The sequence below is a fragment of the Lissotriton helveticus genome, chromosome 7 (genome assembly GCF_964261635.1).
Source record: "Lissotriton helveticus chromosome 7, aLisHel1.1, whole genome shotgun sequence".
Taxonomy (NCBI): Eukaryota; Metazoa; Chordata; class Amphibia; order Caudata; family Salamandridae; genus Lissotriton; species Lissotriton helveticus.
Genome location: NC_136068.1, coordinates 572,555,371 through 572,627,459, shown reverse-complemented (window position 1 = coordinate 572,627,459; position 72,089 = coordinate 572,555,371). Strand labels below are relative to the sequence as shown.

General features: G+C 47.2%; 1 protein-coding gene across 1 annotated transcript; it reads left to right on the top strand.

Moving 5' to 3' along the window:
- The first annotated feature begins 37,912 nt into the window (after positions 1-37,912).
- Positions 37,913-42,124, top strand: EGR1 (early growth response 1). Its single transcript, XM_078652693.1, has 2 exons — positions 37,913-38,375; positions 39,821-42,124. The coding sequence occupies exons 1-2, from the start codon at positions 38,159-38,161 to the stop codon at positions 41,119-41,121; spliced, it is 1,518 nt and encodes a 505-aa protein (XP_078508819.1). The 5' UTR covers positions 37,913-38,158; the 3' UTR covers positions 41,122-42,124.
- The last annotated feature ends 29,965 nt before the right edge of the window (positions 42,125-72,089 follow it).

The window sequence follows — 72,089 nt, the reverse complement described above, 5'->3', positions numbered from 1 at the left end:
AAAAGATCTCACGCATGGATGGTATTAAACACATATCAGACACAAGTCTCCCAGCCTTATTTCGGTCTGGGTTATGCAAAAAAAAACAAATTGTCCTTTTTAAGATACAGACTGGGCCTGCTACCATGCATTCAGCACCTTCCTCACTGGCTGAGATTGAAAGCAGGAACACTATGTCGGCTATGCGGCACCGGGGCAGAAGACATGCTGCACCTGCTATGCTCGTGTGAGGAATTGCAAGAAGAAAGGAAGCTTCTGCTGAAACGCCATTTTATTCTACAGGGGGTACGCACACGAAGGAGCGCAGTGCTAACCTGATTCTCAGCACAGGACCCTCAGCTGAGCTGCAGCTTCGTGAAATTTTTAAAAGCAGTGGAAAAAAAATTACCAAAAATTGACTCATGAAAACTCAATAAATTAGGACATTTGTTTTAACGCATACTGTGGAAATTATCTATGTCGCAAAATTTATGCAAAACCCGAATTGACTTTTTTATCTCGTTATTGCATAGCATTGGTCTTAAACACATGTCTTTTTATGCTGCATTTTAACTTTTCTTATTGTGTTACTGCATCACATTGGTTTTAATTAACTGTGCAATAAACTTAAACTTAAACTCTCCAAGAACGGGGCACTCCCACACCATGTTCTAATAGCATAGTAGCCATTCTGTCTCTGGCTATAAAGGTTATGAATAGCAGCACCCTTGCTTGTGACAGGCACCCATCTGCAGGTTGAACCTGTAACTCAAAAAGAGGCCCTTTAACAGCTGTTACAGCCCTTGGCAGCAAGCTATAATGCTACACTATGCATTTATTGACATCCAATATTTCAGTGCGTGCTACCCCATCAAAGAGGATTAGAATTTATGATTTGACTTTTATACCATTATAACTGCACTGTACAGATAAAGCAAATCTTTCAACTCCTGAGGCCCACAGAAAACTGCAGCAAGTGTTGCATCGACTGAGTGAACATTTTAGCCTCAAAGGGTGGAATGTACTAATAGCATTATATCCAACTGCCTCTGGCTATAAAAGTTGTGATAGGCCCTTTTCCTTGTTATAGGCCCCCATCGGCAGCTTGGGCCTGTAACTCATGAAGAGGGCCTTTAACATCTGTTACAGCCCTTAGCCACAGGCTCCAATTCTCGATTGTGCATGCATTTACTTCCAGTATTTCAGTGAGTGCTACCACACCAAGAAGGCTTAGAATTTAGTATTTGTCTTTTACACCAATAAAGTTGCATGGTACAAAAAACGAGTTTTTCAACTCCTAAGGCTAAGAAAAAAATGCAGCAAGCGTTCCAGTGACTGGGCGTTCTTGGAAATCTGTACACAGGTTTTTTTAAGTGCAAATTTGTTGAGACTTCATACAAACCACGACCTGGAAGAAGTTCAATTTGCTTATTGGCTCTGGCGACCATAAGTCCCTGTCTCTGGGTCCTGGGATAGTCCGAGGTTTCTCAGCAGTATCATTATGGTTATCGTGTTTTAAGATACCTCAGGCGATTGCATAGTGTGGCTGCGGCACGTACACTCGATAACAAAGTTACTCCCTCCCTACTAGTGACCCTTCAACTGTAGCTTGGGCAAGCAGCCTTAGTTTATGGTGCGGGCGGGGGGATGGAGAGTTACAGGATAACACTCGTTTTGTGCAGTACAAGTACTGTCAAGTCAAAGCTATTGTTTATTTGAAAATGTGTCTTTATTTACATATATGTACGCCAGCTTGGTTAAAAATAGACACTACACTTGAAACCAGGGAGCCCTTGTGCTTTCTGGGGCCATGCTATCACCCAAAGCCTACAACGCCTAAAACGCTACTTAGCAAAAGATTAGCACAAAGGTTACACTCTGCAAAGAAATTGTTATGCTTTGTATTTCGCTTGATAAGAGCAATATCCTTAGCATCTCAGTTGTCTATACTTCGGCGACCCCCCCCCCCAGAGACTGCTATCAAACATGTCAATTAAAACACTGTCAATTGATAAGTTATGCTACTGCTCGTTTCCATCTGTAGCTCAGGGATAAAAGTAGAAAGCTAAGAAGGCAAGAGACAGTGCAGCAGTAATAGCTAATAAGCCTCAGGACCACTGTTAAATTCCATCTCAGGCAGTGCAGGTCCCTTTCTATCCATTGGAGCCTAGAACAGGGCCTTCTCCTCTGTATCTAGGCTTCTTTTCAGGCTCAGGAATAAATACTAACTTGAAATCCTGGTTCGGGTACGAAGCCTGCTCTCAGATAGTGCGTCACGTTTCCTTCTGAAGTCAAGATAAATATAAGGTTCTGGTGCTGAACACTTGTACTAACGGTAAATTCTGGGAACTGGAGAGAAGCATGCATCATAGAAAAGGTCTGCATGTTTGAAATCCATACTCCAGCCAACCAGAGTATTGGACATCTTTGTGGGCTTTTCCTCTGCTTCGTCCAATGAAGTGGGGGAGGGACATGTAGTGGCCAGCATGATATGCATTGGGATGTGACAGGTCAAACATGCCAAATGAGGTCAGGATGTTGTTCAGAGGATCCGGAACAGGGCGTCCCTGGCTGCCAGACCAGTTTGAGCCATTACATTGTTTCAGAACTAACTTCCATGCCAGGTAGAATGTGAGTGTGGATTACTCAACAATCCCAGAAGGCTACACGGCTCCCAGGGGCAGCAGTATACAGGTGGTCATATCCACCAGAATGACTAAAACCTGAAGGGGATCCCACGTTTTATGCTGCAATCACCTTGCTGTGCTGTGGCACAACATTCTCACAGCACAGACTCCCACCATGTACATATACACATAATCATACAGCATACAACATTATTTTTTAAAGGGGTTAAGTTGAAGCTTATTTCAATGGAAATGGAAGAAAGACCTGTGCCTATGAGCAATCAAATCGCCATAATCCACCTTCAGTCTCTCCATAGCCTGGTGAGATGAATGCAGCCTAATTTAGGAGGGGGGTCATTTGGGTGCACCCCACACCTACAGAGCCATGTGGTCTGCTGGGAGAAGCAAACATTTGTGGAGCATTTCCAATGGGTTGGAGTTCTTTCATCCATTACTGAGAAAAAAGTAACACTAGATAGATCTGCGGCGCTCCCTGGATAGTCCCTAAGGTAACATGCAGCTGCAAGCTGACATTTTACAAGAAACATCCTACCTGTCTATGCACAGTGTATAAAACCAGTTTATTTTCAGTTTATTTTAGCTGTTGAGCCGCACATGTCTTTTATCATTAACAGCTCTTGCCTTCTTGATTGACTGACCCTCAAAATAGTGCACGTCCGGATTGTACCTACAATCCACTTTTGCTCTGTGTTTGAAATACCAACATTTCAGATGAAACATTATATTGTAACCTCGTTTCCTCTCTCTTGTGATGCTTTTTCTCCATCGACCTTGTATTTCTACATCCCACACACCCTTCAGTGCTTTGAGACGAATCGACCTTGAGGTGGTGTGTGGCACTATAAAAATGACAAACAGTACAGAAAATAACATGGCCTCAGAACTTTATTGGTCTTAGGCAATACTTGTAGCATCTATAAAAGTGTGTAGTAGTAGTAGTAGTAGTAGTAGTAGTAGTAGTAGTAGTAGTAGTAGTAGTAGTGTGTCTGCCTGCAGACACAAGAGAAGGACACTCTTCCTGGCTGATTTGTACTCTTCTCTCCTCCCTCTTAGCTTTGTTTGCTTTGACCTCTCTTCTACATACCAGACAGCAGCAGGAGAGGATGTGGCCTTACGGCTAGAGCGGTCGACCTCAAAGCTGGGGAACCGGGTTCGAGTCTCGGCAATGACACTCAACATCCTGTGATTCTGGGTATATCACTTAATCTCACTGTACCCAACAAAAATGAATGTGTCCATCTGTAATGAAACTGGTGCTCATGTAAAGAGCTCTGATACCCAATTTGTCGGGTCTAGTTCACGCTATATAAAACTCTTTAAAATAAAAATTCACTACGTTGGATGCACAGAATATATTTTTTCATTTAACCTTAGGATAGAATGCTGATTACTGTGTTGTAACTGCGCCCTTTTATGGATGCTACAAATAACACCTAAGCGGTACAAAAGGGAGTGGTGATGGACGGAGCATCTGAACCAATCAAACACTCACACCCAGTCAAAAGATCTGGGTTTGATCCATCACCGTTCTTTAGCCCACTCTGCCACCCCAGTTCAGACATGGCTATATGCAAATCAGTCTGACCCTGTGCCTCATGGGAACAACCCAGCCCGAACTGCCAAACCATGCCTTCCCTGGACCGGAAACAAGCTTCCGAGGACCGGTTTCTGGCATTCCAGCCGTCTTCAGCCCAGCTTGCTTGAATCCAGTGGCAAAGTGAGCAAGGGACTCACGTCTGAGCATACCCAGCCACACTTATGGCGGCCAAAGCGGTACAAAAGGGGGTGGTGATGGACAGAGCATCTGAACCAATCAAACACTCACACCCAGTCAAAAGATCTGGGTTTGATCCATCACCGTTCTTTAGCCCACTCTGCCACCCCAGTTCAGACATGGCTATATGCAAATCAGTCTGACCCTGTGCCTCATGGGAACAGTCCAGCCCGAACTGCCAAGCCATGCCTTCCCTGGACCGGAAACAAGCTTCCGAGGACCGGTTTCTGGCATTCCAGCTGTCTTCAGCCCGGCTTGCTGGAATCCAGTGGCAAAGTGAGCAAGGGACTCACGTCTGAGAATACCCTGCCACACTTATGGCGGCCAAAGCGGTACAAAAGGGGGTGGTGATGGACGGAGTATCTGAACCAATCAAACACTCACACCCAGTCAAAAGATCTGGGTTTGATCCATCACTGTTCTTTAGCCCACTCTGCCACCCCAGTTCAGACATGGCTATATGCAAATCAGTCTGACCCTGTGCCTCATGGGAACAGTCCAGCCCGAACTGCCAAGCCATGCCTTCCCTGGACCGGAAACAAGCTTCAGAGGACCGGTTTCTGGCATTCTAGCCGTCTTCAGCCCGGCTTGCTTGAATCCAGTGGCAAAGTGAGCAAGGGACTCATGTCTGAGCATACCCTGCCACACTTATGGCGGCCAAAGCGGTACAAAAGGGGGTGGTGATGGACGGAGCATCTCAACCAATCAAACACTGACACCCAGCCAAAAGATCTGGGTTTGATCCATCACCGTTCTTTAGCCCACTCTGCCACCCCAGTTCAGACATGGCTATATGCAAATTAGTCTGACCCTGTGCCTCATGGGAACAGTCCAGCCCGAACTGCCAAGCCATGCCTTCCCTGGACCGGAAACAAGCTTCCGAGGACCGGTTTCAGGCATTCCAGCCGTCTTCATCCCGGCTTGCTTGAATCCAGTGGCAAAGTGAGCAAGGGACTCACGTCTGAGCATACCCTGCCACACTTATGGCGGCCAAAGCGGTACAGCAGTTCGGGCTGGACTGTTCCCATGAGGCACAGGGTCAGACTGATTTGCATATGGCCATGTCTGAACTGGGGTGGCTGAGTGAGCAAAAGAATGGTGATGGATTAAACCCTGATCAGTTGACTGGGGGTGAGTGTTTGATTTGCTCAAGCGCTCCGTCCATCATCCCCTTTTGTATCGCTTTGTTCGCCCTAAGTGTGGCAGGGTATGCTCAGACGGAGTCCCTTGCTCACTTGGCCACTGGATTCAAGATAGCCTGGCTGATGAGGATTATGAATCCGAAACCGGTCCCAGGATGCTTGTTTCCGGTCTGAACTGGGGTGGCAGAGTGGGCTAAAGAACGGTGATGGATCAAACCCAGATCTTTTGACTGGGTGTGAGTGTTTGATTGGCTCAGATGCTCTGTCCATCACCACCCCCTTTTGTACCGCTTTGGCCGCCATAAGTGTGGCAGGGTATGCTCAGACGTGAGTCCCTTGCTCACTTTGCCACTGGATTCAAGCAAGCCGGGCTGAAGACGGCTGGAATTCCAGAAACCGGTCCAGAAACCGGTCCTCGGAAGCTTGTTTCCAGTCCAGGGAAGACATGGCTTGGCAGTTCGGGCTGGACTGTTCCCATGAGGCACAGGGTCAGACTGATTTGCATGTAGCCATGTCTAAACTGGGGTGACAGAGTTGGCTAAAGAACGGTGATGGATCAAACCCAGATCTTTTGACTGGTTGTGAGTGTTTGATTGGCTCAGATGCTCCGTCCATCACCACCCCCTTTTATACCGCTTTGGCCGCCATAAGTGTTGCAGGGTATGCTCAGACGTAAGTCCCTTGCTCACTTTGCCACTGGATTCAAGCAAGCCGGGCTGAAGACGGCTGGAATGCCAGAAACCGGTCCTCGGAAGCTTGTTTCCGGTCCAGGGAAGACATGGCTTGGCAGTTCGGGCTGGACTGTTCCCATGAGGCACAGGGTCAGACTGATTTGCATGTAGCCATGTCTGAACTGGGGTGGCAGAGTGGGCTAAAGAACGGTGATGAATCAAACCTAGATCTTTTGACTGGGTGTGAGTGTTTGATTGGCTCAGATGCTCCGTCCATCACCACCCCCTTTTGTACCGCTTTGGCCGCCATAAGTGTGGCAGGGTATGCTCAGACGTGAGTCCCTTGCTCACTTTGCCACTGGATTCAAGCAAGCCGGGCTGAAGACGGCTGGAATGCCAGAAACCGGTCTTCGGAAGCTTGTTTCCGGTTCAGGGAAGACATGGCTTGACAGTTCGGGCAAGACTGTTCCCATGAGGCACAGGGTCAGACTCATTTAACTGGGGTGGCAGAGTGGGCTAAAGAACGGTGATGGATCAAACCCAGATCTTTTGACTGGGTGTGAGTGTTTGATTGGCTCAGATGCTCCGTCCATCACCACCCCTTTTGTACCACAAATAACACCTAATCCCTGATGACGTTCCTAGAATTCCCTTCATATGGAACAGAAAACATGTTGGCCAAAAGTCTGTCATTATGTAGATACTGAATTAAAAGATAGGACCAAGTATATTGTTGGACATTGAATAAAAGTATAAAGAAGAATTTGGTGAGTAAACAAATGTGAATGAATGGACTTTCTCTTTTTTTCACCTGTGGCATTTAATAGGGTAATGATACACCCCGTGAGATAGCAAGCGTGCGAATGGACGTTCATTGCAGAAAATCCTACAAATGATCCTTCTAGGCAACTGATTGTCTTTGCTAGAGTTCTCCAGAGATTAAGAGTACATCACAATCTGCCAGAGGGAACAGAAACGTCTCTAGTTTTTGATACACGCCCACTAATTCCAGTATACTATAATGTGCTTTGTCGTCGTATCAACTCCAATGATGTCCTTGAATGCTGTGGTATCCTTGACTGATATAGGATGGTCCTGAAATTCAACAATAAGAGGGAAAAGATCCGATCTGTGGGGTGTTTAGCCAGTAAAATGAAATTCTTATGCAGACTGGAAACCGAGCAGAAGAAACTCATTAGAAAGTATTGGTGCATCTTGAAATACATTCAAGAAGGTAATCCTAAATTGCTTAAGGGGGAGGGGATATCCATATAACTGGCGTCCTTTTAAATGCTATACTATTGTGCTAAAACGACTAGTACGAGTGTCCATAGGACATGTTGAAGAATTTATCTGCAAAATTGATTTTACCATTTAATAAATTATCAAAGGTTTTTTATCTGTATTTGAACTTTGAAACTTTGTTGGAATGTGTGGTTTCAACACCTAGTGACTACATTTGATTTGAGCTTTTATGTTAGGACCAGTGTGTTTTGACTGTGTTCTTTTTAAGTTTTGCCTGCTAGCAAAATCTCTTATAATGAAAAACAAACATTCTTAAGAGCGGTTTAGAGCATGTCCATTACTTACCTTTACTTATCATTGTTTGGCTCCCACGCCACTCTCGATTCTTTTCTTCGTTTTGGTGAGCACCTCCTTCTGCCTCCAGGTTCGTACTCTGCTTCACATCTTCATCCTTGTAGTGGAGCCTACACCAAGTCCTGCTTCCTGCAGCCAGTGTTCTTCCACTGGCAGTGCACTTGTAACATATCTTTTTTTCTTTTACTTGCGGGTATCCGCATTCTGTTTGTTGCTTGTCCATCCCTACCACCACCTCACTTTCGTCGCAGCATGCCCCGTTCCCGTTCATTGCTTGCCTGTCCCTCGCACCACCTCACTCCCGTTATTGCATGCCCCTTCCTTACCCCTTCTCTAGTTGCCTCCCTCCTACTTCCGTCATGAGTTGTTTTTTTATAGCGTGAAGACCCCTGGAAGGACTTGGAGTACTTTACATGAGCGCCAGTTATATTACACAAGGACACATTAATTTTTACAGGCATGGGGAGATTAAGTGAATTGCCCAGAATCACAGGTTGTTGAGCCGGCGGCGAGACTCGAACCTGTTTCCCCATTCCAAAGTCGAACCTGGTTCCCCATCTCCAAAGTCGGCAGTGCTAGCCGTAACGCCACAGCCTCTCCATACTCAGTGTTCCAGCTTGCTACATTTTGACACACTAGTAACTGCAATGGGCAGTTGTTTAAGACTATAAATTGATTATTAAGTACAGGGAAAATAATACTTTTAACTTATTTGTACGTGCATAGCTTAAAGTAAAAAAAAGCGCATCGACAAAGTCTGGTCACATCATACCACTTTTTTTTTTACTTTAAGCTATGTAGTACAACAGCTAGCACTGCTATGCAACATTTTAAAAAACTTTGATAGAGCCCATAGACAGGGCCGGCTCTAGGCTCACGGAGGCCCTGAGCAGGGAGTGTAGGTAGGGGGCCCGAGGCCGCCAAATCCCTGCCAGGGGCCGCCACGCAAATATGTATCTAAGGATATATATTGGCGTGGCGGCCCCTGGGGTTTGGCGGCCCTGTGCAGGTGCACAGCTTGCACATGCCTTAGGCCGGCCCTGCCATAGATCTCGCACAGGCAAAACCGATTGGCTTTACCAATGTTTGTTGTATATGCAATCATTTTTATTATTTGAGCTACAAAACTTTCTTGACTTGTCATCCCTAGCAAGCAGAATGAAACCCCCATACCTGATATAACTCGCTGCTATACGCAACTTTCTTTATTAACTTTCCAGCATCCACATTTTTCCATTGCTTGCCTGTCCCTACCACCACCACAATGTTGTTGCTGCGTTGCCCTTCCTCGTTCTTTTCTGCCCTGTCCCTCTCACCACCTCACTCCTGTCACTGCAGGCCCCTTCCCCAGCCCCCAAAGCTTGTTTTCTAAAGCGCAAAGTCAACCAGAAGGATTTGGAGTGCTTTACATTAGCGCCAGTTACATTACACAAGGACACATAAGTTTGAGAGGAATTGGGCAGCTAAAGTGATTTGCCCAGAATCACAAGATGTTGAGCCGGCGCCGAGACTCAAACCCAGCACCCAGCTCCAAAGTCTTCAGCTCTGGCTGTAACGCCCCAGTCCATGCTCAGTGTTCCAGCTAGCTATGCTTTGACACGCGGGTAACTGCAATGGGCATTTGATAAAGAGTATAAACTGCATATTAAGTATAAGGAAAATAAAAATTTTAACTTATTTGTACGTGCATAGCTTAAAGTAAAAAAAAGCACTATGATGCAGCCAGGCCACATCATGCCACTTTTTTTTTTTACTTGAAGCTAGCTAGCACTGCTATGTAACATTTAAAAAAAACTTTGACAGTGCCAATATATCTTGCACAGGCAAAATCTATTCGCTTTGCCAATGGTTGTTGTGTATTGCAATGGTTTTAATTATTCAGGCAACAAAACTTGCTTGACTTGGCATCCCTAGCAAGCAGAATGAAACCCCAAACCTGATATACCTCGCTACTTCATTCCCCTTCTAAGAAGTAAACAAGAATGATATGAACAGAGTCAGCAGCCTCATGAGTTCACCATGAATTGGAGAGAAGTCCCAAATGATTCTGTCTCTGGAGCTCAGCATGGTGTACTGTGATTGTGAACAAGCCGTAAGAGCCTGATAGAGGTGGGTGATATAGGGGACAGTAAAAATGGCCAGATGTCCTGTTTGACGATCTCAAACATACCCGTTTTATTTAGAGGCCGGGAGAACGCATTTTTTCAAATGACGGAGCCCTAGTTGGCTGTGCTGTCAGGAAACCCTTAACAGATGAGAAACCACCTGTAATGGACTCAAAAACCCAACTCATTGATTGTGGAACTAACACCACCTTTTCTGGCAGCTTTATTCCTGTCTGGGACCGCTGTGCGACTCATTGCGGTAATGGAAAGGTAACATGCTGAAATGTCCCTCATATGCTGGGATACCATTCCCAATGTGTCAGGGGCACTGTTTTTCTCTGAAAACAAACTCAGGCTTACACGCCGAGGTAGTTAAAAAACAACAAAAAAACTGCTGACTCAACAGTAACCCCTAAATACGATGGGCTGCATGTATCAGGGCTAACTGAGGGGGCGGGCCCACTGCCCCTGCTGTTTGATGGCCACCTCGCCAAGGTCTAAATGGGGCAGTGAGTGCGAATACTGAACTTAATTCAATTGGCAGTCCTCACAAGGCAGCACTTGCAGCAAGTGATGCATGACCTAAATTGCACCATCTTCTAGGTCGAGGATGTGCTTGGAGAGAGTGTGTGACAGGTCGTTATTTTTTCTTTCCCTGTGTCTCTAGACAGTCTAACTGATGTCCCCATTGTTCTGATTAAAAAAGGTACTTTGTTTTCAATGAAGTGTTAATTTGAACTCATTAGCAGCGAGACATTGGCATTTGCATCTGAATGGCTACTGCTTCCTTCTCGGCCTTTAGGCTGTTAACTCGATATTGCCAACAAGAAAAAAGCAGAAAGCCAGGAAATACATGTTATTTTGCTTTTTTTCCCCAACTGTGAATGTTGGCATTATGACATAGGATGCAATCCTCTGTTTTGTACTGTTTTTGATTAACAGCATGTTGCATTGTGGGGCTTGTAGTCCTTCTTTTAACAGTTTCATCACTGGCTCAAAACCCCAGGATACAAAGTGTTCTTGGCTAAACTGCCAAATTTGCTGGAGGCTTTATACATGACATGGAGCCACTTGTCAGCTATGTTTTGACATTTTACAAATTCATCTAGTCCATTTCAACAACTACTTGTTTCATGTATAAAACCAAAAGTAAACTCTGCTCACAAATTTTGTAAGGGTTCGCTCTCTCACTCATATCATGCATTAAAACAAGCATTGGCAATGTGACTTGTTTTTTCTTATTGTAGTGAAACGTTTAATACCTAGCACCACAACACAATAAAGATATAACATGGACCCATGCAGCACAAGCTTCTTTGAGCACAAATACCAGAAGGAAGTCCCACAATTCACACATATAGGACTAGTGCAACACAGGTAAAAAACACACTAAAGAGCAAGCGACAGGCATTAAAGGACTGTTGTACAATTTCCATAAGCAGTTATAAACAATCAGGAGGTACAAAACTCCTGGGAAAAAAACTGCAAAACCCTTTATGATAGTAGTTCAAGTTCAAGTTCAGAGATTTATATAGCGCACTACTCACTCAGAGGGTCTCAAGGCGCTTGGGGAGGGGGGTGCATTTACTTATAGTACCATTCATCCATTTTACTCATTTTTTGTAAAAACAATTTTTATCGGCAATCATATCCAAAAAAGAGATTGATACAGTCAGCAAAATAATGCATTGAATAATGACAATCCAGGATGATAACACTTTCCGTATAGTAAGCCATTTATAGAACAACCCCCATAACAATCCCCGCCCCTCACCCCTCCCACCCTTGTCAGTGCGTCCTCCGTTCTTCCCTAGTGAGCTTACTACCAATAGATACTTCCTCTCTTGTCAAACCGCCAGATATAATCAAATTCGATGGGGGGAACCGTCCCCTCAGAACCCTTGTCATTCATGTAGTAGTCGTGTGTTACGTTGGAAGTAGGGTACCCACTAAAGTATCACTCCTATGTTGCCGCCCCATCTGCTTCCTCACTCAGATTACCCCCAGGATGCTGGAGCGCCACCACCAAGGCCTCCCATGCTCTAGCTACATCCAAGGCCTTGTCGTTGTCTAAGTGCCTGGCCTGTTGCAGTCGTAGTGTGCTCTCAGCCCTCGCCCAACGCAGCAGAGCGGCCCTCCAACGCAAGTAGCTGGGACCCTGGTTGGACTTCCAGTGCATGGTGATCTCTCTTTTGGCTAAAATCAAGCCCAAATCATAGAACTTGCTAGTGACCCGAGTCCGGGGGGTGTGAGGGAACCATAACAATAAGCAAGGGCCCATATCCACCTCTATCTGACGGTCCGTGACAGCATTCAGGCAAGCCAGCACCGCTCCCCAGTAACCAGTCAGCCCATCGCAGGACCAAAACATGTGTGCAAAGTCCGTTCCAGCCGTCCCACAGCGTGGACAGAGCGATGATGCGCCCTCAAAATATTGCGAAATCTTAACTGCCGTCAGGTATGCACGGTGCAGCGTAAAGAACTGGACCAATTGGAACCTGGCATTCCTAGTGCCCTTCCATGCGCGGCGTACCAGCTGCGGCCACGTCGATTCAGGGATCGGTCGCCCAACATCACACTCCCATTTGGCACGTAACCCATCCATGGGCAGTAGGGTTTCAGTCGAGAGCCTCCGATAGAGGCAGGTGACGGCCTTGTAAGTACCGGCCACCATGACCACATATTGGCAGCTCACAGACGTCGGTGGCTCGATGAGCCCCCCTTCCAGTGTCTCTGAATACCGGCCACCAGCGCAGCGTGTAGCAAGTAATCACCTCTCGGGAGGTCATAAGAGTCACGCAACTCTTGGAATGTAAGCAGCGTACCATCGTTGTAAAGATCACCAAGCATATGCAACCCCAGTTCCTCCCAGGTTGCCAGCGCAGACCAGTCACCCCCATGTGGGAAGGCTGTGCACATCCCTAGTGGAATTTCAGGGGCATACGGGCGAGCGGTACCCGAGCGTCTGTGGCAACGAAGCCAACAGCTGCGAAGAGTACGCTCCTCCAGAGTGAGCTGGGTAAGGTCCATCTTCTGGCCCAGAATTATAAAAGAGATGACATGTCTGGGGAACAATCTGCCCTGCATCCCCTCCGGTCCCCGGAACTCCAAAGCCACCGCCTGGGTAAGCCACTGCAGTTGCGCCGCCAGGTAATACCATTCGAAATCCGGGACCGCGAGAGCCCCCCATCCGCCCTAGGGCGCATCAAAGTGGCCAGCGCGACACGCCGCCTGCCCGGCCCCCAGATGAACCCGGAGGTTAAAGAACGGAGTCTGCGAAAAACCGACGCCGGGACCCAGATTGGTAGGGTGCCGTACAGATACAATAAGCGGAGGAGCGCCACCATTTTCAGTAATGCCACTTGCCCTGCGACCGACAGAGGCAGCGTCCGCCAGAATCCCATGGAGCCCTGCAGGTTCCTGATCGCTCTTTCAATTTTACCCTCCAAGAGGGCCTGGGAAGAGTGATAGATATGCGCACCCAGGTAAGGGAGGCAATGGTATTCCCAGCGCAGGTCACCATCCGGCTGGGACTCATCCTTCTGCCGCGTCAGCGGGAAAAGACAAGACTTTCCCCAGTTGACTCGTAGTCCCGAGAGGTGGCCAAAATCAAGGAGCAAGCGCTCGGCACCATGAAGGGAGCTGCTGGTGTCTGCCAAAAACATCAAACAGTTGTCTGCATAGAGGGAGATGTAATGGGAATCACCTCTCAGCAAGAGACCTTCATACGCTTGGCCCATCCGGGCGTGAGCCGCAAGCGGTTCAATAGCCAGCGCGAATAATAGAGGGGACAAGGAGCATCCCTGCCGCGTCCCCCGACCGACCCGGTACGCGGCTGAGATGGTAGCACCCGTCTTGACTGGAGCGGTGGCTGCAGCATAAAGCAAGGCAGTCCACTTCACAAACCCCTCTTCCAGTCCAAAGGCCCCCAGTACCCGGAGCAGGTACGGCCACTCTACGCTGTCAAAGGCCTTCTCGATATCAATCGAAAGGACAGCGGCCTCAGGTAAGCCTTCAACATTACCCCCCATGATCCGAAGCAGCCGACGCACACAGGTAGCAGTGGTGCGTTGGGGAATAAAGCCCGCCTGATCAGGGTGTACCAAAGCCCGCATGTGAGGAAGAAGCCGCGTTGCAAGAACCTTACTCAGGATCTTATAGTCAGTCGTGAGCATGGAAAGCGGGCGATAGGCCGAGCGAGAGCTGGCATCGCCACCACATTTCAGTAAGGGTATCACCAAAGCCTCGCGAGCGGTCGCAGGTAAAGCCCCAGTATCCCAGGCTTCCCGGTAAACAGCATGCAACCGCGGGACCAACACATCCGCGTATGTTGCATAAAATTTAATCGATAGACCATCCACACCAGGGGTCTTGCGGCGAGCCATGTGCTTAATAGCTGCGCGTATCTCCCCTTCGGCGATGTCCCCGCCTAAGCGGTCCACATGGTCCGGATCGAGCTGGGGAAGCCGCGCCGCAAGCAGGAAGTCGTCAAGCTCCGCAGGTGCACTCGACATCGTGTTCCTATAGAGACGTTCATAGTATGCCAAGAATTGGCCGTTGATCTCCGACTGAGTGTAGACCAGGTGCCCCTCCGGGGTAGCCAAAGCCTCAACCGGAGTACCGCGAGTCCCAGGATTGGCCAGCCAGGCCAGTAGGGAGCCCACCTTGTCGCGTTCAGCATGAGCTCTAACAAGATACTCCGTATAGTCAAAGCAGCGGAGCTTCTCCATCTTGGACGCAACCTCCTCTCGCGCAGCTGAAACGGCTCCGTGAGCCTCTGGAGTCGTATGACTACGTCGCTCCTCCGCGAGCAAGCGATCCTCACTCAGTGCGACATCCTGCAGGAGAGTCTTGCGGGCTCCCGCGGTAGCTGAGATACAGACTCCCCGAATCACCGCCTTAAAGGCGTCCCACTCCAACGCCCTGCTCGATGCCGTGCCCTCATTAGCAGTAAAATAGCCTTCCACCCCGGTACGTACATCAGCTTTAAAAGCCGCGTCCTCCAGCGCCAGCGGGTTCAACCGCCACGTTAGGATAGCTTGGCGCTGCCGTGTCCATTGGACCACCACCAAGCACGGGTTATGGTCAGATATTGTTTTAGCCAGGTATTCGCTGTGGCGGATCAAACACTGAGTGTCTGGCGAGCAGAGAATGCTGTCAAGTCGAACATGCAGAGCATGCGGGGGGGAGTAAAAGGAATAATCCCTCTCAACAGGGTGTTGAGTGTGCCATGCATCGACCAGGCCCCAGCTATCTTGCCACTCTCGCCTACTCTTCGCTAGCCTGTGAGCTGCTGATTGTGCTAGTGGTGGGTGAGTTCTGTCTAATTCCACATCCAACACAGAGTTAAAATCCCCCCCGAGCAGGACCGTATTGGCCAGGACTGTCGCCAGTTTCCACGACAATCGTGTGAAAAAGGCAGGCTGCTCCACATTTGGGGCGTAAACACTGCAAAGCGTCACGTCCCTCCCATCCAGTCGGCCCTGCACAGCTACAAATCTGCCCTCAGGGTCTATGACTGTCATCAAGGGCTGGAAGGGAACCCCTGCTCTCACCCAGATTAAAACTCCCCTTGCAAAGGCCGAGTACACGGTATAAAACAACTGGCCCCGGCACCTGCGCTGCAAAGCCCGCCCCTCCGTCTGGTCAATATGCGTCTCCTGCAGGAAAGCTACCTGAATCCCCCTGCGAACAAGATAGGCATGCACTTTATGACGTTTCAGCATGGAATTCAGTCCCCGTACATTCCAGGTTACACACTTCAGCTCAGGTAGGGTCCCCATTCACAATAACAGGTACAGTTCTAATGAATGAAAAAACTCCAGGCGCACTGACCGCACCCCAAAACCTGAGTCCCAGAACCACCCAACAAACCTGTATCCCACCCATCCCCAGAATAGGCACTAAACCGCAGAAACCCATCCAAATGCAAAAGTCCCAAGAAGAACAGCCTCTGGCAACTACCAGAGTCTCACAATAGGTGTGAGATCGGCGGGGGGGGTCGGCACCACATCCAACGGACCGCGAGCCCCTACATACCGCAAACCCGGCCTCCCGCAGTACTTCCCAGGTGTCCCACATCCCCACTGTGTCAGTGGCAGGAGCCATTAAGTGTACGAGGTAGCAGCCCAACAACCCCTAGCCGGCCCGGGGTAGATGTCCCACTCCCCAACTCATAGCATGAGCACATCAGCATATACAATACCACAGCGAGGGGGGGCACACGGGTCATTCGTCCAGCAAGCCATCTGCAGTCCCAGGAGTGACATGAGGTGGCGCAGGGCCGCCACCGCCCGAGCCCTCCGACGACCCATCCTCAGTGCCCCTGCGGGAGCCCGATTCCATCGCCGAGACCGACTCCGCTGTCCTGGAAATGGTAGAGACCGCCCGGAGGGCCTCCCTGCGTTCCAGTTCAGTTTGTGACACAGAGGGGGTCCGAGCAGTTGGTGGTCGCCTCCGGGTTCTCCTGTTCCGTCGAGGCCTCGGTGCGGCGTCTCGCGGCTTCCCAGAAGGCAGAAGAGCATCTGCGCCGGCCCTGTACAGCTCCAGCCAGTCCCACACCTCTTCAGGCGAATTGTAGAAGGAGGATTTGCCCTCCATCATGATCTGCAGGCGGGCCGGGAACAGGAGAGATTAAAGGATACCCTCTTCACGGAGAGCCTTCTTGACCGCCAGGAAGGTGGAGCGCAGCCTCTGGACCTCCAGGGAATAATCCGGGTAGACGGAAACACGGGCATTGTCCACTTGGTAGGGCCCCAGTGCTCGAGCCTTCTGCAGTATGATGTCCCGGTGTCTGTAGTGCAGGAGGCACGCCACCACTGGCCGAGGAGGCCGACCAACAGCAGGAGGCCGGGCCGGCACAAGGTGAGCGCGTTCCAGCGTGTAAAATGGCGTCAGACCCTCCGGGACTACCACGTCGCGCAGCCAGGTTTCAAGATAGCCCTACATGTCAGAACCTTCATTTTTTTCTGGCAGGCCCACCACGCGGATATTGTTGCGGCGATTGCGTCCCTCCGCATCCTCTGCCCTCTTCTCAAGCAAGTGCACCCGCTGCTGCAGTTCACTCAGTGAAGCCTCAGACGCCTTGTGAGAGGGCTCCAGTGTGTCCAACGAGCCTCAGCTTGTTTGACCCGGTCTGCCAATTTGCCGTGATCTGCTTGCAGAAGCCCCAAACTAGTGGATACCTGAGCAATGTCGTGATGCAAGGCCTCTCTGGTGTCAGTGATGGCTTTCAAGATCTGATCCAGTTGGCTCTGCGGAAGGCCCGCCGCCGAACCACAGGACAAAGCAGGGTCATGACCACTCACCGAGTCCTCTGCAGGGTCAGGAGGTGGTTTCAGGCGCTTCCCCATGGCGGCAGCCGGTCTCCAGCACTCGGTCAACAGGCGCGGGGCACTCCTCAAATCAGATCCACCAGGAGTCCTCACTGAGCCGGTGGGCCAGAGCTCATTCACGCAAACCAAAGGTCCGCCTCCCCAGCCGCGCACGTGGCAGCACCACATGAGTCCTCGGGTCTAGTAACCCACTCCCAGAACTGGTCCGGTGTGCCGCCCAGCCCCGGGCAAACGCCACTAGTAGATTCCGACGTTGAGCCGCCCCTCCGCACAGATGTATGGGCAACCGGGTGTGCGGTGGCAAGCGCGCCCGCCTCAGCGCCGTAGTTTCAGCGGTAGACGACGCCCGCCCCAGGCAGGAGGCGCCAGCGCCCTCGTTCCACAGCAATTGGCCCCTCCCGGTATCAGGCCCCACCAGGCCCCCGGGCACTCCTCCAGGGCCCCAGCGCCACGCGCCAGCCGCAACCGGCAAGTCCACTATGCAATCCCCCAACTGAAGAGGAGTGCGGTCCCGCAGGCCGCGGCTGGCACAGGAGCCCGCTGTGTCGTCTCCCCGGGCCCTCTGCAGTCACCAGGGCACACCAGCGCCGCAGCCCTGCCGTCCAGTGCAAGCAGAGCACCCCCACAGAGTCACCGCAGCGCCAGGCAGGCCTCGGGCCGCACGCAGCCCCCAGAGTCCGAGCAGCAGCCCGCCGAGGAACACAAGCGGCCAAGCGTCGAGCAGGCAGTCCCTCTGTTGCCGCGTCCGCCGGGCCCTAGCAGCCGCAGGAAGCTTGGAGTCCTCTCCACCGCGTGTACACCCCACTGGGCACCACGTCGATCCCCCACCGGGTCGGCTCGTCGTCCGCCGCCGCCGGTCAGCCGCAAAGTCGGGGGCCCCGACCCTCACCACAGGCAGCGACTGGTCGGCCCTCACTGCCAGGCGGCCACACAATCAATTGAGGCCGGGGATGATGCCGGGCGCACAGGCCGCAGAAGATGGCCGGCGCCGCCTACTAGATCTCGCTCGCGGCTCGTCGGTGCACCGCCGCCGAGCCTGACTCGCCGCTCCGGGCTGCACCTCGATGTCCGCGGCTGGGGAAGCGGACAATCCTAGTCCATTAGGGAGATCAGGAGAAAGTGCAACAGGATAATTGGGGAAGGCAGGTACGGAGCACGGAGCTCACACGTCCATTTTCGCCGGTGGCCAAGCCACGCCCTCTCATCCATTTTACTCATATAGGATGATGAACACTCATCTGCCTTATGTGGTATGCTTCATACTGCGTACCATATCTTGCGCTGAGAGGCATTCAAGAGTACTAATGTTAACTGGTGTACAATCTTCTAGTTATATGTTCCCTAGGTTGGGTGTGGTTATGTCAGCCATTATGTTTTCCCTTTTTTAAATTTCCAGACATATTAAAATTGTATGTGGATGAGCTAACGTTATATCACTGCAACGAGTGGCCTTTAATAGAATTAGTGAACCACAACCTTTCTGCCTTTTATTATTGACTCAAGAGGAAAGTCAGTAGTTTTGTTTCTCCTATATAAACCCTTATTTTTTTTAGAAGAAGCAACATTGGGGTATATCACACCATACATAAGAGAGATTTTTGTACAGTGTGTATCCTCAACTGAACTATTTGAAGGTGCTCTCAGATATGGTCATGGAAAAGGAGGCACAGTGGGGAAAAGTAATTGCCCAGGGTCCCACTGTTTGGTCATGCTTAGAAGCAAGGACTGAAAACAGGTTTCCTGATTAGACATTGTGCAATTCAGATCCTGGATGGGTATGTCATTTATTCCCCCTTCAGCCATGATGACTGTTTTATTAGCGACCCAAAAAGCAAATCAGTTGTCTTGAGTCGCCTACACAAAGCCTTTATTGTTGTTATAGACAGAGTAACATTGTGGTCCATTAAACCATATACAAGAGAGCTTTTTTACAGTGCAGATCTTGAACTGAAATATTTCAAGGTGCTCTTAAATTAGATGATCACAGAAAAAGAGGCATACGGAAGAAAAGTAATGGCCCAGGGTCACACTCTTTGGTGAAGCTGTGAATCTGTAACTGAAGCCAGAGTCTTTGGGCAATGGCCTCGCAACTAGTTTTTGCCCTGAGTTCAATAAAAGTTTATGACTTGTCTCGGCATATTATGCAAGTGCATTTAAATAGCCCTCTTCATAGAACAGGTACACCTTGAGCAGAAACAGTGCAAGCTCCTCAAGTTCAGAGGGCAGATACACCTGGGGTAGCACCAGCAAAACTTTCTCCCGTTACAAGACAGGTAAAAATTGTGCAGCAGCAGTGCTCTACTTCCTCACTGAAATTGGACAGTATGGCAGTAGCAAAGCAATGATCCCTTTCTCACAATAGGCAAAATGTGCAATTTTCCATTTCCCGTGGAACAGATCCGACCAGTACTAGGTTTAATCTCTCACAGAACATGTACAATTACTGCATGAGTGACATGGGGGTTACAGAGAATTGGGATGGGTGCTTACGTCACTGAAATGAATGTATAGGTGGATGACTTGGTGAATATGACAATTCTTACACCATTCTCACTTAAGTGATATTTCAAGTCAGCATCAAGAAAATCCTGCTACTGTCACTTGGTAATCTGCTATTTGTATTGATCCTATGGTGTTCCATGAATTGAGAAGTAGCTGTTGTAAGGTATATAGTACAGATGACCAGAGGTAGCCAGGAGGTATATTTTCATGTAGAGGGTTTATTCATAAGATGTTACAGGTTCCAAGAAGGTCAAAAGGGAATCAACATTCTACACACTCTCTCATCAGGCATTCCACTACAACTTGTAACCTGTAACTTCTCATGAATAAATCCTCTACATGGAAATCTACCTCCTGGCTACCTCTGGTCATCTGTACATCATACCTTACAACAGTAGCCATCCCCTCGTAGGTCATTGTTATTTGGAGTAGCCTGTCCACGCTGTAACTATGATCTAAACATGCAGACAGGTACCTCTCTCTTTGAATAGGTTTTGAATACACACGCACCAGGTGCTGTGCAATCCTAGGATTGGTGCTGCACCTGTTTAAACTTTTGAGGGCCATCAGAGTTTCCATCTGCTTTCCTTTGGGGACTGGCTGTTTAATAGCTAGGTTTGTAGGGGTTGGGGTTCTCCATTGATGTTGTGTTAGGAGTACAAAGCACCAGGTTTTTGCTGACTTTAGGCTTATTATTGGGTACCTTTCTAAGGGATCTGAGGCATTGGCATAGTGAGGGAGATTTGTTTCTCAAGTTTCTGAATTACGTTTTCCCAAGTGTATTGGCTGTCTTCATTCTAAGATTTTTTGGGGTAAGCCATTAATGCACTGGATCAGTCTAACTCTGGTGGAATCCTATGCTCTCCAGCATCATAGGAAACACTTGCATAGAATGGAACCTAGCTCTTTGGTTTCCACATGGGAAACCACTTTTATTCGGCAGATGTTACAAGGACCCACATTAAAAAATGTGGTTCTCTTTAACATTTCTTTTTTAGGTTAACTCTGCAGTTAGGTCATATCGTTTGCAAAAGACTGTTTCCATTTAGATCTTGATAAAGAAATTGCTCTATGTTCCCTCTTTCTAAATTCCACAAACGTGTTTATCAAAACCCTAGATGTTTGGGGATCAATTAAAATGTACTTGAATTCGTCAGAGGAGTTTTGCCATTGCAATATTTTCATTTGCCAAGCTCTTCGCTGCCAGAAGAAACCTCTGCCACTCTGTTGTCTTCATTATCTGACAGGTGGGAATGGTGATTGCTACTGCTCATGCACAAGCCTGGGTGTAGGAAGTTTGGGACACACATATGATTCATCTCCCGCCCCCTAGATTTTGGAGTGAGGGGGGTACGGGGGACATGGGTGGAGGTACCAGTGGACATAAGAATTTTCCAGGTCATCTCCGTAGTTTAAAGGGTCATTAGCACATGAAAGCTGCACCGATAAAGGGCGGGTTCTTGACCTGCTGACCTACCACCACCCACAGACCATCTTCGAAGGTCCTGTTACCGCTGAATGCAGCCTGCACCTGTGAGGATAAAGGCGGGAGAGAGGAAACCAGAATTTGCTGTGTGCATCCAGCTCATGGCTATTGATGACTGGGATCTTCATGCACAACCCACTGTCTGGCTTGCCCTGGGTTATTTAGCCCGCCATCCCATTCTCAGCACTACCCTATTTGAAACTTGAAGTCAAGCCTGGAGGGCAATGAGAAAGCATCAGCCCTGGTGGTGCTTGTCAGCAGGAGAAGATAGGGACCATAAGTCAAAAACAACAGGTGATGTGATGGGGAACTTTATTGTAACTCGAGCCTCAGTTTATTGAAAAGGAGGCATGCAAAAAGAGGGCGAGGAGCGTCAGGTCAATTGTATCAGGGATCAGGCATTAACCACCTACAGTGCAAAGAAAAAAGTACCTGTCTCTGATAAGGCGGGACAGCTAATTAGGCACTCCCTGCTAATATCTGGGCATGGTTAGTTAACATCCTAGCACAACGAACTCAGTTGTTCTTTTTTTCAGTTTTTTTCCTTTGTTTGGGGGTAGCCTCACAAGTCCAACCTTTTTAGTTAAAACCCTTACTCCCCTTTACCTCTTCCCTCCCCAGAACCATAAAAACCCGTACCTCCTTTTTACCCCTACTCACCCCTAAACCCAAAAAACCCTAAACTCTCTTTACCTCTACCTGCCCATGAGTCCTAAAAACCCCTACCTTCCTTTACATCTCCCCGCACCGGAACCTGAGAAACCTCTTACCCCCTTTTCCCAACCGCCCAAGAATCCTAAAAACCCTTTACCTCCTTTTACCTCTAGTAACCCCTGAACCCTAAACATCCCTTGGAGACCTGTATCTCTTCCCTCACCTGAACCTTAAAAGATTTTACCTCCCTTAACCTCTACCTACCCTTCAACCTTAACATCCTTTTCCCACTACCTGCCTCTGATCCCTAAACCTCTTTCTCCTCTTACTTCTACCTGCCCCTGAACCCTAGAAACCCTTACCTGCCTTTACCAATACCCATTCCTGAACCCTAGAAATTCCTCAACTCCCATTGCATCAACCTGCCCTAGAACCCTAAAAAACCCTAACCACCTCAATACTACCAGCACTTGAACCCTAGAAACCCCTTACCTCTCTTTACTTCAAGCCCTGAACCCTTAAAACCCCTTCCCTCCCTTTACCTCGACCCACCACTGAACCCTAACAAACCCTAATCTCTACCTGTCCCTGAAGCCAAACAACTCCTTACCTTCACTCACCTTCCTGCTCCTTACCCCTTTTTACCTCTACCTGCCCAAACATCCTGAAAAAATCCATATCTCCCTTTACCACGTCCATCCCTAAACACTAAAAATCCCCGGTAAGAAATTGGGTAATTAATTGAGGGACTTAAGTACCCACCTCAAGTAATAATGACAATTCTTGTCAGGGGTAACTACAAAAGTCACAAATTAAACCTGAGCTCAACCCCCTTGGTGCTACGGCACAGAACACATGGGCTTATCGTAGATACAATTGGTTAAGTATTTAATCAGTACTAAAACAGTAATAAAGTTGAACTGCAAAACAATAAATATCCCAAAACAAATTAGACATATAGAGTACAATGTAATACATAAAACAACACCAAAATGATACAAATCCAACAAGCAGATATGAATTTCAACGTTTTAAGTAGAAATAGCACCAAGAAGCACAAACAGCAAATGATAGTCAATAATCGTGGTCTCCAGGGACAAAGGTGCAATTTGATGGTGATGGAGAGCGAATTGGATACACCAACCAGCTTCGTCCTAATCAAAAACTTTACATTAGAACTTTAGCCCTTCCCGTAACAATCCACCATAAGAGTACACTTCCAAAGCCCCGCAGGACCTCAGGGGAAGAAAGTATTTATTTGTTTATTTATGTTTGAAACTTATAAAGCGCAAAGCTACCCCCAACAGGGGCGTCCCGGCGCTAAGGCAGGCGGCAGATGCGGGTACCAATAGCAGGCTAAGAGTTGGAAAACAGCCAGGTCTTCAAGTTGCGTCTGAAAATGGATTCGGATTCAGCCATACACAAGGACAGTGGCAGGCTATTCCGGGTTTTTGCATAAACATAGAGAATTCAACTGTGAATAGGGTGTGTTCCCTACAGTGGTGGGGAGCACACAGTGTTTGTAAAATACCCCTCACACACCAAAAGGACCTTTGGTGTCATGCTTCATCATTGGGGACTTCGCACCCCTCTACGGGATGCGGCGTGCTGCGACCTACGACTACGCGGGAGCACTTACTTAGGTATCTATGTGTGGTGCATGTGAGGGTTCGAAGAATAATGTGCGTGAGTGGTGGGGTTTAAGTGAGTGATAATTAAAAAGGGCCTGGCTCCTCGTCCAAGTGGATTATTTACCGGGCCGAGCAATCTCCGTGTATTAGAGCACGCGTGAGCACTCACGAGGACTCTGCGTCTCACCCTGGCACTGCGCGTTAGTTGCAATGACAGAGCTAAGAGAATTCAGTGTCAACGCGCGTGCTCACGCGCGATGACATAGCTTCTCACACCGACGCATGCGCTAGCAGGGGATCAGCATTTCACATCTGAGCAGGCGTATCAGCGCCATTTACGTTAAGAACGTCAGACAACAATTATCCACAAAACCGGATTTACCTAATAAGGGCAAATAACCACATCCGGCAATCTAGAATGCTAATTGGTGTGTGAGGGGTATTTTACAAACACTGTGTGCTCCCTACCACTGTAGGGAACACCCCCTATTCACAGTTGGATTCTCTATGTTTATGCGTATACGGTTAGGGAGAACGAATCCATACGATAACTCTCTCTCTCTCTCACTTTTGTTACTTATATTCCGGGTTTTTGGCAGTAATCACTGCAAAAGCTCTGCCACCCATTCTGGAGCGGGGAGTCACTAAGAAGCAAAGGTTGTTCGATCTGAGTGAGCGGTTAGACTGAGCATGCTTAAGTCAAGCTCTAAGGTAGGCTGGGCCCTGACCCTGCAAAGCTCTAAAAGCTCAAACCAGCGACTTAAACTGAATGTGTCAAATCACTGGAAGCCAATGGAGCTTCTTCAGGCGGGGAGAGATCGAATGGCGATATGGGATGTTATAGATCAGCCTGGCTGCCGCGTTCTGAACAATCTGCAAGCGTTTGATCAGGCAAGCAGGATTCCCAGCACACAGACTATTTGCATAGTCCAGATGTGAGGTAATCAGGGCATGAACGATGGTCCACCGAGACTCCCGAGGGAGAAAGGGGAGAATTTTATGAATCATGTGTAATTTACCGAAACAAGCTGAGGAAACCCGGTTAATTTGAGATTTACTGGATAACTCGTTGTTAAACCAGAATCCAAGATTCCTGGCTGAGTCAACAGGTTCCTGAGGGGGGTTCAACTCAAGTAGCCACCATAAAAGTGGCAGAGGGTTTTTTTTTTTATTAAAAAACAGCACCTCGGTTTTATCAGAGTTGAACCTAAGCTTTTTTAATGCCATCCAGTTGAGCTGTTACTCAAACAGCATCTGAAATTAGAGAAGGCTGCTTCAGAGTGATCCTTAAATGAAAACACCAATTTTGTATTGTCAGCATAGGAAATCACTGTGACACCAAAAGATTCTACTACTGAGGCCAGAGGTGAGAGATATACGTATAAAAATAGCGGGCTCAGCGCGGAGCCCTGAGGAACTCCACAACTCAGTGGTTTCTCCTTGGAAACAAATTGCTGAAGGGAGACCTGTTGAGTGCGGTCAATTAGAAAGGATCTGATCCAGGACAGAGGGATACCCTAAATCCAGAGACTGTGAAGTCGCTCAAGCAGAATAGAATGAGAGACCATATTGAATGCAGCGGACAGGTCGAGGAGCACCAGCATTGCTGCTTCACCTGCGTCCACCCATTCGCGAATGGTCTCAGAAACCTCCAACAGCGCAGTCTCAGCGCTATATCCGGATCTAAACCCGGGCTGCGAGTCATGTAAGAGATGGCAGGACTCGAAATAGCTTGATAATTGCTCCTGAACTACCTTTTCCAGGACTTTGGCTGGTTTTGGTAGAAGAGAAATAGGGCGGTAGTTTTTAAAAACAGAAGAATCAGCGTCTGTTTTTTTAGAATAGGTATTAGCATGGCCTGTTTCCAGTTCGAAGGGAAAACCCCAGTGTAAGAACGTGGCTCTATATATACTGGACCAAAGTAAGGTACAGTGTGTATAGAGTCCCCAGCCTCCAGAGGTATGACAGAGGTTAAAGTTAGATATAACCTTACTCTCCAAAGTGGTAGCTTTGTCGAGCAGTAAGGCATTATCAGAGGACAGTGTAAAGCATTTGTTGTACACACTCAGTCAGCAAAAGGTTTCACACACTCAAGAACTGAACTCTAGGCCAATTGTTTTGTATCAAAAGATAGTTGTTTTATTTTAGAACCAATACTAATCACCAGGTAGGGAGGAGGAATATCTGTCCATTCAGTTTCCCCATGTAAACATTCAAAAATAAAAATGAGAATGGACACTTGCAAACCGCGTTACCTAGGTTTCACTTTAAAAAACCCTCATAAACGCATGGTAAAGCCATTGGCGGTATATCTTGGATCTCCGCCTCACACATGCGTTATTGCATTATCATTGGGTTTATTAATTGTGCTGTATGCAAGCCTCAAGCCTGAGGCAACCTCTGGATAGCAGAGTAGTGTCCAGAGATAGGTAATCGCCCTCAAAAATGTTATAAAAAACAAGCCTACAGCCTGAAGTTACTTTTAATTAAGGTTGGATGAGGGTTGTTATTAAAAAATATACGTGGGTATACTGGTAGATCGTGTTACTGGATCCTATTATACCACTTAGAGACGGTCAACATGTTTCTGCCCCACCATGCCCAGCCGGGTCTATGGGGCATTCGCCAGGACTTAAACAATAATACTCACACGATTTGTGCAGTAATTTAAGTGTTTTTTGTGTGGCCACTATGTTTCTTGTCGAGGTAATGGTGCACCTGTAAATACAGAAACATAAACAAACAATGCGGGGTACGCATATAACACAGCACACATTAATATGTAATTCTCTACTCAATTTGAGTTAAACTACAGTTGGCTTTTCATTGCCTAAATTCTTACTAGGGTAATACAGGTATAGCGGCTGTCGCAGTTCAGCTATGGCTGGATGGTTTTTATTAGATTAATGTTCTGCTTCTATGATTAAAAGTGGCCCGTTATCTTTGCCAACTTTATCAAAATGGTCCGACATTTAATTCAGTATATATTCACCATGTGAAGTTACGTGTAGCATTTCCTATATAAGTTCTCGAAGTTACCGCTTGATGTAGAAGTGATTAGTAACTTTTCACTCGTTAATAATTCTCTGTTTATTTTCCCGAGTGACTATTATTACCTCTGTGGTCTTTTATACGCGTTTCTTCAGGGGTTAAGGATACACTGATCCCAGGCTGTAAGTAAGACAACAGTTTACTTATGCGCTGGAAATCTCTCTCGGGTGTTCATCTTACCCGCTTGCAGCGTTTCTGCGTCTAGTTCTGGCTCTGGCCCCGGACATGGAATACACATCCCGGGCGTCCTTTACTTTTACTACGAGTGGAAGTCGACATAAAAACAGGACTATGTGTAAATCGGAGTGTTAGTTGTCATATTCCACTTGTAGTATTTCTTTTAAACGTTTAATTTCATGTCTATTTTCTGCAATTATTGGTTCACACACAGAAATAAGGGTGACATTTTAATGATGATTCAAATACCTCTTTGTATACTTGCCACTACCTTCTCTGCTGTATGGCAACTGATTTTGGATCTATTATATTACGCTAGTGTCATTTACGTGCTAATGAAGCACAATGCAATTGCTCTTTTCGTCTAGCAAGTGATAATAAACAATGAGAGCAGACAAATGTGGTTGTCTGGGCCTTACTCCCCGGTTCTTTCTAATATTATGGGCATTACAATCGTTTCTGACCTCTATTGTAAACTCTGGTTAGTAATCTCATCTGTTTCTCTATTTTGCGATACCCAGGATATTCATGTCGAGTTAACACATCCTGGAGGCGTGTATACATATCTCTTCTGATACAGGTTCCTTGAATATCAGGCATCAAGGATTGTGTATTGCTCTTATATAACCATTATCATTTCCTAGTTCATTTGGTGGTTGTGGGGGTTATCGTCATGAGGGCATCCAGTTGTGTTAAGGACTGACTTTCTTCATTTAGCAAATTGGTGCCAAGGCACATCATCATTCAGTCCTTCCATGTTTCGTTTTTAGTCGGTCCACCCATCTCTGTTCCTTTTCGAATAGGATTCTTTCTGCATTATGGGTTTTATTTTATAACATTTCTATTACAGTCCATCTGAGATCTTCAGCTTTATGTCCTACAAAGTGGGCGCACAGTTTCGTTGTGTTCTTTTTCGTCTTGATATTACTTTTATGCTCTCCGATCCTTATCTTAATTTTCCTGCAGGTCATTCCGATGTATTTCTTTCCGCATGGGCGTAAAATCATATAGATGACATGTGACGAATTACAATTTGTGTGTTGTCTTTGTGTCCAAAGTAATGATTCGGTAAGCTGTAGTGTCTTTGTGACTGTAGTTAGTTTGCACACCACGCAGGTTCCACATGGGTAATGACCTGTTATTGGGACCATACCCACATTCCTTGTCACTTCAATCTTTTGATGTTTCTGTGGTCGCGTGTGTACGAGTATGTCTTTTATATTCTGAGTTCTTTTATTCGCGAATCTGGGTTTAGGCCAGTTTAATTTTCCTGACGTCAAGATTCGCCAATTCTTGTTAACAATTTTCTGTACTGCGTATGACGCTGGATTGTATGTTGTCACGCATGTCACAAGGTCAGTAATTGGTTCTTTCACTGTTGTTTGAAATAGACATTCTCTAGGTTGATGTTTTGCCCTTTTCTGGCATTTCGCTATTGTTGTTAGAGGATAATCTCTTTTCCTTAGTTTCTGGCTTAGTTCTCTAGCTTGTTTGTTGTAATCGCCTGCCTTGCTACAGTTCCTTTTTAGTCTTAGGAATTGACTGTATGGTAGATTTTCTCGTAATGGCTTTGGATGGAAACTCTTATATGACAGAAGACTGTTTTTCGCTGTAGGTTTGTAAAATGTCTTTGTTTCGATTTGTGCATTCTCAACAAAGTTTATGTATGTGTCATGTTCATTATTGGAATAGTATTGAATATACCGCTACTGTTTTCTTTTAGCATATGGTCCCCGATGAAGGGTGTCAATGCCCGAAATGCATTGGACTGATTTCAAATGATGATGTCAACAAGAGAATTATGAGACATTAACAATGAAATGAAGAGATAATTTCATGAATCAAATGAACTTATGAAATAAATAAGAACATTTCAACTTAACGAAATTAAGAGTCTTCCTGTAATTCCTTTTTGTAAGGAATCCTGGGATTTACCAAGGAGAAAGAGAGGTGTGCGCTAGGGGATGTGACTAATGGACCATTAGGAGCACAACTTGTGGAGTATCATTGTGGACGCATTTGACAAGAGACGTCACCCAGGCAGCACCCTCCAACGTTTTCAAACTATTTCAAAAACAAAGAGCATTACTACGATTGACAAATAGGCTGTGCGCTACTCCTTTATCACCTCCTGGTCACTTACTCAGGGCAAGTGGGGAAGTAGAGTAGGGTAGGTGTTGCACTTCCAGCGGCACTCGGGCGGCTGGGTGCAGGGTGCTTTTGAGCCATCGGGCGATCAATGTTATCCAATGGGAAAGTTAAAAAGTGAACAAAGGTTGAAGACTCGGGGTGGAGATTCTTCAGGTGCGACCACCACTTCGAGAGGTAAGTTGGGATCTCGGAGAAGAGGTAGGTACCCCAAAGGAAGGCACAGGGAGCCGCAGGGCACCGGGTGTAGGGGGTGTCTTTTGGTGTCAGGAAATCTTACCCTCAGCTGGTCACGGTTGGAGGGGTCCCTGGTTCTGAGGCTGCAGGCGTCGTCTGGTTCATCGAGGAGGGTCTTTGGATACTGCACTTCTGGTCACAGTCGCCGGGGGGACGTCCTCGTGGTCTTGGGACACTAAGGCACAGGCTGGGCTTGGCGGGTGCAGAGTGTGCTGGATTTGCGCTTCTTGGCTGGCACCAGGGGTATTGCTGTTGGAGCAGAACCACTGCTCTTGGGAGTCCCAGTCTGTTGGAAGGTTCAAGGCAGGCAGGTCCTCCGAGGTTGTCGAGGTTGCTGTCCGCAGGAGACGCCGGAGTTCCGCAAGAGCAGGTTCAAGGATTAACAGGCCTGTAAGGTTCTGGGGCCAAGTCAGTGGGCGCCGTCCTTTTGTTAGCAGCTGCACGGCAGGTCTTCTTGTTTCTTGTTCTTCTTCTTGTTGCCATCGGGATCTGAGGAAGGAAGTTTCAGGGTGCCCCTAAATACTAAATTTAGGGGCATTAAAGGTAGGGCAAGGGCAGGGACCAATGGGTCCCTGCCCTGGGGTGGGTACACCCCCTAGCCTGCTCCTCTCCTGTGGGAGGGGGGCAGGAGCCTAGCTGTGATTGGGCAGGGCTCTCCATCTTCAAGATGGCCGGAGCCCAGAGTCGTGCTTCACCTCATCTCTTCCACCTGAGGGGTGGGGTTGGCATAGGCTGGCACACTCCCTTTCCTAACTTAGGGTTTCCCGCCATTCTTCCCGCCAGAGTGGGGGTCAGAACTGGTGGGGGCCAGTTGCTGAGTACAGCAAGTGGCCTGGAGAAGCTCACAAAGACGGTATGCTTTTGAAGCTTCTCCTGCCCATCCTGGGGGAGGAGGCTTGGCACCTCATCCCAGGATATGCATTGTTTCAGGCCCCCGAGAGCGGCAGACTCTCGACCCAGGGGTCCAGAACCATGTCTGGTGGTGGCAGCCTCGGCAGCCACACAGTCAGGACACTGGGAGTTGGTTAGGTTTCACGGGGCATCTCTAAGATGCCCTCTGTCGTGCATTTTACATTAAATCCCACACTGGCATCAGTGCGGGTTTAATGTGCTGAGAAGTTTCATATCAAACTTCTCAGTCTTCAGTGAAGCCATCATGGTGCTGTGGAGTTCGTAATGACGACCTCCCAGCACCATATACTCTTAAGGGCAGCACTGCACTTACAGTGCCCAAGAATGGCCCTGGGTACTGTAGGGGCACAGGGCTCATGCACCTGTGCCCACACCACTGGCATAGGGCACCCAGCTAGAGGGGTGACTGACGGATGCCATGGCAGTGAGCTGGTGTGCATGGCACACAGGGATGTGTGCCTTGTTGACTCTCTGTTTAGTTCTGTACTTAGACACTCAACCTGCAAAGGCAGTGTGTGGGTGTCAGGGTACAGGGCCCCTAAGGGTGGCACAATAAGTGCTGTAGCCCTTAGGGGTCTACCTAGGGTACCATTTACTAGGGGCTGACAGGTGGCTAGAGATGCCAATTGGGTTTTAGTTTCAACACAGTTTTAGGGAAGGAACACAGGCCCTGGGCACCTGGTTGGCAGGAGCCCAGGGCACACGCAGTCAAAGCACATCAGCAATTCAGCAAGAAGTGGGGGCATACCCATGCAAGAAAGATCTATCTATTTAAACAACAAGGGGACCCCAATTGGTATCAGCGAGGGACCTCGGGGAGTATATCATACAAAAACAACAATGGTCCCAAGCAAGGAGACAAAGAATGATCACAATAAATATAGACCCAGTCAGTTCTATATTGTTGAAGACATACCCAGCCGGGTAGAGGTCTTCAAGGTTTGTATTTGAATAAAGATTTTTGAAAGACAAAAATACACCTTCAACAGTTCACATGCGTGGGGCACAAGCCTGTACCCAACCACGACAATACATAAGCACAGACAACATACACAAAAGGGCTTTGCAAGGCAAGATCAACAATCTCTAGAAAATTTCAAAATTGATCAGAGAGATTCTAGTTGGTACTATTACATAATTCAGTGTAGTCAATCATTGTATAAGTATATGGTACATAGAGTCGACGACGTTTCGGACCCCCTTATTAAGTGTTGGGGTCCATCATCAGGACAAAACAATGGTTGCCTTTTAAAATATGAGCCTCTTTAGCCTAGGGGCTGAAGACTTAAGAGCTCTCATACGAGCTTAGGATAAACAGTGGAGCAGGACCGGGATTAAAGCAATTTATTTGGAAACAATAATTCAAGGACCGGGGGCGGAACGGATAAAATTACCACGTTTCCGCTTGAACCTAGTGTTCCCGGGATTATCGGGTGCGCCGAGTCGCGCTGGGGTCCTGGAGCAATAGTCCGGGCGGCAAAAGGGAGAATTACCATCAATCCGCATATACCTTGGGTTCCGAAGTAACCGGATGCGCCGAGTCGCGCTGGGGTCCTGGAACCAGGGGGTGGCCGGTTCAGTCGGCAGCACTGGAATCCAAAAATGTTTTTTCACATTTGATCTAATTAGTTTGAAGAGTTCATTCATTTCATTTCAAGAGTGTTAATAACAATAAAACATGATTGCACACTATGGCAAAACATGATTTGCATATAGCCATGTCTGAACTGGGGTGGCTGAGTGAACTAAAGAATGGTGATGGATTAAACCCAGATCAGTTGACTGGGGGTGAGTGTTTGATTTGTTCAAACGCTCCGTCCATCATCCCCTTTTGTATCGCTAAATAGTAGTGCCGGGCAGGGGTCCTTTGGTGAGCCTGATTTACAGGGGAACAGTTTTTGGAGTGCTATATCAATGGGGATCGGGTGAAAGGATGTGAATGTGTCACTAATAGTTACCACAGTGTTTTGGACAGGGCTATTAAGGGTATGGCCAAACGTAGAGTATATGTCTAAAATGTTGTCATGAAAAAAATCCGATAGTCCATTACAGAGTTGCTGAGTAGGGGAAATCATGCAAGATAATACGGACGGTTTAGTAAAATCTTTCACTATTTTAAAAAAAGTTTTAGAGGAGTTACCGGCGGAGTCAACTTTCTTGGCAAAAGTAGAGGCTTACAGGGTGGCAGGTAGAGTCCAGACCAGGTCCAGTTGCCACAGATAAGCTGGACAGTAGAAGAAACAACCTGTTGGAGCTTGTTATCCCTGTAGCTTGACCAGGATAATAGCACAATCTAATGGGTGAGGATGATCTCCTGGGGACACCCTAACCAATAGGGTAAGGTTTGTGGGGTATTTACAAGATGGCTGAAGAATTTAGCCACACTGAACTTGGGACACAGAACTGGAGCTGTGCTTGAGGGGTGTATTATGGTAATCCATGTGTCCTTCCACATCTAACACTGAAATCCAGTTTTAGAGAGTCCCTGAGCCCCCAACTAACTAAGAAAGAAGTCTGATAAAATCATAGCTGAGCTTTCAGTGACCAGACAGTGGATATACATAAAGTGTTTTGACTTTCTGTTTCTCTCCTTTAAAGTGCACCCCAAATGTTATAGGCAAACCCCCAGCAAATCAGTTAAGCTGGATGTGACACTCTAATGTCAAAAGAGAAATCTCACTCACAGCCCCACCCCGGTAGTCACTCTAAACAGGTTCTGGGTCAGATCTCCCTCCCATTGATGCCTGGCAGACTCGAAGGACAAAAGGGGAGGCAGGCCCAGGTATAGACTTCATCTGCCTATGACAGGGGAGGCCACTTTGAAGTGCACCAAGGGTCTGGGCACAGCCCGCTGGCCATCCTTTTAAGGGGAAGAGAACACCTCCCCACACCCAAGCCCCACTGTCCCTGTCCTAGGTGCAGTTCACATTGCACCACTGGGAAACCACCAAGGTGACAGTTGAATACTTACAGAACGGCCTCCAAACGCTTAAGGCAGGAAAAATGTAACTTTTCTAAAATACATTTTATGTCATTGTTAGGCAAAATTAGACTTTACTATTACATTAGATCTTCTTTAACTATTAATAAGAATTATGTCTCAAGCTATTAGCAATCAGCATTATAATGTGCTATAATGTAATCTAGTTTTTCCCTATAGAAGCAGCAAGTCTAGTTACTGTGAAAATAGATGTTATGTTTTCTTCACTGTAAAGTCACATGGAATATTACAGTTCTTCATGTCCTACTTTTAAATACCATGCTCCCTACCTTATTGGCAATATGGCTTTCATTAGTGGTGACTTATTAATATTTAAAAGTAAGGTTTAGGCCTGTTTATATAGTTTATTTTGGCATGTTCAACTGGTAGTTTGAAATGACACCACCAAGCTACAGTGATAGGCCTGGAGACATACTTTACTCTGTCCCTGTAGTGGTTAGCACAATGAGTGTGCAAGCCCACTGGTGCCCTTTACCTTCTGGAAACTGTGTACCATATATGTGGGACTTTTAGATAAATGTAATGAGTCAATCTGGAGTATACCAATGTTACCATGTTGAAAAAAGTTAGCAGGGGTAAAGTCCACAGAGTTCTATAGAAAGCAAAAAGAGGATTCAGCAAAATCCAACCCAAAAAATCTGCGGTGGACCTGAAGAAAGGGCAAATTTCCAACAACCCCACCTCCTATTACCTCTAGCTGCCCCTTTAAACCCCAAAAAGGATTTATTTTGACAGATCGAATTGGCATTTAAAACTACTAAGCCAGGCTACAGTTGTAGGCTTGAAGACGTTTTACTCTGTCACTGTAGTAATTGGCACACTGAGTGCTGCACCCCACTGGTGATATTTAACTTACAGACCATGGGTATACTTTGTGCCGTATATTAGGGACGTATGGGTAAGTTAAATGAGCTAATCAGGAGTATTCCAATTTTAACATGTCGAAAGGATTTAGCAGTGTTAGCGGGGGTAAAGTTCACAGAGTTCTATAGCCAACAAAAATATGGTTCAGCAAAATGGCCAAGAAAATTTAGTAGGGGTGACCCTGCAGAAAGGACACATTTCCAACACCCCCCTACCTTCTCTTATCTCCATCTACCAACTGAAACCTAAAAACCTTTTACCACCATTTATCATTGCTCACCCATAAACCCTAAAAACCCCTTTAAAACCTGTACTACCCTGTATACTTACCCAGACCTGAACTCTAAAAACAACTTAATTGCTCTTACTACCCTCTTTGTTTGCCCTTGCCAGAGCCCTAAAACTCCTCTAAAACCATTAACACACACGACTCTTGTAAACCTAAACATGTTTTTTCACATTTGATCTAATTAGTTTGAAGAGTTCATTCATTTCATTTCAAGAGTGTTAATAACAATAAAACATGATTGCACACTATGGCTACATGCCTGCTTTTCAGAACTATGCAATTGTATACCTTTATCAGAATCTGTGACTCACAGGCCATGGGCAATTTGGTTAGGGTCAATTATTATCAATATTATTATTAAGAAAGTTTATATAGCACAACAGCTACCTACAACAGGGTTTCCCACCACTTAAAGACAGATAGGGTACAGTGAGAGTTCGCTATTGCAGAACAACCTTGTCTTCAACACTTTCCGAAAAGAAGACAGTGAGGTATGGCATCTCAAAGTTTGTGGAAGGTTGTTCCAAAGTTTGGAGCCCTGGTAGCAAATGACCGTCCTCCCAAGCGCATCCATTTGATTCCCGGAATCGCACATAAAATAAGGTCACTGGACTGTAAGGCCCAAGTCAGTAGAAGAGGTCTCACTAGGCCATGGAGATAGTGAGGGCCAGCTCCTGATTTAGCTAAGTGCACAAAGCACAGGGCTATAAATTGGATTCACTTCTCCACCTTGAGCCAGTGCAACTTCTTCAGGAGAGAGGAAGTAGAAGCACTTTTTGGAAGTCCGCAGAGTAGCCTGGCCGCCGGGTTCTGGACTACTTGCAGCCTTCTTAGAGAGGCTTTATCTGCTCCCAAATAGAAGACGTTGCCATAGTTCAAACTAGTTAGAATAAGGACTTGAATGACTGTCCTTTTGGCCTGAAAACGAAAGAATCCAAAGGATTTCCAGACACCAAAGAAGGTGGCAGCCACCTTTGCAACCTGAGGCTTTCATGGACAGTTTGTCATCCAGCAGGAACCCAAGGTTCTTCAACTTTTGGGCTGGTGCAGGAAGTGCGCCCAGGTTTTGAGGCCAATGCTGTGGGCTCCATAGGGCAGGGTTATTTCCCAATACCAACACCTCTGTCTTTTCCCCATTCAGTTTCAAAGAATTCAAGTTCATCCATGAGGCAATCCCGGCCAGTCATAAATTGGGCTACAGAGGTATTATCCAACGCGGAAGACAGTGAGGAGATAATTTGTGCATCATCCACGTAGAAAAATATGGTCAAACCAAAGCTTTCAACCAGGTCAACTAAAGGTTGGACATAGATATTAAATAAGGCCAGACTTAAGGCTGAACCTTGAGGAAACCCTGATGTAACAGCATGGTATGTGGAGGAGGCATTTGCTTAGGAGACCTGAAAGGTAGGGTCACGCGGGAAATAAAATACAAGAATTTCTGAAGCGCCTTAAAAAAGCATTTTGATTAAGACGAAACATGTGTCGGCTGATGCTTGCTGAACCACACAAACAATAAATCAACAATGGAATCAATGAACTTTCTGGACTCCTAAGATTTATTTCTGTTCATGGGAAAATAAGATATCAACTTGGAATTTCAATGGGAATGGCGTGGACAACTAAAATCCACATTGTGATCATACTTGTGACTAATTTGTCTTTTGGTTTACTTTTAAGAGAGTGCTGCATAAAAGGTTCTAATATTTGGAATTAATAGGTGTCAGGTTCAGGGTGCTAAGATCTTCGAACAAAGTCTGCCATAAACCAAAGACATTATCTTCTAGGTAAATATCGAGGTCTCCTAAAACAATAAAGTTAGCAGATTTAGGAATGGGGGTGGGGTGTCAGGCAGCTGCGTCCTCCCTCATAATTTATTGGGTCTATCCCTCCTCACAATGAAGTAGACTTGGGGGAGGGCGTCTATCACATCCGGCATAAAGGCCTCATAGAACCATGTTTCTGTAAGAAACATGGCATCTGGTGCATGGTCCACCACAAAATCATGGAAATATTGCTGATGTCTGGGTAGAGAATGCACATTGAGGCTAGAGAAAAAAAACTTGCTGTTAGACTCAGGGTGCAACACTGGCTTCTCATTGCTCCCTAGCAAGTCTCCTGAAGGAGTACACCCTGTGGTGGAGTGAGCCTGAAAGGTTTGGGGATGTAATGAAAAGTTACAGAAGGTGCACATTAATGCACTCTTAGGCGGGTGAAGTGAGGCTTGACATGCCTTTGGGCAGCTAGCCCAGAGTGCTTTCAATTGTACAGCCGAGAAACTACTCCTATCAGGCCCAAAAAGGGGATGGTCCCCGGACACCGGACCCGTTTGGGTGCGGAAGGGCTTGCTGTGGGCGCGATGGCAGTGTGTCTGCACTGTGGCCATCCTGATATAGGGGGAGAGAGAAACATGACGAATCAGCTCAATAAAGTCCCCAAAGCAGTACCTATCCCCCACAGAAAATGAATGTCTCCTATGCCCCTGTTCATAAGCACTTACGGTGTATTCCAGATTAGATCCATTGAAGAACAACCTTGAGGTTGTCTACTTCCTGGGAAAAGTGCTGGTACTAAGGTCCTGGTAATAACCACCCTAGACTAATTTTTATGAGGTTCTGAAAAAATTAATGTTGTGATATTTCAATTGTGTGGGCGTCAGGTGGGTATGTATGAAGCTCTGCCACTGATGGTTGGCTTTGGGTATATCCATAAGCAAAAAGGAATGTGCTAGTCGCTTAACATGAATCTTCATTTAAATGATTACAGCAGAGTGATACCTGTTCAGTCAATTGTCGCATCTCACCAAGGAAGGAATGGGAAGAGTTAGATGGGCACACACCGCAATAAAAATGATTGCTAATAAGGGCACCTGTTTAAACTGTTAGGAGCTTGCATTGTCTACACCTGGAGTAAGAGTTAAATACCCATCGCGCCTCTACTATAGAAGAGGTTTTCTGCTTTCAGGTTAATGTAAACACACACACACACATAAACCCCTTGTAAAATGCACATTTCCTTCCTACCCTTCGCCCCCATTCTGCAGGTCTCTCTTCTACCCCGTGTGTGTTTATTTTGGCATACTGTTTGTTGCTCATATTACAGTCGCCTTGCGGCCACTTGACTGCTTTCCTTCGGCGCTCCCTTTCCTCCCCGCTGGCGTTGCAGGGCTCTCCTGTATTGCAGGGCTCCCCTCCTCCCCTGGTATTGGAGGATTCTCCTCTGTTCCCAGGCTCGTCGTCCTCCTCCTCCTCCTTTCTATGCTCCTGTCAGCAGCTTGTCTCTACCGCTGGCGCGCGGCCCCGGAAGCCCCATACAAGGAACAGGAAGGATCCCCGCCGGAAGACATCCTTGTATGGTCATGCCCGTGTATGGTCATGCCCTTATATGGCTCCCGGCGACAGGTTTCCGGGAGCGCGCGCCGCGGAGAGTGCAAGCACGCGCTGGAGACCCGGAAGTGGGTGCGCGTGGCCCTACAACGGACCGCAGCCCCCGGGGAACCGGACAGTGGGACCGAAGAACCGCATTCGTCCTCTCGGCCCTTCCTGTCCGAGTAAAGGCTCCTTGTTCGGGCTCCCTGTAACCTCCCGTCGCGCGCCGCGTCACAGGGCCTCCCCACCGTAGAAGGGCTTCCTGTGCTCCATAAATGGACATGTACGTCACGGCGGGGGCGTGCCCGGCGCCTGCAAACCCTTCAAATAGAGGCGGATCCAGGGAGACCGAGAGATTCCGAGAGAGAGAAAGAAAGAGAAGCCAAGGCAGGAGGAGAACGACAGGGAAGCCCAGCGCAATCACCAAGCAGGGCCCCCTGCCTCCAAAGATCACCCTGCAGCCCACAGTGAGAGCCAGGGGAGCAGAGCTGCAGGGAAACCCTCAGCACCCTGGGAGCTCTCCCAACACCCTGAACCCACCCTCAGGTCCCCTGACAGTGACAGCAGGGGACCCCAAAGGCCCCTTATGGCCAAGGCGGAGATGCTCTTGCCACCCATGTCTGACCCGTTCGGCTCCTTCCCGCACTCGCCCACTATGGACAGCACCTACCCAAAGCTGGAGGAGATGATGCTGCTCTCCGTGTCTGGGGGTTCACAGCCCTTCCTGGGCGTGGGGACCCCCGGGGAGTCCGGCTACAGCTCCGCCGGGGAGGCTGGCGAGCCCTTCCAGAACCTACCAACAGGTAAGAACCAGGGGCTGCTGGCTGTCAAGAGCGTGCAAACCGGGAGCCACTGCACCTGCACGGTGTGCATTAACACATACACACTGCACTTTGAAAAGTGCACCCCTCGCATAGGACCTGCATTCAGACGCATGCATGCACGCGGAGCCTTAACACTGCACCCGAAAACTGGCAGCCCTACACGTAGGACCTGCACCCGAAGACCAACTGCAAACGAGCGTGCACATTGCATTCGTTGCAAAGTGCATCCTGATTTATCTATGCAATACCCCCTTCACTCTGTGCATGCATACGCTATTGCAGTTTCCCATGCACCCATCCGCCCACTGCTGCATGCCTTTCACACTGCCCATGCCACACAACCGCCCGAGTTGGTCTGTGCCCTGCACAACCATTGCTACATGCCTTTACCTCATTACTGTATGCCACTGCTGGACGCGTTGCACCCCTTTCCTGTACACCTTGCTGCATGTCACGCACCCCATCTTGTTCTACGCCATGAATCCACACACCTGCTGATGTATATTTAGCACACCTCGAAGCCGTATAACATTCACCACATTGCCGTATGCCGAGCACCCCGCCTCAGTGCTGTATTTCATATACACCAATTGCTGTTAGGTTTTCACCCATATATGCTATGCATTCACCCACCCGCTGCTGTATGCCTTGCACATTCCAAATGCTGCCTGCCATCCACCGCCTGTGCACAGAATTCACAGCTCTACAATGATCTCACATTGCACCACCTTTCCGGATTAAACGGCTTCCAAGTCTATGATCAGTCAGTACTGCACCAGTCTGTGTCACACACGCTTTCACAAATGACCGCCCACGCGCGGCTAAATCCACGGGGATACCTTCAGCCGATCACCCATCCCAAATATCATTAAACACGCAAAATGTACACGCATGGGGATGTTTTTCGGGTGCTGGGCTTGTTTGGTGTTTTTAATGTGCAAATAACCTCTAGAAACCAACCGGTTTATGTATGCTACATAAGGGGGAGAGGGGGAGATTGCCTTCTAATGTTGTCAAGATAAGATTTATGATTCTAGATTCGGTTACAAACAGGCGGTGTATAATGCACGTTAGAATGTATTGGGCGATCGCAGATAGTGGCGCTGCTGTTGGTTTAACACATGCACTGGACTGGGTGGGCGTATTTGCTACTCGCGGTCTTCGCATCTTAATTCGAGCTGCTTGCAGTGAGGGGAATCTCTGTGCGTCACTTATGATGGTGCAGTCTTCTCTGCACGCCAAGCAGCTAAGGAATCCCTTCTGCTGTAGTGCATTGTATCATTGCAGAGCCGTAGCCGTTTTCCATATTTGTTCTAAAAAAGTAGCCCCCATTAAAACGTGCATATTTTCTGTGCTTGTTTTTAACAGTGATACTTAGTGCATACATGTTGAGATCTAACCATTGGTATTCCTTTGCCTTCCAGATAACTTCTCCGAGATGTCTTTGAGCAACGAGAAGAATTTTGTGGAAACCAGTTTCTCCAATGTGACCAGCAGACTGCCACCACTGGCTTACACTGGCCGCTTCTCATTGGAGCCGGCTTCCAACAGCACCAACACCTTGTGGCCAGAGCCCCTCTTCAGCATTGTGAGTGGTCTGGTGGGCATGGCCAATCTGCCCTCCACCTCCACACCTTCATCTTCGCCGTCCTCTTCGTCATCGCACAGCCCTTCTTTGAGCTGCTCAGTTCAGTCCAGCGATAGCAGCCCGATCTATTCTGCTGCACCCACCTTCCCCAGTTCTGCCTCTGAAATCTTCCCTGAACAACAAACCCAGTCTTTCTCAACTGCTTCTGGTACCTCCATTCAGTATCCACCACCAGCCTACCCATCTTCCAAAGCCAACTTCCAAGTTTCAATGATCCCAGACTATTTGTTCCCTCAGCAGCAAGGGGAACTGAACTTGACCCTACCAGACCAGAAACCATTTCAGTCACTGGAGGGCAGGGCTCACCAGCCTTCTCTAACACCTTTGTCAACCATCAAAGCCTTTGCAACCCAGACTGGTTCCCAGGATCTGAAAGCCATCAACACCTCCTACCAGTCCCAGCTCATGAAACCTGGCCGAATGAGGAAATACCCCAACCGCCCTAGCAAGACCCCTCCTCACGAACGACCATACGCTTGCCCTGTGGAGTCTTGTGACCGACGGTTCTCCCGGTCTGATGAACTGACCCGACACATCCGCATCCACACTGGTCAGAAGCCCTTCCAGTGCCGGATTTGCATGAGGAATTTCAGCCGAAGCGACCATTTGACAACCCACATCCGAACGCACACGGGCGAGAAGCCCTTTGCCTGTGACATTTGTGGTAGGAAGTTTGCCAGAAGTGACGAGAGAAAGAGGCACACTAAAATTCATCTCAGACAAAAGGACAAAAAAACTGAAAAGTTGGCCCCAGTGTCTTCTGCTTCTCCTATCTCTACGTTCTCACCACCGGTGACAACCTCTTATTCTTCCCCCATGGACACGTCCTACCCCTCTCCAGTGCCTACTACCTACTCCTCATCCCCTGTGTCGTCGTCATACAGTTCTCCAGTGCACAACTCATTCCCTTCCCCTTCAATAGCATCAACATACACCTCCATCGCTTCCAGCTTCCAATCCCATCTCGCCACCAGTTTCCCTTCATCCATCGTCACCAATTCCTTCAGCTCCCCGGTGACGACCACATTTTCAGAGATGGCATCCACCTTCTCGCCACGGACAATCGAGATCTGCTAAGAACTGAACATGTGGATGCCCCCTCACCCTACTGGTACTTTCAGGCCACTTCCAAAGGCAAATGGTCTGTGACTGTCGGCTATCAATGGCCTACATGCTACAAGCGTGGCCATCATAACTTTTATTTTCAACTGCCTGAAAAAAACTGCCATCCTCCTGCACATCCACCATGGGACTTTAATTTGCATGGACCGTATATATCATTTCAGTACTTGCCCCTTTGCAAATCAGCGTTTTGATTGCAATTCAATGGACTTTAATTCTATATATACATAGAATATGTATATTGTACACGTGCCATGCTTTTATTTCCCCCTTCCGAAACGTATTGATGTGAAATCCCCCTGGCATATTCATATTGTATTATTTGGAGTTCGCAGGGCTACATTTGGTAAATATGCTCTCTCGTGAAGGCGGCCCGCGACAGGTTTTGCCGCGCTTTTGTATAAGCATGTGTAAGAGTGGTGTTCTGTTGACTCTGTAATATCACCAATGGCCCTCTCGCCTGCGACAACCAGTCCCGTTCGAAGTCTTGGTGCCTTTTCGTGAAGCCTTGCCGATGTCTTGACACATGCATTAGTGTGAATTAGATGCGCGCGCATCTAGCCTTAAGGTCAAAGGGAATCTGCTCAAAGAATGTACTGAAACCGAAAGTAAACGCTAGCGTAAGGGACAGTGAGAGCTGAAGCACAGCTTCATTTGTTTAGAATGTAAGCAAAAAAACCTCTCAAAGTATATTTTTGTAACTGAAATGTAAATTTATACATATTATATAAATATATATATATATTCAGGAGTTGGAATGTTGTAGTTACCTACTGAGTAGGCATGGATTTTGTATGTTATGAACATGCAGTTTATTATTTTGTGGTTTATTTTTATTTTGTAATTGTGTTTTGTTTAAACAAAGTGACTGTTTGGCTTATGAACACATTGAATGCGCTTTTCTGCCAAGAGGATATTTGGTGTACAACATATCCTAAAATTAAAAAGCTGAAAATCATCTTTTTTGCCGTGGGCTATATTTCTTTTTTCTGTCTGCACATTTTCTTTGTTGTCCTATAATGTGACTTCCTCACAATTCAAATAAACGTTTCCAGGCCCGACTGTTTCAAAACACTGCCCCATGAAGGCAAGAAGACAACTGCTGTCCCGTGAAAAGCAAAGAAGGACAACAGCAACTCGTGTAAACTGTCTCTAAAATATCACACTCCGCCTAATAAACTGCAGGTGTCACCGTACTTCTGTATTACTCCGCCATAAAACTTGCCTTCAGGACGCCATTTATTTGGCACTCATATTGTTTTACAGGCTTCAAAAATGATATTCGTAATGAAGACGGCCCACAATGTTATCATCCCATACATGGGTCCATTAGGAAGACGAAGAAGGGGGTCTCTGTGAAGGTGTGGTGTAACAGGCAGGGGGTATTTAGAGGGGTGGTATGAAAGAAAGGAATGAAGGTGGGCAATATAGGGCGAAGGATTAACGCCAGGTTGGTGTGGTGTAAATGAGGTGCGTGTCCTCTATGAAGGCAGGCTGTAGGTGTAATAAGAAGTGAGGGTACCTTATACACAGCTGTAGCATCAAGGAAGGTTATCTGATGTACCGTTTACAGGTATAAAGTGTAGGGTACAGGGGGTGAGTGCCCTGCAGGAAGAAAGGGTGCAGGGAGTTGGATTTTATGCAGGCGTGATATCAAAAATGAGTATTTGGTGCACTGCATACAGGTGTGGCATACAGGGGATGTGTGCCTTGTAGTAATGAAGGATGCAGGTGTGATCTGATGAGAGGGTGCAGGTGTGCATTGTAAGAAGGAAGAGTCGAGGGGTGACCTGAACACAGGCGGAGGCGTGTGCAGGGGGTGCACTACATACATGTGTGTTAGGAACGATGGGTGTCATGTGTACAGGTGTGATCCTTTAGGGAGGGTGCAGCAGGCACGTGTCCTGATGGTGAAGCGGTGTGTGGTTAGAATGAATAGTACAGGGATGGCCTGTACACAGGTAGAGTGTGCTGTGTAGATGCCTGGTGTGAAGGGGCGTGCCATGTGTACAGGTGTGGAAAGGCAGGAGACAGGTGGGGTGGCCCATGGATTTGTGTGGTATGATGTAAGGCTATGTTCGTGAAATTAATGGGAGGGCATGTGCGATAGGAAGGGAGGTTGCATGGAGTGCCATGTGCACGTTTGTGGTATGGGGGAAGGGCTCATCGGATGTCATGCTGAAAGGAGGGATTGGGAAGTAGGACACAGGAGCAGTAGTAAGGGAGGATACAAGGGGTGCTCTCTATATGTATGTGGTGTGAAGGACCTAGAGGAAGGGAGGATACAAGGGTGGTATCTATATTTATGTGCTCTGAAGTAGCACACAGGGGCTATAGGAAGGGAGGATACAAGGGGTGCTCTCTATATGTATGTGGTGTGAAGGACCTAGAGGAAGGGAGGATACAAGGGTGGTCTCTATATGTATGTGCCCTGAAGTAGCACACAGGAGCAGTAGGAAGGGAGGATACAAGGGGTGCTCTCTATATGTATGTGGTGTGAAGGAGCTAGAGGAAGGGAGGATACAAGGGGTGCTCTGTATATGTATGCAGTGTGAAGAAAATGTGTAGGAGTGCTTTGAAGTAGGGGTGCAGCGGGCACCCTGTATATAGGGGACACAGAGGAAAGCTGTTTGTAGTTCCTTGTAAACAGGTATGGTATGGAGGGAATGCTCAAGTGCTGTGCTGTGTGTAGATGTTGTATGGGGTATGAGTGCCGATGTGATGTGATGGGAGGATGCAGGGGTACCCTGAACGCAGATGGGAACGTTCAGGGGTCATAGGAAGGCAGAGTGCACTGGAGCCTTGTATCCAGGTATGGGTTTATGGAAGGGTGGCATGAACACAGGTCTGGTAAGATGTGGGCTTGCATGCCGAGCATGCCATGTACACAGTGGTGTAAGGAAGCATTTACAGGTGGCATGAATGGAGGGTGCAGTGGGTGCCCTGTATGCAGATATGGTTTGAATGAAGGATGCCAAAGGGATCTGGAAGAAGAGTGTAGGAGGTATCCTGCTTGCAGGTATTATATGAAGTTAGAGTGCAGGGGGTGCCCTGTGTACATATGTGGTATGAGAAGAGTATGTGGGTGGACTATGAAGGGAGGGTGTAGAGGGGCTCTGTTTAAATGAATGGTTTCAGATGGTACTAGGAAGGACGAGTTCAGGGGTGCCCTGTATACAGGCGTGGTTTGAAGAGAGAGTGCAGGGGCCACCCACTGCACGTATGTGGTATGATGGAAGGGTGCAGGTGTCATATGAAGAGTGGGTTCAGGGGTGCCCTGTATACAGGCGAGGCTTGAAGAGAGAGTGCAGGGGCCGCCCACTGCACGTATGTGGTATGATGGAAGGGTGCAGGTGTCATATGAAGAGTGGGTTCAGGGGTGCCCTGTATACAGGCGAGGCTTGAAGAGAGAGTGCAGGGGCCGCCCACTGCACGTATGTGGTATGATGGAAGGGTGCAGGTGTCATATGAAGAGTAGGTTAAGGGGTGCCCTGTATACAGGCGAGGCTTGAAGAGAGAGTGCAGGGGCCGCCCTCTACACATATGTGGTATGATGGAAGGGTGCAGGTGTCATATGAAGAGTAGGTTCAGGGGTGCCCTGTATACAGGGGTGGTTTGAAGAGAGAGTGCAGGGGCCGCCCGCTGCACATGATGGAAGGGTGCAGGTGTCATATGAAGAGTGGGTTCAGGGGCGCGCTGTATACAGGCGAGGCTTGAAGAGAGAGTGCAGGGGCCGCCCACTGCACGTATGTGGTATGATGGAAGGGTGCAGGTGTCATATGAAGAGTAGGTTAAGGGGTGCCCTGTATACAGGCGAGGCTTGAAGAGAGAGTGCAGGGGCCGCCCACTGCACGTATGTGGTATGATGGAAGGGTGCAGGTGTCATATGAAGAGTAGGTTAAGGGGTGCCCTGTATACAGGCGAGGCTTGAAGAGAGAGTGCAGGGGCCGCCCACTGCACGTATGTGGTATGATGGAAGGGTGCAGGTGTCATATGAAGAGTGTGTTCAGGGGTGCCCTGTATACAGGCGAGGCTTGAAGAGAGAGTGCAGGGGCCGCCCACTGCACGTATGTGGTATGATGGAAGGGTCCAGGTGTCATATGAAGAGTGTGTTCAGGGGTGCCCTGTATACAGGCGAGGCTTGAAGAGAGAGTGCAGGGGCCGCCCACTGCACGTATGTGGTATGATGGAAGGGTGCAGGTGTCATATGAAGAGTAGGTTAAGGGGTGCCCTGTATACAGGCGAGGCTTGAAGAGAGAGTGCAGGGGCCGCCCACTGCACGTATGTGGTATGATGGAAGGGTGCAGGTGTCATATGAAGAGTAGGTTAAGGGGTGCCCTGTATACAGGCGTGGCTTGAAGAGGGAGTGCATGGGTCGCCCTCTGCACATTTGTGGTATGATGGAAGGGTGCAGGTGTTATATGAAGAGTAGGTTAAGGGGTGCCCTGTATACTGGCGTGGTTTGAAGAGAGAGTGCAGGGGCCGCCCTCTACACATATGTGGTATGATGGAAGGGTGCAGGTGTCATATGAAGAGTGTGTTCAGGGGTGCCCTGTATACAGGCGAGGCTTGAAGAGAGAGTGCAGGGGCCACCCACTGCACGTATGTGGTATGATGGAAGGGTGCAGGTGTCATATGAAGAGTAGGTTAAGGGGTGCCCTGTATACAGGCGAGGCTTGAAGAGAGAGTGCAGGGGCCGCCCACTGCACGTATGTGGTATGATGGAAGGGTGCAGGTGTCATATGAAGAGTAGGTTAAGGGGTGCCCTGTATACAGGCGAGGCTTGAAGAGAGAGTGCAGGGGCCGCCCCCTGCACGTATGTGGTATGATGGAAGGGTGCAGGTGTCATATGAAGAGTAGGTTAAGGGGTGCCCTGTATACAGGCGTGGCTTGAAGAGGGAGTGCATGGGTCGCCCTCTGCACATTTGTGGTATGATGGAAGGGTGCAGGTGTTATATGAAGAGTAGGTTAAGGGGCGCCCTGTATACAGGCGTGGCTTGAAGAGAGAGTGCAGGGGCAGCCCCCTGCACGTATGTGGTATGATGGAAGGGTGCAGGTGTCATATGAAGAGTAGGTTAAGGGGTGCCCTGTATACAGGCGAGGCTTGAAGAGAGAGTGCAGGGGCCGCCCACTGCAAGTATGTGGTATGATGGAAGGGTGCAGGTGTCATATGAAGAGTGTGTTCAGGGGTGCCCTGTATACAGGCGAGGCTTGAAGAGAGAGTGCAGGGGCCGCCCACTGCACGTATGTGGTATGATGGAAGGGTGCAGGTGTCATATGAAGAGTAGGTTAAGGGGTGCCCTGTATACAGGCGAGGCTTGAAGAGAGAGTGCAGGGGCCGCCCACTGCACGTATGTGGTATGATGGAAGGGTGCAGGTGTTATATGAAGAGTAGGTTAAGGGGCGCCCTGTATACAGGCGTGGTTTGAAGAGAGAGTGCAGGGGCCGCCCACTGCACGTATGTGGTATGATGGAAGGGTGCAGGTGTCATATGAAGAGTAGGTTAAGGGGTGCCCTGTATACAGGTGTGGCTTGAAGAGAGAGTGCAGGGGCAGCCCCCTGCACGTATGTGGTATGATGGAAGGGTGCAGGTGTCATATGAAGAGTGGGTTCAGGGGTGCCCTGTATACAGGTGTGGCTTGAAGAGAGAGTGCAGGGGCCACCCTCTACACATATGTGGTATGATGGAAGGGTGCAGGTGTCATATGAAGAGTGTGTTCAGGGGTGCCCTGTATACAGGCGTGGTTTGAAGAGAGAGTGCAGGGGCCACCCACTGCACGTATGTGGTATGATGGAAGGGTGCAGGTGTCATATGAAGAGTGGGTTCAGGGGTGCCCTGTATACAGGCGAGGCTTGAAGAGAGAGTGCAGGGGCCGCCCTCTGCACGTATGTGGTATGATGGAAGGGTGCAGGTGTCATATGAAGAGTGTGTTCAGCGGTGCCCTGTATACAGGCGAGGCTTGAAGAGAGAGTGCAGGGGCCGCCCACTGCACGTATGTGGTATGATGGAAGGGTGCAGGTGTCATATGAAGAGTAGGTTAAGGGGTGCCCTGTATACAGGCGAGGCTTGAAGAGAGAGTGCAGGGGCCGCCCACTGCACGTATGTGGTATGATGGAAGGGTGCAGGTGTCATATGAAGAGTAGGTTAAGGGGTGCCCTGTATACAGGCGTGGCTTGAAGAGGGAGTGCATGGGTCGCCCTCTGCACATTTGTGGTATGATGGAAGGGTGCAGGTGTTATATGAAGAGTAGGTTAAGGGGCGCCCTGTATACAGGCGAGGCTTGAAGAGAGAGTGCAGGGGCCGCCCACTGCACGTATGTGGTATGATGGAAGGGTGCAGGTGTCATATGAAGAGTAGGTTAAGGGGTGCCCTGTATACAGGCGAGGCTTGAAGAGAGAGTGCAGGGGCCGCCCACTGCACGTATGTGGTATGATGGAAGGGTGCAGGTGTTATATGAAGAGTAGGTTAAGGGGCGCCCTGTATACAGGCGTGGTTTGAAGAGAGAGTGCAGGGGCCGCCCACTGCACGTATGTGGTATGATGGAAGGGTGCAGGTGTCATATGAAGAGTAGGTTAAGGGGTGCCCTGTATACAGGTGTGGCTTGAAGAGAGAGTGCAGGGGCAGCCCCCTGCACGTATGTGGTATGATGGAAGGGTGCAGGTGTCATATGAAGAGTGGGTTCAGGGGTGCCCTGTATACAGGTGTGGCTTGAAGAGAGAGTGCAGGGGCCACCCTCTACACATATGTGGTATGATGGAAGGGTGCAGGTGTCATATGAAGAGTGTGTTCAGGGGTGCCCTGTATACAGGCGTGGTTTGAAGAGAGAGTGCAGGGGCCACCCACTGCACGTATGTGGTATGATGGAAGGGTGCAGGTGTCATATGAAGAGTGGGTTCAGGGGTGCCCTGTATACAGGCGAGGCTTGAAGAGAGAGTGCAGGGGCCGCCCTCTGCACGTATGTGGTATGATGGAAGGGTGCAGGTGTCATATGAAGAGTGTGTTCAGCGGTGCCCTGTATACAGGCGAGGCTTGAAGAGAGAGTGCAGGGGCCGCCCACTGCACGTATGTGGTATGATGGAAGGGTGCAGGTGTCATATGAAGAGTAGGTTAAGGGGTGCCCTGTATACAGGCGAGGCTTGAAGAGAGAGTGCAGGGGCCGCCCACTGCACGTATGTGGTATGATGGAAGGGTGCAGGTGTCATATGAAGAGTAGGTTAAGGGGTGCCCTGTATACAGGCGTGGCTTGAAGAGGGAGTGCATGGGTCGCCCTCTGCACATTTGTGGTATGATGGAAGGGTGCAGGTGTTATATGAAGAGTAGGTTAAGGGGCGCCCTGTATACAGGCGAGGCTTGAAGAGAGAGTGCAGGGGCCGCCCACTGCACGTATGTGGTATGATGGAAGGGTGCAGGTGTCATATGAAGAGTAGGTTAAGGGGTGCCCTGTATACAGGCGAGGCTTGAAGAGAGAGTGCAGGGGCCGCCCACTGCACGTATGTGGTATGATGGAAGGGTGCAGGTGTCATATGAAGAGTAGGTTAAGGGGTGCCCTGTATACAGGCGTGGCTTGAGGAGGGAGTGCATGGGTCGCCCTCTGCACATTTGTGGTATGATGGAAGGGTGCAGGTGTTATATGAAGAGTAGGTTAAGGGGCGCCCTGTATACAGGAGTGGCTTGAAGAGAGAGTGCAGGGGCCGCCCACTGCATGTATGTGGTATGATGGAAGGGTGCAGGTGTCATATGAAGAGTAGGTTAAGGGGTGCCCTGTATACAGGCGAGGCTTGAAGAGAGAGTGCAGGGGCCGCCCACTGCACGTATGTGGTATGATGGAAGGGTGCAGGTGTCATATGAAGAGTGTGTTCAGGGGTGCCCTGTATACAGGCGTGGTTTGAAGAGAGAGTGCAGGGGCAGCCCCCTGCACGTATGTGGTATGATGGAAGGGTGCAGTCTCTATGAAGGGGGAATAAGAAGGTGCCAAGTGTAAAGGCAAGTTACAGGTGTGATAACGGAGAGTGCAGGGGTTATCCTGTATGCGGCCGTGCTATGAAGCACTGCTAGGGGTGTGGTATAACAGGAGGATACCTCATGGCATGAGTGGAAGGCGCAAGTCTGCCCCATGGACATTCGAAGTACAAACAAACCATACAATGGCTACAGACGTCATATAAAATAAGGTCTGAAGGGGTGCCACTTACAAAGGAACTGGTGCCATCAACACAGGTGTGGTACCAAAGAATGTGATATGGGGGCGCCATATGTTGACGTGTCCAGTGAATAGATATCCGACACATATGCGATAGAAAGGCAACAGTGCCTGCCATGTATACAGGCGTTCAACATAACAGAACAACCTTATAACCCCACGAAAATGCAAAAAGCACAAAAACGTGCGCTCCAAGCAGAGGAAGTTCAAAGGCATAAAACATAATCATTAACATCTAGCATCAACTTGTGATGTATATGAAATAAGAAAAGCAGAAACAAAGAAAGGGTTAAAAATATATACGCTTTTCATTATTATTTTAAAAAATTCGCATAAAAAAGCATTCAATTTCATGGACGGAAAAACACATTTTATACAGAAAATGCAGAATATAAATACATGAGGAAGGAGTCATAAACCGTTTCAAGGCAATCACAACAAAGCATTTTCGATATGAATAGGCATACATAACAAAGACTGATCCTATAACAAAAAAACATTCAGTGAAGTGTTCACTTTGTTATACAGCTTTTTGCTATGAGTTCAGTATTTTTTATGTATGTCTATTCAAATCAAAAATGTTTTGTCAAGTTGTGACTCCTTCCTCAATGTTTATATTTTGTCTATAAAAACTTTGTATCTACACCAGGGCCACTGGAATTATGCAGCAGAGAGGACCAAATTATGCTGCAGGGTTGTCTAAATTATGTGTCAAGAAAAAGCAAATTATGTAGCATAATGCAGCACATTTTGTCATAGTATAACCGCACTATTTTGTAATGTTATTGTACATGTTAATACTATCTGGGCAAAGGTTTCACCTCATTAGTACCTGTTTGGCACCCAAAGATAGCAAGAAGCAACAGAAAGGTGAGCGGTCAAACTCTGCAAACGGCGTTGCACCACGCGCCCTCACGTCACCACATTTTTTGTAACTTTTGATCTGCTTGAGCTGGACACAAAATTGTTATTTTGGTTAAAATCTGGAGATCATGCAGCAAATGATGGATTATGTACAAATGCAATAAATCTATAATTATGCGGAAACCGCCAAAACCTCAAAATTGTCATAACTCCAATGGCCCTGAGCCACGTCCCTGAATTTGAATGATTTTTCAATACCATTATTTGTAGATTTTTTTAACTCTCTATCTTTGTTTGTCCCTTTCTCTAGTCGTATACATTATGAATTAATGTTAGATGTTATTTGCTTTACTGTACGTATTTGACCTGCCCCCGCTAGGAGCGCGTCTGTTGTATTTAATGTATACAGGTGTCGCATAATGGATACAACATTCAGGTGGCGCCTGCTAATCTGATATATAAAAGGATGTAGCGGGGAAGGGGTGGATATGTACAGACGTGGGATGCATACAAACTGAGTGCAGTGAAGAAGGTTTCCTACATATAAATTTAGTAAACAGGACAATGGACATGGTGTCCTGCATACAGGTTTAATTAAAAAAAAGTGTGATGTAAGAGTATGCCAGATATGTAGGTGTGGGACAAACACAGTGGGAACTGCATATACCTGTATGGTATATAGAGTGGTGGAGGTGGTGCCTGGTATATAGGTATAGTATATAAGGGGGAAGCAGATGTATACCCTGTATACAGGGGTCGTATACACGGGGTGTCGCATGCCATGTATACAGTTGTGCTATGCATACATACATTTAGGGCCAGATGTATAAACATTACGAATACTGATTTCCTAATTGCGATTCTCTCTACATCGTAATTAGGAAATCGATATTCCTAATGTATGAGACTCATTGAGTTTCATTTAGGGATGCCTTGTGGGTTGCAAATCGATCTAACTTATGAATACCAATGAGGTAGGTCACAGTTTGTAACCCATTAGGAATCACAGCCATCACAAGGATGTTGGCCTGCTGAGGTCAGCAGGCCACCATGTCTGTGATTACTTTTTAATAAAACAATCTTTTATTTTTTTTAATTCAGCCCGCTTTCCCTAAAGGAAACCAGGATGCTTATATAAGAAAATAAGAAAAAAATGAAACCTTGAAGTTTCACTTTTTAAGAGTAGGCAGTGGTCTGTGGAACCACTGCCTGCTCTAAAAAATACTATTATTTACAATCTCAAAGGACAAGGGAACTCTTTGGGACCCCTTCCCCTTTGCGAATGGGTTACCACCAGCTTTAAAATTGTGGTAAAGTATTACTGTTTTGCGAGGATTTGGAAGAACAACGGCGGACTCCAGGTGCCGCACTAGCCTTGGACAGCGTGCTCAAAGTGAAGTGTACAGTTCAAATAAAGTGGAGGGTGTGCACTATCCTCTCCTGCACCTGCCATTGGGGGATGCAACCCGTGGAAGCCGGGAACAAATGTAAGCTAAACAATGGAGCGGTGCACTTCCCAGATCATATAGTGTCCAATAAGGAAGCCCAATCAGTATCTCCGTTGGGAAAAACTTTATTCAATCAATCAATCAATCATGGGCATTTATATAGCGCACTACTTACCCGGAGGGTCTCAAGGCGCTTGGGGGGGGGGGGGGTGCTGCTACTGCTCGAACAGCCAGGTCTTGAGCTTCTTCCTGAAGGAAAGGTGGTCTTGGGTCAGGCGCAGGTCGGTCGGGAGGGAGTTCCAGGTCTTGGCGGCCAGGTGGGAGAAGGACCTTCCTCCTGTTGTCGATCTTCGGATGCGGGGTACGGCGGCGAGGGCGTGACTGGCTGATCGGAGGTGGCGTTTGGGAGCGTAGAAGTTGATGCGGTTGTTGAGGTAGCTCGGGCCTTGGTCGTGTAGGGCTTTGTGTGCGTGGGTGAGGAGACGGAAGGTGATTCTTTTGTTGACGGGGAGCCAGTGCAGGTCTCTCAGATGTCCGGAGATGTGGCTGCGTCGGGGGATGTCGAGGATGAGTCTGGCTGAGGCGTTCTGGATCCGCTGGAGTCTCTTCTGGAGCTTGGCGGTGGTTCCGGCGTAGAGGGCGTTGCCGTAGTCCAGTCGGCTGGTGACGAGGGCCTGGGTGACCGTCTTCCTGGTCTCGGTGGGGATCCACCGGAAGATCTTTCGTAGCATGCGCAGGATGTTGAAGCATGACGAGGAGACGGCGTTGACTTGCCTGGTCATGGAGAGGGAGGAGTCCAGGATGAAGCCCAGGTTGCGTGCGTGGTCTGTCGGTGTGGGTGCGGAGCCCAGGGCGGGGGGCCACCAGGAGTCGTCCCAGGCGGAGGGTGAGGAGCCCAGGATGAGGACTTCCGTCTTGTCTGAGTTCAGTTTCAGGCGGCTGGTCGTCATCCATTCGGCTACAGCTTTCATCCCTTCGTGAAGGTTGGCTCTGGAAGCGGCGGGGTCGTTGGTCAGTGAGAGGATCAGCTGGGTGTCGTCGGCGTAGGAGATGATGTTCAGGTTGTGTTGGCGTGCGATGGGCGCGAGGGGGCTCATGTAGACGTTGAAGAGGGTGGGGCTCAGCGAGGATCCTTGAGGGACGCCGCAGATGACTTCGGTGGCCTCTGACTTGTACGGTGGTAGACAGACTCTCTGTGTTCTTCCGTCGAGGAAGGAGACGATCCATTCCAGTGCCTTCTCTTGAATTCCGACGTTGCTGAGGCGTTGCACTAGGGTGCGGTGGCAGACCGTGTCGAATGCGGCGGAGAGGTCTAGGAGGATGAGGGCCGCTGTTTCTCCGTTGTCCATCAGGGCTCGGATGTCATCGGTGGCAGCGATGAGGGCGGTCTCGGTGCTGTGGTTGGCTCGGAAGCCAGACTGTGAAGGGTCGAGGGATTATTCAGGTGCATCAAACATGATAAGCAAACATCAGCCAACGCGTTTCGTTCGGTTTTTGAACTTCGTGCCCTGTATACAGGCGAGGCTTGAAGAGAGAGTGCAGGGGCCGCCCTCTGCACGTATGTGGTATGATGGAAGGGTGCAGGTGTCATATGAAGAGTGTGTTCAGCGGTGCCCTGTATACAGGCGAGGCTTGAAGAGAGAGTGCAGGGGCCGCCCACTGCACGTATGTGGTATGATGGAAGGGTGCAGGTGTCATATGAAGAGTAGGTTAAGGGGTGCCCTGTATACAGGCGAGGCTTGAAGAGAGAGTGCAGGGGCCGCCCACTGCACGTATGTGGTATGATGGAAGGGTGCAGGTGTCATATGAAGAGTAGGTTAAGGGGTGCCCTGTATACAGGCGTGGCTTGAAGAGGGAGTGCATGGGTCGCCCTCTGCACATTTGTGGTATGATGGAAGGGTGCAGGTGTTATATGAAGAGTAGGTTAAGGGGCGCCCTGTATACAGGCGAGGCTTGAAGAGAGAGTGCAGGGGCCGCCCACTGCACGTATGTGGTATGATGGAAGGGTGCAGGTGTCATATGAAGAGTAGGTTAAGGGGTGCCCTGTATACAGGCGAGGCTTGAAGAGAGAGTGCAGGGGCCGCCCACTGCACGTATGTGGTATGATGGAAGGGTGCAGGTGTCATATGAAGAGTAGGTTAAGGGGTGCCCTGTATACAGGCGTGGCTTGAGGAGGGAGTGCATGGGTCGCCCTCTGCACATTTGTGGTATGATGGAAGGGTGCAGGTGTTATATGAAGAGTAGGTTAAGGGGCGCCCTGTATACAGGAGTGGCTTGAAGAGAGAGTGCAGGGGCCATGTATGTTGTATCTTTCAGTCAGGGCGTGTATGTTGTATCTTTTGAAAGGCGTGTATTCATTCATGAGAAGAAAAGAAAAAGGATCCAGGGTCACCAAGTGCAAATAAGCAACCAGCATGCCTGGGTAGCCTCCATGTTAAGGGCTCACAATCGATATTTCTGCCGCTATGGTCCGGGCAAATCAGCAAAGCTATTACTGTTTTGCGACCGGAATTTGGTTGCAAAACAGTAATACATGCAATACTGATTCTGTGTTGGGAAGGGACGCCCTAACCACACCCCTTCCAAATACCGAATCACATTTGTTACCAATTCACATTTTGTACGTTGGAAAATAGATTTTTCCAATCGCAAACTGACTGATTCTGCGAATCGGTCTGTTTGCAACCAGAAGAATGCATTGTACATTTGGCACTTAGTGTCAGAGATGTCCTGTATAAAGGTGAAGTATAAATTAAGGAAGTTGGGCTGTCCTTTCCACAGTAAGATCAAAAGTGCAAGTCAGCAGCTAAAACTAGTGTTAAATTAAGGCAGCATGAAGGAGTTTAGACAATACGTAAAGAGCACATGTGGTATTTTAAGCATCACACAGAGAGGTGTCATATATATGCCGGTGAAGTGGACCTGAGGTCAAGTGTGCTGCAGCGCCTCGCTGCTGGTCGCGCGCGCTGTTTAGCGCTATTTACGGCATTTTAATTGCCCGTTTTGTATTTCATTTAATTTTTCTTTTTATTTTCCCCTGTTTTTAGCCACATGGTTACCTGCCTCTTGCCTCTTACCTGCACTGTAATTCCTTGTAACCCCACCGCTGCTTAGCGGGTCCGGTTCCGGGGAGGTTGTGGGCGGGGAGCGCCATCTTAGTGCAGGAAGGGAACTGTGGCCGCCATCTTTGAGCGTTCTTGCGCTCGTGGACGGTGTGAACTGCCTATTTAAGGCGTGGTCAGCACGGGGGCAGCCTGGTGAAGTGGACCTGAGGTCAAGTGTGCTGCAGCGCCTCGCTGCTGGTCGCGCGTGCTGTTTAGCGCTATTTACGGCATTTTAATTGCCCGTTTTGTATTTCATTTAATTTTTCTTTTTATTTCCCCCTGTTTTTAGCCACATGGTTACCTGCCTCTTGCCTCTTACCTGCACTATAATTCCTTGTAACCCCACTGCTGCTTAGCGGGTCCGGTTCCGAGGAGGTTGTGGGCGGGGAGCGCCATCTTAGTGCAGGAAGGGAACGGTGGCCGCCATCTTTGAGCGTTCTTGCGCTCGTGGACGGTGTGAACTGCCTATTTAAAGGACACCTTATGGCGCGCAGCGGTGACGCGCAGCGGAAGCGCCTTCCCTGCGCCTGAGTCATGCCAGAGTCCTGCCCGTCTGCGCTCGTCAGGTAGGTCCGCAGTTCTTCTCCTACGTCTTGCTCTTTTGTCTGGTCGCGTGTGCGCACTTTTAGTTTCCATGCTTTCCTATTCCTCTAGCGAGCTATTAGCTCTACGAGGGCATCTTTCCACCTGCCACCATGTCTTTCCAGGTGGCCGTTCTCTTAGGAAGGGCTGCTCTGGCTGTGATTGGCATATGCCGAGTCAAGAGGGCTTTCTGCCTGAATCCACACCTCTACACTTTCATTTTCATCTGCTTAACACCAGATCTCTCAGCAGACATTCCACTGACATCTGGAATTTACTTTCTGACTGTAAAACATTGTGTCTGTTTCTTACTGAGACATGGCTGAGTGAGTGCTCCGGTCCTGATCTTGCCGCTGCGATCCCTCCGGATTATACTATCTATAGGAAGGATAGAGTGGTAGGCAGGGGTGTAGGTGTGGCTTTAATTGTTGACAAGAGCTTTCCTTGTTCAACTTTCCCCGTTGATAATATCACGGGCTGTGAAGCCTTAGGTTTCACTCTTAGGCTATCTCCCCGTCAAACATGTGCGGGGATTATTATCTATAGGGCACCGGGACCGCTAGGCTCCTTCTTTGATGAACTACAGGCAGCACTTTCGGTGCCTTGCCTGAGATCGGAGCATTGTATCCTATTAGGAGATCTTAATCTCCATATGGACAATATAGCGGATCCGGATACTAGTAAGCTGCAGGACATTGCCTCTTGGGTTGATTCCCTATGTCTCCAGCCCTACTCATATCAAAGGCCATACGATTGATCAGATCTTCTCTACTAGTCCAATCGATGTCTCCCCACCGCTTCCAGTTCTGTGGTCAGACCACTTTTTAATTAAATTTTGCATTCCTTCTGTAGTTACGCCAGGTACAAGACGGGCGAAAAATATCAGAAGGGTGTCTCGGCCCTTCCATCGAGTTACGGCGGAAATGCTTTCTGATGCTCTCTGCCAACATCCCTGCCTGCTATCTCGTAACCTGGAACAAGACATTGACTTGGTTCAAACGTGGCTTACAATTAGATTTGAGGAGCTAGCCCCTGGTAAGCCAGTCAATTCTGTGGGTAGACATGCCTCGGCCCCTTGGTTCACTCCTCTTCTTGGTAAGATGCGCCAAGAGTGCAAGAGGGCTAAAAGAGCTTGGAGGCACATGTATGACCCGGAAGACAAAATTAAATATAGGGATGCAATACGACTGTACCACAAACATATTGTGGATGAAAAAAAAGTTTATCTAGAGCGCAGAATTGATGCAGCGGAAAATACAAGCAAAGACATTTTTAGAATTGTAAAAGAGTTTATTTCCCCTTCCTCGAGCACGCCCATCCACTCTCATACTGAAGTTTGGATCTGCCACCTCAGTGAGTTCTTCATCAATAAAATCAAATCTATTCAGGGCTCCTTTCCTGTTGTGGGCCTTAGTCCAGCTGCCTGTCATCCGATAACTGGGCCACCATCCATGAAGGAGAAAGACCCTCTTCTCTCGGTCTTCCCTTCCATTTCTCTTGCTTCTTCTCTTGACTTCCTGTCTCGGCTCCAATCGGGTTCGCCGCTTGATCCTTGCCCGGCGAAATGCCTAGGGAGAGTGGCGTCGGCAGTTAACATCTTGCTCAACCCACTGCTTAATTCTTCCCTGACATCGGGAGAGGTTCCCACGGCTTGGAAGCACGCCTTGATTCTGCCGCTGCTCAAAAAACCATCTTTAGATCCCCTTGTTCACGCCAATTACAGACCAATCTCCCTCCTTCCCTCTCTGGCTAAGGTGATTGAGAAGCATGTGCATCTCTCTATTTCCAGCTTTATAGAGAGTAATAATATCTTGCATGATTCTCAATCGGGTTTCCGTGCAAATTTCAGCACGGAGACAGCTCTTCTTGAGATCACCGATGCCATAAGAGAGATTTTGGGCGGGGGGGGCAAAGCCATCCTGGTCATGTTGGATTTGTCGGCGGCTTTCAACACCGTTCCCCACGACGGTCTCCTTTTAAGACTCTGGGAGATCGGTTGTCGTGGGACGGTGTGGAACTGGTTTAAGTCTTTTCTGACCAACCGCCGACAAGTGGTCTGGGCACCCCCGTTTTCCTCAAGGGTCCATCCTGAGCCCCACCCTTTTTAACATCTATATGGCCCCTCTAGCGGCGGAATCCTTTGGTGCCCGGATCATATCCTATGCTGACGACACCCAGCTCCTTTTTACGTGTAACAAGGGTGAGGATTTTGACGGCGGCCGGATTAAGGAATGCTTGGGCGCTGTATTTGACTGGTTCCAGAGGCATAGTCTGAAGTGCAATTCCGATAAGTCGGAGCTGCTTTTTTTCGGATGCCCGCCAGACCCATGTTGGAAGACATGGTGGCCCCGCGATATGTTTCCGCCTGATGTTGCCTCGTCTAAAGCCAAAAATCTGGGTGTTCTGTGTGATGATGATCTCTCTTTCAGACCCCAGATCATAGGGCTGACAGGGAAATGTTTTGGCATCCTGAAAATGCTGCGGAAGTTTCTTCCTCTACTATCTCTGCAACATAAAAAAATTACTGTCCAGGCCTTTGTAGGCTCGCGTCTTGATTACGCGAACGCCCTCTACCTTGGCCTGCCCAAATATCTGATGGCACGCTTGCAGGTTGTGCAGAATTCGGCTGCCAGAGCCATTTTTGGATTACAGCGAAGGGCAAGAGCCTCGGAGCTACTCGAGAGACTGCACTGACTCCCGGTCTCTAAGAGAATTACTTTTAAGGTCCTGACCCTGGCCTTTAAAGCCCTACATTTGATTGGCCCAAAATACCTCGGGAAGCGTATGACCTTCTATGCCCCCAGGAGGACTCTAAGGTCCGCTTTGCTGGCTAAAGCCGTTGTTCCTGCCATCAGACGTGCACGCACTGGAGGTCGTTCCTTCCGGTACCTGGCACCTCGATGCTGTAATGAGCTTCCCTTCTCTTTGAGAACAGCCAATAGTTTACTTTCTTTCAGAAAGGAACTGAAGACCTGGCTTTTCTCCCAGTAATTCTCTGTCAGCCTGCGGTCGGTGTTGTGTTGTGCATTTTTTCTTTGTAGTTCTCTTTGCCAAAGTGCCGGGACACTCTACGGAGTAGCCGTGCGCTATAGAAGAGACTTTTATTACATAACATAACATATATAAGTAAACACCGAGCTAGAATCCACATAGAGTCAGAGTTGGCAATCAATCTCGTTAAAGTACCCCTGCCTTGCGTTATAGTGATGTTGCAGGTCACTAGCGTTTTGCGGCCATAGAAGAAGGAAGTTTAAGGGCAATTTCTTTTATAAGGTTATGGACCTGCGAGGTGACTTGTATTATTCGATTTGCAGACCCCAGGGAGTATTTTATTCCTTCTACCACATGGTCACACCATCAATCTTGCCCTAAGCCTCTGATAAAGGGCCTTCTGGTCAATGATGTCATAATCAGAATCAAACCCCAAGCAGTCGTCATCAAACAAAATAATGTTCTGGAATGCTTATTGTTGGCGATGTTTAGCAATGCCAAGATTCAATAAAGAACATTTTTTTTTTCTTATACTGGGTGCCCTTTAAATCTTTAGGGACTTGCACTTTCTCAGGAAAGAAATGGTCTGGATGCAGAATACATATGAAATCTATACTGTTAAAAAGAGGAAAGGATGAGAAGAAAGGGATCTGAAAAGCTAGATATCCCATGTATTGTTTTCACAGCAGTTCTTAATTCTGCTCTGTCTGCTAGAATCAGGAGCTAACGCTGTGTTACGTTGCAAACCTTTTTGTCCACTAACGTTGTGAACTATTTTTTCGGCATTTTGCACGCTCCACAAACTGGGTGATGCTTGCTAGATTACATTTTGAGAAAAAAGTTCTGCAAAGCTAGATTTTGGGGAAAACATTTTTTTTTAGTTCCAATATTCTTTATTGTTTTAATAAAGGAATATAGATAATTAAGATTATGAAAACAGTTTGCTTACAGTGGAAGACTTCAAAAAATTGTAGAAAAAATTCTTATGCAAAAAATGTGTTTTAAAAGATTTTTCATAGGAAGATATTTACACTTTGCAACCTTTGTGATGGTGAAAGACTGCTATTTTTTCAAAACTTTGAGGGAGAAATGTAAATGTCTGTTTCTTTTAGTCTCACTGCACTGTAAATAATTATTGACGTAAATTAGTCATGTAATTCTTTTATTACAGATGAGTAGTGATATCACAACGTGCCTTTCTTAATAGCATTAATTACAGGTTTGCATATAGTGTACGCATGCTTCTGTGTTTGTCAGATAAAGTCCAAGAGTGAGGTTTCATTATCACATAGAGGAATATTATTTTGTAAAAAAGAATTATATGGCAATAGATTTCATTGGTTGACACAAAAGACATGTTATTAGGAATGGACTGTGTGGAGCTGTTGCTGTAAAAAAAGCAGCCCTGCAATAGCGAGAAAGCGCAACGGGATGCATAAGTATGAGCAGGGCCACTGGAATTATGCTGCAGGAGAGGGCTAAATTATGCAGCGGGGTTCAGTAAATTATGCAGCAAGAAAAGGCAAATTATGCACACATTTTACTTGATTATTTCATCATTTTTAAACTTGGTAACACTTTCTGGGCCTTGGTTGCATTACATTAGTACCAATTTAACACTAAAAAATATCAATAAGCAACAGAAAGGTGACTAGTCCAGCCTTGCAAAGGTCCTTCCACTGCGCTGCAACACGTCGTCACATTTTTTAAAACTTTTGAACCATTTCACTGTAATAGGCACGCTTACTTAATTAATTAATATACGGCACGGTCCGCTTTCACTTTAGCGGCCGCTCTTATTGAATTATTTCATTACCAGTGGGCTGCTTGCACTGTGGCGGCCGCACTACAGAGGCTTTTGAAAATCATAATTTTTTCACTTTGGGTGAAAACACCGAAGGTGCTTTCACTTTGTTGGCGGCACCCCTTTGTTTAGACGCTGCTCACTGTAACCTGAATATGCGAACAGGGTCTAAAAAAGGGGTGTGGCCACCATGACAGTGTTCTCGCATTTGCAATGGTTTGAGCTCTTGGCGTTAAAAATAACCAGTAGCGGTCGGCAGTAGGAGTTACTGCAGAGCGGTGACGTGGGCAGGGGGAGGGGCAGGGTGGGGGGTAGTAATGTATGGATTACAGAGTTTTACAGGTAAGTAAGCATTTAAATAAATAAAACAAATTTTGTTGCGTTTTATTTATTTAAATGTTTACTTACCTGTAAAACTCCGTAATCCATACATTACTACCCCCCACCCTGCCCCTCCCCAGCCCACGTCATCGCCCTGCAGTAACTCCTACTGCCGACCGCTACTGAAAATAATAATACGTTTTATATATGTGTTGCTTTTAAAAAGACATAAATAAAAGGCCTTGACATTTACAATGCCATTAATCTTGAACGCTCGCAAATCGAGACCTATTGGATTGAAAATGGTTGTTTTGTGTGCAGCAAGAAACACAAATCCTAAGCTCTCTAATATGATTTCGAACAATGGAACCACCTTTAACCCCTTGCGTGCTGCCGTCGGCGTGGACCGACGAAAGCACTACCTCGCTAGTGCTGCCGTTGGCCAACGGCTGACACGCTCCCGCCCATTTTGCAGAAGTGCCGCACTGCCGCGAAATCACGGCCACGGCTAAGGGGTTAACACGAAATAGTTTTGTTTCACTATCGCACAGTATCATGTGTACATCACAGGGTTATCCAAGCTGCAGTCATTTCAGGAGGCATGTAGACTTTGGAAGAATCCAAAAGATGTCTTGGGTCCAGAAATATTACGCACTTAAGTACATCATAAAGCGTGCATCATAACAAGCATTGGCAACGCCAAAAGTTCCGACTTTAGAGTGCTAACTCATGCATAGAAGATATCTGCATGTCTGCACATGAAAGCTGGGCCTATTGCCTTTGCCGAAGCTTGCTTTAATTAAGAGAAAAAGAAAAAGTCTGGACATGTTCTAAATAAATGTTTGAATTAACTTTTTCATTGTTGTGCTTTTTCAATGCCAGCTTTCTACATTCGAACACTACACAACCTTTGAAAAAGTAAAAGGAGACGTGACTCTCCCAGACAATAAACCTACAACACCAATGAGAAAAGCGAAGGCCCATCTGCACCACCAACACCCAACTCCCGGAAAACTCTGCAACGCAGAATGCGAAAGAAGTTTAACAGAAGTTAGCTGGAATACAGTGATACATTTTGGAAGACAACATAATACCATTAGTTCTGCTTGCATAAAGATGCTGCATAATGCATAAACATTCTGCATGCTATAGTACAGTGGTTCTTAATTTGTGGTTGCGAGGAACCCAGTCGGCCCCCGAGGTAGTGGCATAGCTAGGCCTTTGGCCACCCGTGGCGGTCCCTGCGTTTGCCACCCTTCTGCAGCCGCCTTGAAGAGCGGGGGGATGCTAGCGAGAGTTTTGACCGTTTTCCTCCCCCGCCCACCCTGCGTGACAAAAGCATTAAGGCACGGGGGTTCCTATTGCCGCCCCAGGACGGCAGGTAAAAGCAGGGGAGGCCACCGCCCCCAAAAATCATGCCGCCCGGGACGCCCCCCCCCCTGCAGTTACTCCACTGCCCAAGGCCTCCTTAAGAGGTCTGCAACTGTTTTACAGAATTAAATAACATTACATTTAGTAAATTAAAATGAATACATTATATACAAAAAGAGAAGCAAGCTTGAAAATTTGAAAACTTTTTCTATATTTGTTTGTGAATTACACAAAATATTTAAATATTTGAGCATTTATTTAGGTTATGCTTTGTTTTGTATTTTATATATTGTTTTGAAGTTCAAATCATAGAAATTCCTTGGGCCGGGGGTCCCCAGCTTTCAATAACAACTCATTGGGGGTTCCCGGATTCCAGTAATGATTCAGTAGGGGTACACAGAAGTCAAAAGGTTTTGAACTATTGCTTCTAGTACATAATGTGCATGAAAATACACTTTTCCCACTCCGTGCTGATTACATTCTCTTAAGCAACGCTCAAATTTAGTCCAATAGACATTAAAAGGCAGGGTGGATTTCTTATAAAACAGTCGCTAGTGGAACTGTCCAAACCAAGGGGCAAATGCTTCATCCTGTCAGGTAGTGTGGAAGAGGCATTGTTGGTCACAGACAGTTTGGACTCATTGGGAAGGAAACTGCTGCTTGTCTACCACCCTTGCTTCTAGATAGGCATGGTGGCTCCTTGCTGAGACCAGCCTATGCGATGTTGGTGGATTTGGGTCTCATCTTAAGAATGTTTTGAGTTGTGTTTGTGTTTTTAACAATAACGCAAACAGTCTTGGTATCAGCACTCCAACGATTTGGGCCTAACCGTGTTGCTATATAAATACAGAACACATAAATTCCAAAGACAAGGCTTTGAGGGCTAGATGTAGGTAAATTAGATTTACCGATTCATAAATACCAAATTTTACCAATTCAGTATTCATGAATCGGTAAATCTAATGTAGGTAATTATTCGGTAAAAAATATCGTAGGTAGGATTCGGTATTTACCGATTCGGTAATTACCGAATCGGTATTTGTCATTGATTCCTATGGGCCTTGAAGCCCATAGGAATCAATGGCAAATACCGATTCGGTAATTACCGAATCGGTAAAATTACCGAATTGCCAAGGGGGACAGGGTGTCACTTTGACACCCTGTTGCACCCCTGTTTCTGGCTTGTGTGCGATGGGACACATGCATGCCCTTAGGGCATGTATGTGTGCCACATGGCACAGGTGTACATGTACAGATGTGTATGTACACTGGAATTCGTTATTTACCATGCAATAGTATTACCTGGTAAATAACAAATCGGTAATGGCCTGTGGCACTGTTTGAAGTGCCACCTATATCTGTATTTACCGATTCAGTAAATTTACTGATTCGGTGTTTTACAGAATCGGTAAATATACAGATTCTGTAAATATAAGGCCCCCTACATGTCAAACACCAAATACCGACGGTATTTGCCGTCCTACATCTGGCCCCGAGCCTCTAGTAGTTAAAACGTCATACCTAGATGCTAAAGACCAGATGTATGAAATATTTTTGCATCTGAGCTGTTTGTAACCGCAAAAAAGATTTGATGTATCAAACCCAAATTCCGATTCCGTAACATGTTGCGAAATTGCAATTTGTGTTTGCAATCAAATACCGATTCGGTATTTGGAAGGCAGGTGTTTTGGGCTTCCTTTCCAAATTCCAAATCAGATTGGTATGTGACAGGATGTTGGTAGCAAAACATTAATACTTTGTCAACTACTGATAGGTAGTGGTCAGACATGCTCAAGGGGCCTCTTACTCTTTATGAATGTCGGAAAGACTGGTTTTAAGATTAGGCAGTAGTCCTGGAGACTGCTGCCTACTCTTAAAAAATGTTAGTAACATTTAATTTTTTTTTACAATGCATCCTGTTTTTCTTTAAAGAAGATGGGCTGCATTAAAAAATGCTTTATTTAAAATGAATCAGACATGGTGGTCTGCTGACCTCACCTTGTGATGGCAGAGATTCCTAGTGGGTAGCAATTTGCCACCTACCTCATTAATATTCATGAGATAGGTTGAATTGAGACCCACTAATATTCGATATTTTGCAAACAGACTTATAACCATATTGGTTGGTTCTCAAAATATCACACTGGTTGCAAAATACTAGCCAAAAATTGCGACTAGTATTTTGTGACCAGTGCCACGAACACCGGGCCCTATGTTCCAAATGACTAAAATCTTGAGCAAGAGCAGTTACCACACAGAAAAGGTGCTCCTGAGCGCATCTTTAAGAGCCCAGTCCATGACTCAGTGGTGTAGCAAGGAGGGTGCGGGCGTCGACACGTGTTTTGGGGGCAGCAGCTCTTTAGCAACTTCCAACAGTCTCTTGGGTGCATGATAGTGTGACAGTTGTCCCTCAGTCCATTACATACACCAAATCTTGACCCCATGGTGTATATTTGAGTGACTTAGTGCTCATTCAGTGAATGTGTGCACTTTTTAGTTATGACCTCTGTGGATCCCAGGAGTGCCAGCACGGGGTATGGAGCAATTTCAACATCAACATATCACTTAGGTAGTCAAATTCCTTCTTCCTAAATTCTAGCACCAGGGGGCAAGAACATACAATTGAAGGCTAGATTTTTCTCTCTACATTTTTTATGTTTCACAATACTCCTAGGAAAAAATGTAAACATTTGGGGGTAGATGTACAATGCATTTTTGCATTCGCAAACGGCCCGATTCGCAGAATTGGGCCGTTTTAATCAGCTAAAATGCCTTTTCTGAGATACAAAGCCCAAATTGCGATTCAATATTTTATTACCAAATCACAATTTATTTAAAGAGATTTGGAATTTGGAAGGGGTGTGTTGAAGGCGTCCCTTCTTAATACTGAATTGCATTGGTATGTACAAATGTTTTGTGATCGAAATGCGGTCGCAAAACATCGACAATTTACCTACAACTCAAAGTTGGAGGTAACCAATTCGGAAGGTGTCTCCTAGGAACCCCTTCCCCTTTGAAAATGGTTGGAAAAATATTTTTTAAGTGTGGTCAGTGGTCGCAGAGAAAACAGGTTGCGTATTAATGGTGTAACCTAGTATAGCCTAATATGTTTTCTGTGAAACTCATCTACTATGGTGACCTTGCAGCAAAAACTGATTACTTGGTAATATATGTTTTGTTTGTCCTTGTCACAACAATTTGATACTGCGCCATGGGCAAAACAAATATCTTTCACTTATGCTTAAATGTTTGTTTGTCCAGTTTTGTTGCTATATTTCTATAGCCCACTACAGGCTCACCTACTGTACCTTAACAGTAGATGACTACATACCACGAGCACTTGGTTTACCAATGGGGACCCAGGCCCTTCATTAAGATACCCTCATATGTATTGACTCTAACTCTCTCTGTTTTTGTCGCTCCAGAATAATACATCCTTATTTCAGTGGCACTAGGTACATTGTTACAGGCCACTGCACTTTCATATCACTCACTGCACTCTATCTGGTCCTGAAGAAGCACATGGGATCTCTTCCTTAGACCAATAATTGCGCGAAACATGTCGACCTCTAAACATGCCCATTAGGGGTATGCTATACATTTAGCTACCAGGGCCATTATCTCCATCAAGCAGAACAGCCTTCTGTTTTTTTATCGATGGCAGAAGGTCTCTTTTCTCAATAAAACGTACTAGTTACCCCTCCAGTCATCTTTTAACCTCACATTAGGACACCACTGCCACTCATACCCCCACACACCCTTACAGCTTTATCTTTAAAAGATCTCCTAAAAGGCATTGAAGCACTGGCCCGATGAGGAGCATTGCCAAATGATGAAGCATGACATCCTTCGGTGTGTGAGAGGGCACCAAAATCAGGACACACTGTCCACAGAGATCAAAATATTAGAACAACTCTAGTTCCATTCTCTACTTCTCCTCCATAGGAACTGTGACTCTCATGAGATACAAATCTAACTTTCAGGAGCACGAGTTACTGGAACTTTATTTAGCTCCTTGTTCCCTTCCTCTCCTCTTTTGTTTATGACCTCTAGCATTGACTGAGGTAGTCTACCTTTGGCAACAGCTGCCTTTATATCTGCCCAGCGGCCTTGGACATCAGAGAATTTCTTGTAAAATTCCACTGAGATGCCTTAGCCTCCCAGGTCTTCACCATTAGCAAAAAAGTCTATTGCACTTTTAGCATCCTTAATAAAGAGCTATGCGGAAAAATAAATAGTCCCCACTTTCAACCATATCACAAGGAGAACTGAGTGAGCGAGTGAGGCGAGTCTCACAGTCATTCACCAGATTGTACTCCATGGGGAAATTCTGAAGTTCTTTCTTTTTTTCCATCTTTTATTAAGTCATTTTTTCATCTTTTTTCCCATCTTCCTTCTTTACATCCTTCTTTCTGTTGTGTCTTCACCCATCCTTCTGTGTCTCCATCCTCTTTTCCTTCCTTCCTTCATCCATCATTATCTCCATCCATGCTTTTTTCCATCTAGCTTCTCTTTCTTCCTTTCTGTTCATTCTGCCATTTATTCTTCTCTCTATCCATGCATCTATGCTTACAGTTGTCCATGTCCCTGTCCGTCCTCTCCCCATCCTTCTCTACATCCATCCATCCTTCCATTCATCTGTCTCTGTATCCATCCACCCATCCATCTCCTCATCCATTCTCACTCCACTCTTCTCTAAATACATCTATTCTTCAATCCATGTTAATTTATATCGTATGTTATGTTGTTATGTTATGTTATGCTATGTTATGTAAATGTAAATCCGTATTTGTAAAGCGCAAACTACTCATGTTATATGTGTTTTTTAAACACACTATCACCCACATGGGTATCCTGGCACTGAGCAGGTGTGTGTGCCTAGCCCTTCCTAGGGCAGGTTGGCTAATTGAAAAGCCAGGTTTTCTGTTTCATACGGAATTCAATAAAAAAGGACGAGGCTCTGATGTGGAGCGGGTGGTTGTTCAATGCTTCAGGAGCTGATGTGGATGCTGTGTGTGGGTCTGGTCCGAGTTCGGCCAGCCACAGGTGGGAGTCCCAAAATGCTGCAGCAAGACTACTCACAGGCACTAACAACCGCTCCTCAGCCACACCAACCCTGAGAACACTCCTCTGGCTCCCGATGCAAGAGCGAATTCATTTTAAAGCTCTATGCATCGCCCACAAAAACCTTCAGGGAAAAGGTCCCCCTGCCCTCAATGACCCCATCAAACCTTATAAAGCACCTAGAGACTCCGCTCCAATGATCTACATCTGGTTGAAGTCCCCAGAATCAGGAGGTCCCGTACCGGAGGACGTCTTTTTTCCTACAACGCCTCCAAACTTTGGAACTCCCTCCCTATCTCCATCCAAGTCAACCACCTCTCATTCCGCAAACAACTGAAAACTTGGCTCTTCCCATAAAACTTCACCTGTTCCTCCACACGTCCGCAGCGCTGGGATGCCCCTGGGTAGCCATGCGCTATATAAGAGCATATACAATACAATACAATACAAGGCGAGGTGTTCTTGCCGAAGGTCACTACTTCTGCCTTGTCACTGTTGAGCTTGAGACAGTTGGCTTTCATCCATTCATCCCTGCATCCATACATGCATCTCCCCATCTACCCCCTCGTATATTCTCTAAAACATCCATCCATACATCCATCATCCCAACAACCCTCTTTTCTTCCCTCCATTGCTTTTTTTGTCCCATTTTGCCCTCACCTCACAGCTGCATTCGCTTGTCTCTTACAGAAGTATATATGAGTTTCTATCTGGAGACCAGTGCCTTCAACAAAGTAAAAGGAGCTGTAAACAATGTAAATGCTTCATGTTACACAGCACTACCCAGTGACACCCCTGCCCCAACTCAAGCTGTGAAAGTAGGGATTTCAGGATGCCACCGCCCCTAATCGTAAGTGAAGAGTTGGGGTATTCTCTCCCACAGTCCAAGCAAGAGCAATGCCATTTAAATAACCTTCTAAATAACATGAGGATTAGCTCGGACAGGATTCTACAATGGCTTGTAATATTGCCTGAAGAAATGTAGGATACCAGATGCTGATTTTGTATTGGAGCCATCACCCGTGGAGATGCCTGATGCCTGGGTATTGTCACTGTAGGCCCTAAATACACATGCTAACGTTTTACTTAGCTGACCTCAGTCCCCAAATGCTCGGGCCCAGGCACTCCTGCCCAGATATAATACCTCAAAATCTGCTGCCTCCCTTGATTCTTTCAGAGTAGCCTCTAGTTGAAGCAGTGTGGCCTATCCTTGCTTGAGTAATAGTCAATTTCAAGACTTTTAAGCTCCTTCTCCAGCTGTCCCAGTCACGTACGTAGTGACCAAAAAATACTTTGAGGATGCATGTACTCCGGATGTATGCTTTGAACACTTCCCATAATGTTTCTGCATCAGATCACAACCCTCATTGAATACTCTAGAATACTGGATCTAATCTCAGATCAGAACACTGGATCTTGCAGTTCTGTCCCCTTTAATCTCCAGTATTTAATCCTGTGCATGGGGGATGGATAAGCCAATGAAAACCACACTGGAGAGTGGTCTGATAAGCTCCTAGGTTGAATATTAACTTCTCAATCTTTTGCCAACAGGGGTTGTGAGGAAAGCCATAAGTCATTATGTTATATTATGTTATGTTATATGGGGTTTTATAGCGCACACAATTACTACTAGAGGATCCTGTATTCCTATAGTAACTTGTATCATGTACTGATGGATAGTAAAGGAATTTCACAGCTACAAGGAGTAGAGTTCTTCATGCGCCTACAAAGCTTTACAGTTGCATGATATTGGACATCACACTACTTTATTTTGAGGGAGATCTACGAGCGTCAGAGGTTCTGCCTTGTTGTGGAGTCATGACTAAATTGAAGTCACCACCCCATAATATTGGCATGTCCACAAACCTGTGGCATTTAAGTAGAACATCATCAAAGGATCTGGTGCATCAACATTGGGGCTATATGTATTTATCAATGCAATCAGTATTGAGGCAAAACACCCCACAACCATTACAACCGCAGCTGCACATCTACTACCCAATACTGTGAATTGAAGTATATAGTTTTCCACCCCTCTGGAATATGTTGAATACCAAGGAAACCACATGCTTCTGCACCATGTGAAAGCAAATGTGGATTGTGCTAATGGTGATATGTGGGTCTCTTGGAGTAGAGCAATATCATATTTATGATGATCACGGTAAGCAAGTACATGACATGTTGTATCAGGGTTATTGGTCCAGTGTATATTCCAGATAATGATTTTCAGCCTGGTGCCCATAGTGAGTCATATTCCATGAGGTTATGTGACCTAGAGAAATGCAGGAAAATGTATGAGTGTGTGTATTGTTCAATCCACAACATGTTCTCTTAATGATGTTTGAGTATACAAACAAGTATACAAACAAGCAGTTTAGCAAAGCACACAACTACCCAAATAACACCACCCACTCATCCCAACCCCAGTTGTTAGCGAACAATCCCCCAACCACTAAAGAAACAAGCATTTGCAATGCAATAGGTCTCGCATTAGGAAAGTTTGAGCTGTTGGTATTGTTAAATGACAATTTTTTAATTTATGTGTTGGTTTTGAAAATAGCGAAATTAATAGCTTTGTCATTTACAATGCCAATAGTTATAACTTTCGCAAATGTGACACTTATAGTATTTGTAATGCAGTATGTGTTGTATTTACGTGACTTATTGATATTTCAAATAACAATGGCTTTTATTTTTTGTTAATAATTAATACTTAAATAAAAGTTATTGTAATTTATAATGGCAATAGCTTAAAGTTTTGTAAATAACTTTTGTAAAGATTATGTTCAGTGTATTTTATTGTGACGAAAATCCAAGAACAGAAGTGAAATATTAACATCTTTTTGTGACATTTGTAATAAAGGTTGAAACATTGAGAGAACATATTTGAACCAGTTGTGGTTGAATGGTTGCACAGATTGATGCTGTGGTGGCGCTGAGTGATGTTGTGATGGCGAACGAGTGATGCTGTGGCATTCAGTGATGATGTGGTAGCACATTGTGATGTTGTGGTGACCCTGAGTGATGCTGTGGTGGTGCTGAGTGATGCTGTATGCTATGCTATGTTTTGTTTTGCTATCCTATGTTTCTTTTTGTTATGCTATGCTATGTTTTGCTATCCAATGCTTTGATTTGTTATGCTATGCAGTGTTTTGTTATGCTATGCTATGTTTTGTTATGCTATGCTATGTTTTTCCATGATATGTTTTGTTTTGCTATGCTATGTTTTGTTATGCTATGCTATGCTTTGTTTTGCTATGCTAGGTTTTGTTATGCTATGCTATGCTTTGTTATGCTATGCTAGGTTTTGTTATGCTATGCTATGTTTTGTTGTGTTTTATTATGCTATGCTTTGTTTTGCTTTGCTATGCTATGTTTTGTTATGCTATGCTATGCTTTCTTATGCTATGTTTTGTTATGCTTTGCTTTGTTTTGTTATGCTATGCTATGTTTTGTGACGCTATGCTGTTTTGTTGTGTTTTGTTATGCGATGCTGTTTTGTTATGCTATGTTATGTTTTGTTATGCTATGCTATGTTTTGTTGTGCTATGCTATGTTTTGTTATGCTATGCTATGTTTTGTGTTGCGATGCTATGTTTTGCTATTCTGGTGTATGTGTGGTTGTGTGCGTGTGGTTGTGTTTGTGTGGGGTTGTGTGTGTGTGGGGTTGTGTGTGTGTGGGGTTGTGTGTGTGGGGTTGTGTGTTTGTGTGTGGGGGGTTGTGTGTGGGGGGAGTTGAGGGGGCAGTGTGTGAGGGGGCAGTGTGTGAGTGGGCAGTGTGTGAGTGGGCAGTGTGTGAGTGGGTTGTGTGTGTGTGTGGGTGTGTGTGGTTGTGTGTGTGTGGGTATGTGTTTGTGTGGGGTTGTGTGTATGTTGCTCCAGACTGAAAGCGCTTCCCCCATAGAGGTGCCCCCCGGAACAGGAGACTGTGCTCCAAATAAGGACCTCGAGAAGTGATGCAAAGCTCCAGGTTGGGTTTCCATCCCTCAAGCAATGCTGGCGCGAAGCCATTATTAAAGGACACAAGGCGTGTGACGAGGATGCGGTTCGCGCGCACACGTACCGCCAGGCTAGGTACAGTTTTCTAATGTATAGCTTTGGCAATCCTTGGACCTTCGGTAATGCCAATAAAGCATTATTGCCTAGCATTGCATTGTATCGTTGACTGTTTACATTCCTGGCCTACATACATTATGCAACGTTTCTTTGAAGTTGCCAGACCGGACAGTTGTTGTTGTTTGTAATGGCTGCTTATCACCTTAATAATAACTCTCCCTGTCTCCACCAGCTCCCTCCCGCTCGGCCCCGCAGGTCCCCCTCCCCTTGGTGTCAGGGCCCACCGGACTGCCACCTGATAAAGAGTGATGGATGGGCTGTGGCTGGCTCCACTGGGGCCAGTGCTCGGCTGGGAGCATCTTAGTGCACCGGTGGCCAGGAGTCTGGCAGTGTGAGAGGAGGAGAGAGAGGGAGGGTAGGGGGGGTGTAGGGATGCGATGGAGAGAAGCAGGGCAGGGAGGGTGGTGTAGATCAAGGCAGTCTTAGAGGGAGATGAGAAGTGTGAGGGAGGGAATGAGGAATCTGGAAAAGAAAGGATTTAAAGGAAGAATAACGGGTGGAAAAGAGGAGAGACCAGTGGAGGGATAAGGAGGGAAAGAAGGAGAGGGCGGAGGAAGGGAGCACGACAGAGGGTGGACACAGAGAAAGATACAGGGAGGACAGGAAAGGAGGAAGTGACTTTGTCTCACTGGAGAAGTAACAGCTGCATGAATGTCTGAGAGGACAAACAAACAACAAGTTCTTATTAACTCAGATCAAATGTGCTTTGCAAATGTTCTGCTGCAGGGGGTTAAGCGCTGTCGGGTCATCGCAGAGCTGCACAATGGTGCTTCAATGCCGGGTTCGGCCTGATGCTGGGGGGGGCTCGCAAGTGAGCGTGACAAAAGTTTCCTAAAGGGTGACCGAATGAGGCGGGCACCAAGTTGGTCGGAGGGGTGGGATCTGGGGGAGGCAGGGAGCTGCGGCAGGTAGCGGGAGAAGGAGGTTGCCGGGTGGCTGGTATTGCAAATAGAATAAGAAGTCCTCTTATTGTGCGCCAAGCCAATGAAACTTTTCGCTCCACAGGGGTTAACACCATGGTTTTCTAAATGCTCTATTTGTGGCTCTATAATTCAAA

Excerpts from the sequence above, each read along its gene's own strand:
- EGR1 (XM_078652693.1), top strand. The coding sequence starts at position 38,159 with ATGGCCAAGGCGGAGATGCTCTTGCCACCCATGTCTGACCCGTTCGGC. Across the intron at positions 38,376-39,820 it reads CTTCCAGAACCTACCAACAG|ATAACTTCTCCGAGATGTCT; the intron begins GTAAGAACCAGG and ends TTTGCCTTCCAG.